Source organism: Thamnophis elegans, chromosome 2 (genome assembly GCF_009769535.1).
Source record: "Thamnophis elegans isolate rThaEle1 chromosome 2, rThaEle1.pri, whole genome shotgun sequence".
In the NCBI taxonomy this organism is placed as follows: Eukaryota; Metazoa; Chordata; class Lepidosauria; order Squamata; family Colubridae; genus Thamnophis; species Thamnophis elegans.
Genome location: NC_045542.1, coordinates 22,565,891 through 22,637,979, shown reverse-complemented (window position 1 = coordinate 22,637,979; position 72,089 = coordinate 22,565,891). Strand labels below are relative to the sequence as shown.

The following is a 72,089-nucleotide window of genomic DNA, read 5'->3' as shown; positions in this document are numbered from 1 at the left end:
AAGAAGTAGAAGTGAAAGCCGTAATGGCAGGTGTGCAACCATTTTCAAACCTCAAGCATGAAATTGGACCTCTGCAGTTCATATTTATATCCCACCACTAACTACCCCACTGTCCCATCTTAGTTTATCCTGCTAGGCTTCAAAGCAGACTGTGTAGTACCACACTCAAAAAGCAAGCATGGCTAGCCTTCATACATGACTAGACTCATAGATCCTTTTGTCCCTTTCCAGCAGGGACATGCAGTCAGGGGAGGCAGAGCCTCACTACTGTCATCATGAAAAGAAAAGAAAAATGTAAAAGGAAAAAGGCTGAGCTAGTTGCTGCCAGAATCACCATGGATGACTCTGCTTAGTGCTTAACTGTTTAAAAAAGCCTCTAAAAAGTGTCCTCTATAGGAGGCGGCAGGAGAACGAGGTGCCTTACCTAGTCTGACTTTATGATCACTGGAGCAGAGCTAAGCAAGGGTTAAAAGCCGAAAAATTCCTGATGTAGATGAGGCACATTGTTCAGCCTTTTTTAAAGCCATTTTTCGTCCTCCTCAGGCTCCAAAGGCTTTATAGGAGCCTAGGGAGGGTGAAAAGAGCCTCCCATGCCCCCCCCCCCGGAGGCCCTCCAGAGGCTTCATGAGCTTCCATGACGCCTCCGGAGCGCAAAAAACCGCCCCTATGGGCAAACTGGAAGTTCGGGAACAGATGTCCGGTTTGCTCGGAGGGTTGTTTTGACTGCTCCGGAGGCTTCAGGGAAGCCTCCTGAAGGTCCCTGAAGCCTCCGGAGGGTGTCCAGGGGGACAGGGGAAGCTGTTTTCACCATCCCCGGGCTCCTATAAAGCCTCTGGAGGCTGGGGAGGGTGAAAAAAGCATGCAAAAAATGGGGGGGAGCGCCTGTAGTGCGTGCATGAGCACTGGGGGGGTTGTACATTGCTTTATGGGTGCGGCACGCCTGCACACAACCCCCCTGCGCTCCACCCACTTATGGCATGAAAGGAAAAAAAGGTTCACCATCGCTGGCCTATCAGCTACCAAGGAACATGTTTGGTGATTGTTAAATGAACAAATAGGGTTCTTCATCCCACAGGGCTAAACAAAATGGCCAAGCAACAACAGAGTCAACAGAGTCATCTTTTATAGGACAAGCAAACAACATACTAAATTTAAATCAGCAATTGAAGACCAAATCTTTAAGCAGGGACTTTAAGCAGAGCTATCCCAAGCAAGAAGCCTTAAATCAGAGTTCCCCAACCTTTCCAGGTTGGTGGCCTAGAGCAGGGGATGGGATGTTGCTTGTGTGAGTGTGGTTGAGAGTGCTTCCAACGCTCACAAGTGAGGGCCCAAGCGCCTCTGACACTTGAGCAAGTAGGGGCCTGAGCGCCCCATTTGCACCACAACACTTGTGCGCCATGCAGCCTTGTTGCAAATAGGCCCACGGCCTACAGGTTGGCAACCTCTGCTTAAATGATCCCTCACAATCACCTAAGCAGCAACAGGAAATGGCAGTTGGCACATACCTCTACTGTCTGGTCTGTGCTGGCAGAGTGATGCCTACTTATTGTGCAACCAAAAGCATATTATTCAACAAGGATAAGATCTCTGGTGCCTTGTTTCAAAAACGCCACCTGCTCCTCCATCCACTCAATTCCTCACAGCACTGAAAAGAGTAGCAATAGACCACCGCTGTCTTATATGTTCCACATCAGGGGTGGGTTTGCTGAAGGATATGCCCTCCGCGCATGTGCAGTACAACTAAAATTGCTCTGCACATGTGCAAAAGCAAAAAACAACATGGCAGCACCTAAGGCACCACCGGAAGAACTGGATTGGGGGCGTGGCAGACCTGGGTCGCTGCCGGTTCCAGTGAATCAGGCCGCCCAGCTACTACCAGTTCGCCTGAACCGATCCGAACCGGTAGGAATCCACCACTGTTCCACATACATTAAAAGGAAACACCCATCATCCAAAGTCAGTGCCTAGATTGGCTAGGGATGATAAGAATTGTAGCTGAAGCCCATTCCAAGGGCACCACATGACACAGAGCTGGTTTCATTCCTCTTTGTACATTTTCCCCTAACGAACTGCATTCTGTTCTGTTCTACATAGCAGACTTTCCCATCTTTTAAGAATGCGCCCTCAGATATCTCCCACACTTGAAGATGGCAGGGATACTTACTTCTAAATTTCTGTATTCACAATTAAGGCGTGTTATATCTAATAGGATTTACTTACTAGCAGGGTTGGCCCAAGACAAGTGGATGGCCTGAGGCACTTCTTTCTGTTCCATCTGCAGGTGCCATTTGGTTGATTGTTGTGTCCTCCGACATGCCTGAAGGACACCTGTTTAGAAGGTGCAGGAAAGATTGCTTACCACATAAAACTCTCTCTACCAAAAGAGGGTAATGTCCACAGAACACAAAAGAAGGCCACCAGGAAACTGCCATCACTGCACTCATCCTCTTCCTGAGACAGGTGCAGTGGTGGGTTCTGGATTCTGGTGCAACCAGTACGGTGCAACGGGGCCAGGTGTCCACCATATGCATGCACGCAGCACACCCATGCTTATTTACCGCCCACGATGCTCTGAGACACTCCAGCTGCTCGGCGGAGCATCACACAGGCGCCATACACTCTGTGCGTGTGCGGGGAAACCCCGATCAGCTCAAATACAGGTAAGGAGGGCGGGTGGGCCCTCCGGAGCACCGGAACGGTACCTGGCGCTCCCAGCACGCACCGGTACACCTGTACCGGGGCATACCGGTCCTATCCCACCACTGGACAGATGCTACACTGCTTAGGATCAAGGCTGACCTTCCTCACTAACGCAATCTCAAGAGTATCCAAGCATGAATCCATGAACATACCTCATGTAATTTGGTAGGACATTGGTGAATAAACTCAGGAAATTAAAGACTGTGACTTCTGCTTAAACCATCTCAGGAGAGCTTTGTCACAAGCTGGTCTTCAGCATCTACCCTGCCCTGTTAGAGGGTCCTGAGGAACATTTCTCTCTTCAGATAATTAGTATGTTCACTCAGCTGCAATGGAGTCATTACCTGCCACAATGGTTCAGCAATAACAGACAGAGTCCCAGAGATAATAGCAGCCACTTGGGTGCTTTGCAATTATCCAGTCAATGGTTTGCTTAATCATTCACTGGCCAAGAGTGCAGAAAGCAGTGGGGGCAAAGAAGACCTCTGAGATTCTAGAATAATGAGAAGGAAACCTCCTGAGCGTTGGGTTCCATATTAAAGGGAGAAGTAAGTACATGTGTGTTAGGAATATAATCTAATGGTTGGGTTGGCAATATATAAATCATGTAACAATGCTATACCTGTTTCTTTAAATCATACTGTAAAATGTGATTGGTTGCTGTTTTCCTCAATCGGCCATAAGAGGGAGCCAGAATAACTGTTAGCTCTCTGTTCGTTAGATGCTGGGCTGATCTGATCTGAGTGTTTTGGAAGCTGGAAGTGCCGTGAGCTATTGTAAGTTTTGCAACTGCTAGCAAACTTTGAGTACCGAACTGATTATATGATACTGGACTATGTTATTTGGATTATCCCTTAGCTGAAAGACATTGATGACTGACTGTCTTATCCGTGTATGACTTGGACTGTTTGATGGACTCTGATACCTCTATTTCCACGAAAGTAAAAACCTATTTAAACTGCAGAGTCTCTGTATGCTGGTTTGTGTGTTCTCCAACACAACTCTCACAACGCATCTCTGAACATACTCGCTCTCCCAACGGGGAGCTTACCTAACAATGTGTGATAGAGGTTCTTCAAGGTTGTGTCACATTTTTCTGGGAGGGAGATTTTTACAATCATAATGATGCATTGAAAGTTGCTGGAGGCTGTGACGGAGGCCACAATTTGAATATTCACAGCCTGATTCTTTACATGTTTCCCCCGCCACAATGGGATTAGGATCTTTGGTTGTCCTGAATGTCAAACATTATTATTCCTCACATTTATCACTGAACATACTAGCTACAACCTATTCAGAGTCATAAGATGAACCCCAATGTAAAACATAGACTAGGTTCCATGTTCAAAGAATGTTTTAAGCATTGGTTTCATAGAGTCACATTTCTGAGAAGTGGCAGTCATATAAATTTAATGAATAAGCAAATGTCCAGTAAAAATGACCTACTTAAGATCACAGGACTGGATTGATCCCAAATGTCTTTGGGTATGTCTTCCAAAAAATTCTTAATAAATGTTTATTAGTGTCTAACAGAAAGAGGAATCCTTAAATATAAAAATTTAGATAGAGGGTAATTATTTTAACTATATTTGATTTTAAGATAATTATGTATCAAATTGCATCATTTTTGTCTGGCCCCTTGCCCTATTTTTTGAAGTATGGTCCAAGGCACAAGATTCAAAGGCTAAGTGCAGCCCTCAATTTAGAAGAAATACTTTTTTTCTATACCCCAATGTCCAGTAATTTCACATTGATGATTTAGTACAATATAATACTACAAGAGGACACAAGATGTTAGACTGGACTCACATCCATAAGTAGATTTGCTCTGTAATCCAAATCCATCAAATTTATATGGCTGCCCATTCAGTGGTGGGATTCAAATTTTTTTACTACCAGTTCTGTGGACATAGCTTGGTGGGCGTGGCAGGGGAAGGATACTGTAAAATCTCCATTTCCTCCCCACTCCAGGGGAAGGTTACTGCAAAATCCCCATTTCCTCCTGATCAGCTGGAACTCGGGAGGCAAAGAATAGATGCGAGTCAGAGGTGGTATTTACTGGTTCTCCAAACTATTCAACTACTCAAAATTTCCGCTACCAGCTCTGTGCCCATCTCACAAAAAGTGAATGTAAGTTGTGTACAACAATTAATTAAAATAATAAATATATAAATATTTATGTAAAGAATAAAAAAAGACACAAGAAAGAATGCTTGTTAGTCACAACAATTTACCATAGTTTTCAATGTATTTGCTTTTGAGTAACTTGGATATTATAAATGAGTGCTATTTAAAGACCAGGCCTGTTTTGCTTCTGCAAGAAACCTGCATCATATCATTCTCTGAGCTTCTTCCCCAATCCAGCTGTCCAGAGTCATGAGTCAATACATCCTTGTCAAGTCAGAGTTCATTCATATCATATGATTCAAGATCTATTTTAAACCAAAAACACTCTTATGTTGCCATATTTTATTTAGCAGCGTCTTTACCTTGATTTATATCCCACTCAGAGAAGCAGCTTTGAATAGTCTGTAAGTATCCATAGACCTCAAAAAACACAAAATACACCACAGAAATTTATGCGGGAATAAAAGGAAAGTGAGAGTAGTGGGACAGGGAAAGCCCCAGAAGTTTAAAAGTTGACTCAAGGGAGAAAATAATGTATGTTTCATTCCACTGTGTTTATACATTTCAGTGAGGGCAGTCTATGTACCTAGTCTAGTTTATTTAAAGCCCACATTAATTAAACAGCAGAAAAACTTGATCTGAGACGGTGCCAAGCTTACCTTGCTTTATCTAGTAAGAATAAGAGAACATGTAGAAAAGTGAATAAATAATACTTTGAGACACATATTCTGAGAATAAGCATAGATCTTAGAAACGTTCATCTAAATGCATTAAATATAATACATTTGTCATACTGTAAATACAAATAAAATCAAACGATCTTAAGGTTTATCTATCTGTATTAAGTATTGTTATGTATTAAGTATAAGTTATGGTCCTTTTAAGGGGACGCGATGGCTCAGTGGCTAAGACACTGAGCTTGTCGATCAGAAAGGTCGGTAGTTCTGCAATTCAAATCCCTAGCGCTGCATAACAGAGTGAGCTCCCATTGCTTATCCCAGCTTCTGTGAACCTAGCAGTTTGAAAGCATGTAAAAAAACATCTTCGGACAGCGCTGGCTCTTCAGCTTTGAAACAGAGATGAGCATCGCCCCCTAGAGTTGGACACAATTAGCACATATATGCGAGGGGAACCTTTACATTTACCTTTTTATGGTCCTTTTGCTTTATAAGAAGAAATATTTTTCTAAATCACTGTAGCGTAAATGATGAGCTCAACAGGACAATGCAGGAGTTCAAGTAAAGGAACTCACTAACAGGATGTTCTTTCCCCCACAATTCAGTTGTTCAGTTGTATTATTTTGTCTCTTATGATCTGAAACTCTTCACAAGAAGGGACTTCGTGTGAGATAGGAGCTTTGCAACAGGTTCACCCCTGCAGTCTACAGCCAACCTTGCCAGTTCCTCCTCCATAAAGCCTGATTAATGGCATGGGTCCCATCTTCCTTTCACCATACTGACATAGTCCAGCCAAAATGAGATGTCACAGGGCCGTCTGCTCAGACCAGCTGGGCCAAATGAGAACATGCCAGCAAGTTTGGTATTGCGATGGAGCCTTATGAATTTTAGCACAGATGCTTTCAATGAAATCAGTCGGAAATAGCTCTGTGTGGCTCTAATTGGATATTTCTCTGTGCCTGAATTTTGAGGAGTATCTTCAGGGCCTTCCCAGCACCCAGAGTGAATGAAGAGAAAGACAAGGAGATAAAAAGCAATGGATCAAGTAACCTTATGAAATGAAGTCTGCTACTTATGTTAACTAGTCTTTGTTTCCAATTCAGTAACCCCTATGAAATGGGCATATCAGAGACTTCTAGGGACAATGCTATTTTGAGACATGCCACTATCCCACTTGAGTTTTATGAAGGCTACAAAGCAGAATGTTTCATTCTGAACATTTGGCTTGGAACTTCAGTAAAAAGTTCCGTGTAAAAAGCATCATGCATGTAGTAGACCAGTTCATCATCTTGGTCCAATTTTTTTGCTCTTCGTACAGAAGAAACATAGGAAACTTGTTCTGACCTAGGCTTCCCAAGAGCATGAAGCAAACTCCTGGTCCCGACAAAAACACCTTTTATTAATTTACTGTGAATTCTGCTCATTCACATCCAGAAAAGTCTTTCAAGGGAGGATTTACAGTCACAGACCTTATTTGGCTTAGAGAGCTGACAGGCCGATATCTGAAAAACCTGCCAAGGAGTCTCGGAGAGTCACGAACCAATTAATCTAACTAATTGTCTCCTGCACACTCCCCTTTTGCTCCTCTTTTATTTCTTCTGAGAGGGGTCATTCATCATTCACTTATGGCCTTACTCCCAAGTCGACCCCTGTTCTTTAGCTGTTCCCTTCGTCTGGCAACTCTGCACATGCGCACAAAGGGAACAGGCTCCAGTTGTCCGTCTGCCTCACTGATGTCTGACTCTGAAGGCATCTGATAACTGGCATATGGCTCTGGCCCCCTCTCTGCCTCTGATACAGAGCCCTCATCAGAGTCTTCCCCAGACTCCAGGACTGCCCCATATTCCTCCCCAACCTCCTTACTGTCCAAATCCGCTGCCAGCTCTTCTGGCCACTGGTGGATCACAACGAAACTGTTTTCTACTGATCCATCTAACTCAGTAGACATTCCTCCTTCTAACCATGCCATAAAGATATATGACCTCCTGCAGGCAAAGCATACACTCTGTGGCTGAACTCCACCCAACACAATGTATTTTCCGTTCCACAGTAACCATAAGGGACAAGATCATAAAAATTAGTCTCATTCGTGGTCTACTCATGGAGCACCTGTGCGTCATACCTAAAAAAAGCACATTCCATCCTTCCCTAATATGAACAGCGGTCCACAGCCCCTGGGCCATGGACCTGTACCAGTCCATGGCCTGTTAGGAACCAGGCTACACACTGGGAGGTGAGCAACAGATGAGTGAGCAAAGCTTCATCTGTATTTACAGCCACTACCCAGAGCTAGCATCACTGTTTCAGCTCTACCTTAAATAATCAGGCATTAGAGTCTCATTGGAGCATGAACCCTACTGTAAACTGTGCGTGCAAGGGATGACTTTGGTCATTCATGGGTTTCTTTAGCACTATTAGCTTCTGATCACAATGTCTGCAGAACCGAGGTGTTTGCAATGCAAATATGCATTTTGGCCAATGTGCACTGTTGGCAATTAACATCAGGGAGAAACATAACACAGTTCTGTTGAACATTGAGCAAATCTTAATTGCTCAGAGTTGATTTAATCTTTTAAACCAACACACATATTAAACAAATAAATAAATGTGACTAGGGTAATAGATAAGAGTTCACTAAATAAATTTTAAGGGCTAACAGAAACTAGGAGAGAGTTTTTAAAAATAGAGGTATGGAAACACCAATAAGAAAGAAGCTAGACGAATCTCCCGGGGCAATGAATTATATAAGTAGTGTGTACCAAAAGGCAAACTGGCAGCTACTGCATCCTCTAATCATCTGCAATACTTTTTTAAAAATCTACCCCCCCCCCTTTTTTTTTCCAGGGCCACCTTCACAAGCAAAACCAGGAATATAACAACCTTTTTTAAAAAGAAATTTCTAAGAATTCCTACAAAGTTGATGCAAATATCAACAGCACTATGGGAACGAAGACAGTATTCGATGTGGTCTTTTTGTCAGGGTTCCATGTAACACACCCAACGGAATCAAAACTCCAAGGTAGGCCCGCTCCTCAAAGTATTGATTTATTAGGCATGTCATATTGGCACATCTGGGGAAAGCCGACTCTAAACTCTCCTTGGGTTTCTCCCTTAGTTAAAAGTAGAATTATCTTGCCCTGCCCTTGCAATCCCCCACATGGCCTAATCAGGTCACAGTCCAACTGTCGCTTGCTCGCAGCTCCCACCTCCTGGCACCTGGTGGGAAAGTTCTCGGTTCTCAGAGGAAAGAATGTTATTATGGCTACAATCCTCTAGCTATCTTTTCCTCCCCCACCCCATTCCCACAGCTCGACTAACTTCACTGTGGCAGCCACTGGAAAGTGCCAGGGAGGGGGAAAAGAAAATGGTTCCAGGGCTGGAACTTTAGCTTTGCCTGTCATCTTCCTTTTTAGATTTGATTGAAACTTTAGTCATGTTGAAACAGTAAAATTGGGATCAGAGGTCTGGAGAGCTGGTAAGGAAACTCTTTACGGCCCACTGGTGCACTTAAGAGCCATGCTGGGGATTCCAGATTGTGAAAATGGGAGGTGAAGGGGCAGATGTAAATAGACCCAACATCAAGAATTAGCTTCCAGTTGTTGTGTTATTATATTTACCTTATAATAGAGGGTTGACTAGCACATATTCCCAAATAATGTGGCACGGTTATTGTCAATAATACTGAGCTATGCATATTCATTCTTTGCTATTCTATGATGACCTCAGCCTGGCTTGTGAGCAAAACAAACAAACAAACAAACCCTCACACGTCTTACCTTCAGAGCCCTGGCTTAACTATTGTTGACTGAATACTTCTCTCATGTGAACTTTGGGACTTTCTTTAACAACTCAAGGAAACAGATCTAGGGGAACTACTTTCTGCTGTTGGAACAGGCCAGGCTGAAGGAGACAAAAGTGATTTGCTTCAAATAGGGTAAATCCCAATATCCTTGACCACTGGCCAAGATAGCTGGTTAACAGCATCACTCTAATAAAGATCTGGAGGGTTCCCCATTTACAACATGATATCTAGCCAGGAGCATAGTGGTATCCCAGGGGTTGGCATTGCCTTCTATAGTGTTGCCAAAGAAACTACATGGCCATAAGGACAGTAGGGGTCAAGCACAAATCAAGGGGCTCATTTCAGATACCGAACTAGCATTGTTAGCCCCCACACCACACTGGCTTCTCTTTGCCACAATCAAGAGCTAAGAAGATGAGCTAGAGAAAGAGCTTATTATGCTAAGATGTAATGTTTAGTTTGTTTTTGGTTAGCAAAATGTGGCAGTCAGTCAAATCATTGGGATTTGTAAAACACGATTATGAAGATTGAACTCAACTGTTAATGGTTTCTAAATCATGATTTGTGTTTGTATTCAGCCACTAATTCATTGAACTATGATTCAAACAAAGTATGGGTTCATGTAACAAATGTGTGCGCGCACGCACACTGTATACATACATACATACATACATACATACATACGTGTGTGTGTGTGTGTGTGTGTGTGTGTGTGTAGTCCCAACAGTGCAGATCAGGGCTTTCAAATCATCAAGCATGCTACCTCAGGATAGGTTTATTAGCTCAATGGCTGAAACACCAAAGCCTTTTTAAAATATTGATATAAAAACAATGAGTTAAAATCAAAGAGTATCATGGCAGGCCATTAAACATAAAAATATTGAAACTCAAATAGAGGTATTTACAAAGAGAGACCTTTCACTTTGGCTTCACAAACCATAATAGCAGCATTCACCTTTAGTAGTAATTCTGGTTATTTATGTATTTTTTTTAAATCATTCATCCTAAATCATTTAGGATGATACAATCTAAGAAATTCATGCAATTAAGAGGAGCCAAAATCCTGCTTTTTGGTTTCTTCTTACTCTCTGCTGACCAGAGAAATCTCTCTTTCCTGGGTCTTTTTCTTATTTGCTTTTCTCACCCTGCCTAGCAGAGTTTTTCCCCCCTCCCTTGGGACGAGTAGAGAAAGTTTGTTTGCTTGTTCAATCTCATTTCCACTCAACTGCAGAAAAATCCTCATGGTGGGGCAACTGGACTTGGCCCTCTTGCTCAGCCATTACCTCCTTCCCATTCCCTCCACCCTGTACCATGTCCAGCCTCCTGACCTATTGTAACGTGTGGGTTGTTGTTGTGAGGGAATTGACACGCAGGAGCCATGTGCAAGACAGATCTTTATTATAACACAGGTGACAAGCGATTCAAACGTTCCCTGCAACTGTCAGGGTATTTATACTAGCACTCAGACCAACTGTCAAAACGACCAACCAATCAGGTCGCAGCTGGTATTTGCATATTAAATATGCAACACTCCTTCCCCCCAGTTCTAAAGACCAAATAACCAGCCAATCACGTCGCAGCTGGTATTTGCATATTCAATCTCTCTCCTTCCCCCCAGTTCTGCTGTTTCAAGATGGTGGTGAGTCCTTCGTAGCTAAATTTTAGAACCAGGAAAAAAAAACAGGTCCTTTGGAATCTTTGCAGCAGGGAGGCTCTCGTTGTGTTGTAGCTCTGGTTGGTTCGAGAAGCAAGCGGTGGCCTTTGCAGCGGAAGGAGGCTCATGGTGTAGAGGACAGTCTGGTGTATGTTGTGAGTGTGCTGCTAGGTGGCAGCTTGGAGAACGAGGCTGTTGTTGAACGCAGCGGTTGGAACGAGGCGGTTGGAGTGCCGTAGGAACAGCTGGTGGCAGGCAGGAAGGCAGGCACAGCTGGCGCAGTTTAGCCATCACGGTCCATAGCTCGTCCCTGAGTAGCGGCGGCGGCTCCAGTCGAGGTTAAGCGTAGGAAGCCCGTCCCTCGGACGGATGGAGGCCGCGCCTGGGAGCTTACTGAGGTTGGCTACAACCGGAGGCTGCTGTTGATGTCGCTTGCTGGCCATAGCGGCGGCCCTGACAGGCCCTCAATGTAGGAAAGAATTTTTTTTTTTCTCCTGCGTTCACGTTGGCTGATGTTGTTAGGCTCTGCGGGAATCGCATATCAATCCCACCCTCGTCGCCAGTATTGTAACGTGTGGGTTGTTGTTGTGAGGGAATTGACACGCAGGAGCCATGTGCAAGACATATCTTTATTATAACGCAGGTGACAAGCAATTCAAACGTTCCCTGCAACTGTCAGGGTATTTATACTAGCACTCAGACCAACTGTCAAAACGACCAACCAATCAGGTCGCAGCTGGTATTTGCATATTGAATATGCAACATGACCTGCCTTCCCAGACCAAGTTTCACTGTCAATGCCTGGAGGGCCCAAAGCAGGTAGGAGCTCCCAGAGAGCAAAACTGATTGATGCAAGATGCTTCACGACATTAAATGTGCAGCTACCAGCCAAGTACCCTCATGTTGTCAAGAAAGCCACCAAGACAATCTGAGTCCACCTCTTCTAGCTTGCTCATTTCCTGGAACATTTTCTATAGACCAACTTGTCTATCTATGCAGCACCCAGGTTTCATTAGGTAGTGTCCTCCTCAGGACCTATGGAATATTTTTGCAGCTACATGTGGCCTATGAACCACAAGTCTGAGACTCCTGCGGTCAATGGTGCTTTAAAAAAAAAAGCCACCCAAAGAGTTCCCTGCTCCCAAGGCACATGACCAGTACTTCAGCATGTGAACAAAAGGAAGATGTTTAAGGGAGACAAAGTCAAAAGAGTAACATAAACAAGATCCGAAAAGAACCGTGATGCAAGAAGACCTAGCATAAAGAGCAGAATTGCACTTAGGCTGTTTTGCGCTTGTTTTTTTAATGAAGGATGAGAAAAACAACAAATCATCTGACTCACAAATGGAAGTTATGGATATGTGTCTGTGTATGTGTGAGCCAAATGTTCTTCTGATGAGCAGGTTCACTTTAGACCCACTGATTGGCAGGCAGAGAGAGAAGAAAATCAGCCTGGCGCGACAAGGCGGGCTGGCACACAGTGCGGGGCTGGCCGCAGAATGCAGAGCCAACAGCCCCTTCTGTTCATTTTAATGCCAGGCCTGGCATCAGAGAGGCAGATGAGCCAGCCGGATCGAAGACTTAATTAGGTCCCTCTCAAGCAGTGGTCTCTGTTTTTTTAGCACTGTGCAGCGTCACCATCCTCCAAATGGCTACAGCAAGCTGGGGCACAGAAAACATTTTTATGCGCAAGCAACAACGTTCTCAGTCACACACACCATCCTCCCCGCCCACCCACGCACTACAGGGCACACACAGATTCGTGCATTCTTGTCACACATGCATTCGTGCCACTGAGAAACTTGCTGACATGGGGCTCCGTGGGATCTTAAAAGCACGCTCTGAAGATACTTCAGTTCCTGTTTTAAATCAAAGACTCTTGTTGTGTTTTATGTTATGAAGCCCCAAGTAGCTGTAAAAGTGAAGGCTCAGCATAGCAGACACGGCCTCCTGTGCTTCCCTTCCACTGCCCAAACCACCATCATTCACACTGGAATAACTGAGGTGGGGCACATCAAAGAAGCAGCGAGGAAGCTTTTCACGATCTGGTGGGACCAAAATATTAGGGGTCTCTCTCTCTCTCTCTCTCCCTCCCTCCCCTTCCCCCCCCCCTCAGTGCTTTCTATTCTCTTACTTTCTCAAAATGCTACTAACAAAGCTCACTTTGCAGGGAATAAGAGAGCTATTTTAATACTATTCTTGTACAGGTAGGCCTCAACCTCAATCAGTATGCTGTACTATGTTTTAAGAGGCCACATTGGGCCATTAAGAAACAAAATACAATTTTGAGAAACGTTGACCAGATATTGGTTTAAAGTCAATAATTTAGATTACTGACCAATTTATGTAATTTGAAGCAGATGGCAAAACCAAATTATAGCTTGAAAAGGCCTAAAAATAAAGTCAACGCTTCAGTGCAGGCAAGCCACTGATAAAGGCGGTCCCACTTCGCTTTTTGCAAGGCTTTGAAGATTTGGGTGCTTCTACAGCTATTTGAATCTGGCAGCTAGATGAGCTCGGTTGTTAATGGTGTGCATTTTTAATAGGTGGTGTTTATTAATTTATTTAAGAAAACATATACAGCTGCCCATTCACTCTCAGTGACTTTGAGCAGTTTAGGAAAAAAAAATGGAGGTTATTGTTGCACTGGGGGGGGTGTTAATCTTGTGAGAATCTAGATTAGAAACACAGTCAGAATATTAGCAATATCTTTATTGTAAGGTTACATTGACAGAATCTTGCAGGCCTGAAATTGTATCTCTCCACTTCCAAGAAACTAGGAAAGCTCCCTTCTGAGACCTTTGCCATATTCCATTCATTTTGCCGACTCATCTGCCTATTACCTGACCATTGCCAAGTCTATGGCTCTTCCTCCTGCCTCCCAAGGTCATTCCCACATACCATTACTTTGAGCAGTAAAGTAAAATCTTTATAAATAAACAAATAGATTACAGGGTTATGTGTGGTAGGTTTTTTGTATTTTATTCTTTGCAATTCACTTGTGTGAGATGGGTGGCTATATAAACCACATAAATAAATACATAAATAACCTTGAATGTGTACAATATAACCAACAATGCAACACAGGCAGGAACAGAGTGCTGGATAGAAGCTGTTTGTGGATCTATTTCTTTCAAAGATGCAGTCCTAAAAGCATTTTCCCCGCATCTCAGTCATCTAACATTATTGCAATATTTCACATGCTCTGTTTTTGTCTTTCAATCTGTATACCTTCTTGATGTTTAACCGATCAAGTTATTCTTCTTCTTAGTGTGGAAATAATGTAATGCATGAAACTTCAGCTGTCTAAATTCTATTAATATGTCAGCCGAGTAGCAGTTCATCCCTTCCCCTCCCAACAGAAGTGGACAAGGTGGAACAGTAGCTTATCTATACACTAGTCGGAGGAAGTGGGTGGGTTCATTTAAATGCTATGGGCCTTTTTCTAACAGAATATATCAATCAATAGTGATGTTGGGTACAACTGTTATTTTTTAATACCCTGGCCAACAGGTGAGCAAGCTAATTAAAAGGTAACCCACTTGCCTGTGGCAGAAATCTCCAACAATTTGTCTGGAAATTGCTTTGGCAATTTGGCAGAAAAAGATGAGGCTTTTAATATCTAATCGGCCTCTCATATTCAGAGAACTTTATGATGGCACGAATAGGGAAGAGTTGAGCTTTCGTACAATGTTGTCCTCCTTTATATAAGCATTGTTTGCCTTTCCCAAAAATCTGTTACTGGGGGGGGGGGATGGAATACAATAGCTACCCATACATTCTGATTAAGCCATTTATATATTGTTCGTCTAGAACAGTAATCACAGAGAGAGGGGGGGGGGGAGGGAGGGAGGGAGAGGGAGAGGGAGGGAGAGAACAACAGGCACTCAGCAGCAGCATAGATGACAGCCATGAAGTAGAGGGCTTGGCCATGACTTCAGCCCTAGCATGAAAAAGGACTCTTGTAACTCAAAAATAATTTTAGATCTTTCTGTGTGCACTGTATCATCCCATAGATTTTTTCATTAATACACAAATCTGGGGACCTGGAAGGCTATTCCAAAACATTTATGTTCTTTCCTTTAAGTTCCAAAAGGTTGTTTTGGAAATCAGTTTTTTTTCACTGAGTGTGGAATTTTTAATTCCTAGTATAAATTGATGTTTATTTGAATCCATCCTTAATTCCCTCTGGACCACATTTCTTGTGCCACTGGCATCACATAAGCTCAAAGCAACAGTACCTATCCCTTTTTTTCTCCAAATGTATTTTATGTTTGTTTCGTTACTCCAAAGCACTTTATTCCAAAGTACTTGAGGCTTATCGGGGGTTTTTTTTTTTTGGTATATTTTAAACCATGATTCTTATGATGAGGTTGGAGATAAGATTTTCTATTGAGAACTCTCCCATCAAATCATTGTTCTATATGCAATGTGTACTGTGAATCTGTGGACAGCTGTTCAGCATCAGCTAAACTTTTCAGCAGGGCATTTATAACTACTGTGGTGTCTGTGCTGTAGAAGGGACCAGTCTGGGCACAGTACTGGCAGAGGCTTTTCTTGGTCTTCAAATGTTCTACAGTCAGTGAAGAAAAGTGCTAAAAGAGATTGAATATTTAAGCAACACAACAATCTGAAACATTATCTCCAAATTATGCCATATTGACAAGAAAGAGAAAGTTTTTGGAATAGCATTCATAATGAAGGCTTCTTTAAATCTTAAAATGTCACTTATATGGTTAAGTGCCATTCTCTCCAGCAACACCAAGATCTCAATCAACCATATTTTTTAGTAGGAACAGCAAATCAGGACTGTGGAATTGTTACCTGTGAAGGTTTAATAGATGGTTAAAGTCACAGGAGGCCTCTGCTGATTTCTGGAGGACCTCAATATGTTCCTCCTCTACTAAGTCTGCACCACTTCCCTTTTCTTTTGTTTCACTCATCTCTTTTCATGTTGAAATTGTAAAAATTAGGAAAGAGTTCCTAGTCACTCTGCCATGGACTTACCTCTGCAGCCATGTTCATCAAAATATACAGAAAAAGCATTTCTGAGTTTGCCCAGACAGACAGGGGAAAAAATGCTCTTCAGTTTAAAAGCAAATGAAAATGAAAATAAAAAAGAGGCACAAGAGAATTAAAACCACTGAGTATCTATAGGATAATCTGTAGGATATAGTAGGAATTAAAGATACAGTACATTAGGAAACCAGCAAGCCAGGGAAAGCATGATCTTGCCAAAATTTGACAAAACAGTGACATATTACATCCGTAAACTAGCAAAACAGTATTTGAGCACACCACTAATGAAGCGTGCTGCAAGTTTCCAAGTTCTAATTATTAAATTTTCATCCAACAAAATGAGCATTGAAAACCCACAGAGAGATTTCAGACACAGTTTAGATGGCTATTTATATGCACTGAAATACTAGTTTATCAGAGCTATGTAACAGAAACTAAGAATGCACAATAAAATATACACATGAGAATTTCAAATAAAATCACTTCAACCCGCATTGGTAAAATAATTTCTCATTCTGCCTTTCTTTGATCTCTCTCTACAGTGAGAACAATGCATAAACATGTGGACAGAAGAACCAGAGACTCTGTGGTCTGGAGTAATGAGTGGCTGAAGACAAAGGGTTAGGATTAGTTGTTAAAGGGTTGATGACAATCTGAGTTCCTCCCATCCTCTCTTCAAAATAATTTTATAATTCTAACACTTGGTTTAATTGATATTTAACATGTTTAAGGAAAAGATTTTTGGCAGAAAAGGACAAATTCTGTCCACTTTGAGCTGTAGCAGTCCAGTCATATTTGCAGCAATCTCTCACTCTGACTACTAGTGAACTTTTACACTCCTTCATCTCCATTTTAGTATAGCATTATTATTACTGATGTTGTTAAGATTTTACAGACTGCACAAGGCCAGAATAACTGTGGGCATCTTATGCTTAAAAATAGAATGCAATCAAAAGAACTATGTGTTTGGACAAACCACACATTATATAATATTGCAAACAATCAGCTGGGGCTCCACAAACATCCTACCCCAAGACCTAGGAGAACAGCCAAGTTTTAAAGACTTCTGGAACTAATCAGCATGGGGAAATTATGTTGATCTCGGGGCAATACCATTCCAGAGGACATGCACCACAACAGAGAAGGAATACTTCTTAAGTCCTGATACAGGCCACTGTTTAATTGACTAATATACAAAACTGGCACAACTATAAAGGGTTAGCTTTCACCATTAGACACTGCTGCTCTGCTCAGCCACATGATGCTGACTTCAAGGACCATATATGCTTCCATGTGTGAACAGCAACAGAATGCTCATTGAAGCATGCCAAATTGTTTCCAGGGCAAAGCATCAAATACTTTGCAATGCAGTATCCCCCCTCCCGCCCCCCAAAATAGCTTGTTGAACCACTCACATCAAAAAAACTCAATATTAGGACCAAAACAATTTGATTGATAGACACAAAGGGCTACTTTACTTATTCTTAGATTTTCAGGAGGCATGAAAAAAGAATTACACTAACCATTGTTGAAGTAGAGAAATTAAGGGTGGGGGGCTGTATTCCTCCTTCTCCCACCATTTCCCATATATTAAAATATCCTTTTGGACCATTGCAAGAATTGGAGATTGAGACATTTTTTTCAGAGGTTCTGCTTCTTCATGACTGGGTGATTCCAATTAGCACTGTTGGGGTTTCTACCCCAGGCCAAGCAGAAGATAAATTGCAAGTTTTGATCTGGTTGTTCAAACCTGAGACAGATTGGATGGGATTGGACAGGCTCAGAAAGAACCCCATCAAAATAGGGCTACTTTATTCAGAGACCCTCTAGTACAGGGGTGTCGTCATGTGACATATCAGGATTCCCCCCCCTTCGCTAAACTGGGTATGGGCGTGGCCAGCATGTGACGCATCCGGCTCATAGGCCGGGAGTTTGACAGCCCTGCTCTAGTACTAGGCTAACTCCATCTTTAGTTCAGGACTGAGTAACATTCTCATTGAAGGAGCATGCATGGATTCTGGATATCCCAGGCAGCTTCAGTTGGTTCACTTTTCCTGGACTAACAAATCTTGGCTACCAAGATTTATGACCTTGTACTTTCTTGATTAGATTATTGTAATTTACTTTACATGGACACAATGGAAACTACAGCTGGTAAACAGGATGGCTTCATCCATCAGTTGCTGACCGATGGAACCCAGTATAGCAAAGATACATATTTTATTTATTTCCCGTTCTTATCATTTTTACAAATAACTCAAGACAGCAAACATATCCAACACACATTCCTCCTCCTATTTTCCCCACAACAACAATCCAATGAGATGGGTTGGACTGAGAGAGAGTGACTGGCCCAAGGTCATTCAATCTTCTGCTCTCTAGCTAGTGCCTTAACCATTAGAACAGTGGTGAAATTCATTTTTTTTATTACCGGTTCTCTGGGCATGGTTTGGTAGGTGTGGCAGGGGAAGGATATTGCAAAATCCCCATTCCCTCCCCACTCCTGGGGCAAGCCAGAGATGGTATTTACCAGTTCTCCGTACTACTCAAAATTTCTGCTATCAGTTCTCCAGAACCTGTCAGAACCTGCTGAATTTCACCCCTGCATTAGACCAAATTGGCTCTCATTAGATCATCAGATATTGTAACTGTACTGGTTGCTGAGAGGTTTCTGGGACTAATTCAAAGTACTAGTTGTTTCCTATTGATGAAAAAAATGTCCTTCTGGGTTCAGCTCCAAGTGGGGAAAAAGACACTGAAGGCATGGAGGCTGCTTGGAAAGATGGTTTATTGTTGGACAGGACCACATGGCTTGAGCCCTGAACAGAAAAGGTGATCACATGCTTCAATGTTGGTAGAGAAGAAGTGAAGGGCTGAGGGAGGGGCTTGCTAGCCTTTTTATAACCTATTCAGTCCCACCTCTCTGTTTCCTGTTCCTGTGTAAGAAATGTATTCTGATTGGTTGTCAGACTCCCATAGGGCCATACAGGGGCAACTCTCTGGGCTGTGTTTTGAATCCAGGTTTAGTTGAGATGCCATGTGGTCAGTTGAGTAAAGGACCAATATTATCATGCCTTTATTCCCATCCCCCCTGGGGCTGCAGTGGAGAAGTCTTTATTATGTAAAAGGGACTAGCTTGGCCTTCTTAATGGCCCATTAACAGTGGGGATGGGCAGAAAGCTACAGGCAACTATTCTGTCTTTTAAAACATGTTTCTTTCTTTTCATATCCAGAGAAATATTCTGCCTTTTCAATATTTCCTAGGATATTTCATTTTTCTGGGAGAGGGCTGGATGATAACCACACTATAAAAGCCTTTATGATTCTAGTCCTCATTATCTTTAGGACTACTCCTCCAACTATAATCTGGCTGTGTAATATATGCAGGCAAAGATGATGTGTGCCACATTTCTACCACCAGGGGTAAGGGAAGGACTTGGCTTTTTCTAATACATTCCCTCTAGAATAGTCCCGTCCCCTCACCCCCAGGTTAAAATGTGCTGTTTTTCCTGAAAGCAGTGCAACAGAGTAGTATAGTACTTGGAAAGGAAAGATCTATAACAATGGCAGCATCTAATTGAGCTGCTGGGATGTCTTATTTGATGCTGTTTAATTATTGTCTGTTTTGTAGGTTCCTGGGTGATTTATTCCTGTACTATGTAGTATTAGGAGTTTTCAGCATATAAATATTTGTATAATTGAAATATTTAAAAGTCACAACACAGCTAGGGGCAGGCAGAGTGCTGTATTGTACACAAAAATCTATGCTGTCTTGTTATTAAATCTGCAGTTGGACTTTTACAACAATTAAGTAACAGAAAATAGAGATTTCCTCGATGTATTTGCTCTCTATTTATGTGTATGCATTTGAGATTGATTTCCTGACCTTGATGTTACGCACTTGAACATCTTTTTAATCTATTTATTGGCACAGTGCCCATGATTAATTTCTTATTTTTATCTTTGGATCATGATCATTGTATACGATGCCTCTACATATTCATTGCCCTGTGTGTATATTCAAATGTCCATGTGCATTTTATAGCCCTGTTGTTGTCATCTCTGAATTTTTATGTTGTAGTTTTAGACATATCCCAGAGGATTTTGTGGGGGAAATTGCTCATAGTACTTAGGAAAATAACCTCAGAAAATATTCTGAGACGAACTCTCAGAATCGTAGATTTACCACCTTGGCAACTTGAGCCCCCTTCTCAATAATTTATTTTCCTTCCCCCTGAACTGCTTCCTATCTCAAGCCCAGGTGCTCCCTGGAACTTGGAGTCTCACTGGCACTATTTCCCCTTCTCTCGCTGGGGCTTGGAACTACCAAACCCACAATCCCAGGCGTTCTCTCGGCCCTCCCTGGCAACTTGAATCTTACCTCTTCGCTCATCTTTAATTTACGAGCAGGGAAAGAGAACTACAACTCCCGGCAGCACTTAGAGCTTCACCGGCCTCCGCCTCTTCTCAGCTGGCTTGAAGGCTGTTATTGTTGTTACTAAAAGATTAGTGGACCAGCTGGTTGCTCTCTGGGTAAGAGACGTCTTCTGTACTGGGGGAAAGGGCTTTTTCTGTTTTCTCTCCTCCTTGCTTTATCTTTGTTAATTGCTCGGAAGCATCAGATTTGGGGTGCATTTGGGGAGGGGGACACCCCTCCCTTCCTCTCTCTTGAGTTCAGGAGTTTTTAATCAACTGTACTTCTTGTCGGGACAGAAATCAAAATCAAAAAGAAGGCTGTGGATGCACAGGTTTTCACTTCTCCCTGCATGAAAGGGGAGAGAAAACGTAACGAAAGGCTTCAGTGGGCCTTTAACTCTGAACTTGCAGCACAAAAAAGCAGGCAATTGGGAAAAGCACTGGTTGAAAAAGGGAATTCCTAACCTGATTTAAGCTTGAAAACTCTTTTAACCTCTGTTTCACATCGATCTGCCCGTTTCCTTTATACAGACAAGCACTGTTCGGTGTTGGGACACCCCAAATCTTTTCTTCCTGTTTTAACTGCTGGAGATATTCGCTGCCTGTGATTTATCGCTCCTTCCTACTAATCTAACTTCGGGATCCATTTTGACTCCAAGAGTCTGCCCCCTCCCCCCTCCCTCAGACCACAAACCCTCAACGTAACTGAGACCAAGCTTCGAGGTTCGAACGGTTTGGTGCTTATGTGGGAGAAGGCAGGACGTGATGAGACTTGTGGCTTCTTGCAAGCTACAGTCATTTTCTTTTGTTTGGCTGGAAGCTGCCCAGTCTTAAACCGTGTGACGCCAAGAGGACGGCGTCTTTGCAGAAGAAGAGTTACAGCTCTCTTCTCCCCCCCGAAAAAAAAACCAAGGAGGAGGCTAGGAATGAAGACCCGCCTCCATTCCCTAAAAGTCCATCAGAAACCGGGAAAGGAAGGGAGGGTCTTTGCGCAAACCTCGCATCAGGCCAGCGAGGCGAAACATCTTCCCACGCCTCCGTCGCCTCTTCCCATAAGAGGCTCCGCAATCGCTAGTTAGTTTTACTGGGCTCCTTCTCGGTCTCTGATTGGCGTTTTGTGTCGGAGAAGCCCCGCCCCGAGGTTCTAGTTGCTCCCGGGGAAAGGAATGTAGCAGCAGTGCCGGGAGCTGCCAGGCTTGGGTTTCGTGCCCACGTGGCTCGTCTGGGTCACGCGGGGGGAAGCTCGTTCCCTTGGCATGCGGTGGAGAGGAGAGAGAGACTAGCGCGGGCAAGCCCGGCTCCACCTGGTTTCATAACAGGCATCTCTTGTGAGGGAGGTTTGCCACGTCCAAGCAGCCCCCCCCCCCCCGTAGTATGGAGTATGGAAGTCCAAGAGGTCTTCAGAAGAACGCCCGAATAGAATAAAATAGAATACTTTATTGGCCACGTGTGATTGGACACACAAGGAATTTGTCTTTGGTGCATATGCTCTCAGTGAACATAAAAGATACATTTGAATTTAATTTAATTTATTATATTTCTATGCCGCCCTATTCCCAGAAGGGACTCAGAGCGGCTCACAAATCAAGTCAGGGGAGGGAGGGGATACAAATAGGGGAAAAAAAAAGACATGGACAAAAACAATAGCACAATTTAAAAACAATCAACAACCACACCATTCCAGCGGGGACAAGAACTCATCAGCCCCAGGCCTGTCGGAACAGCCAAGGTGGCGCAGTGGTTAAATGCAGCACTGCAGGCTACTGCTAGATCAGCAGGTCAGCGGTTCAAATCTCACCGGCTCAGGGTTGACTCAGCCTTCCATCCTTCCGAGGTGGGTAAAATGAGGACCCAGATTGTTGGGGGCAATATGCTGACTCTCTGTAAACCGCTTAGAGAGGCCTGAAAGGCCTATGAAGCGGTATATAAGTCTACTACTGCTATTTTAAGGGCTTTGTGGAAAGCCTGGGGGGTGGTGAGGGTTCGAATTTATTTATCTGAAAGGGAGGGATCTTAACCTTTAAGATTCCCCCACCACCCTCCCCCAGCTGAAGGTTAGATAGAAAAATATCTTCTCCCTTTGCTATATTCTTAGCCTATGTAAGATCATCCCCCTATTGTAAATATAAATTATCTGCAAGGACAGGAGGATTGGTCTTTTCAGCTGAATGCTGCAGCTGAGGAGGTGAAAAGGAACTCTCCTTTTGCTGTTGAAATAATACAAGAAGCTGAACATCTGCTTACATTGGTTGTCACAAGATGTCGTGATACCTAGTAACTTGAAAAGGCAATTCAATTCAGAGAAGGTAATCATATGAGTAATTAGGAAAAAACATCTTCAGGCGGAGTTTAATGTTAACATTCAAGAAAGACAGCATAACAGTGAAAACTGAGCCACCCAGAGTTGCATATGTGAGATGGGCAGCTGTACAATTTGAATAAATAAAAAGAATGGAATAATAGAACTAATGAAATGATCAGTGGCCCCAGGTCTCTGTATTGTCATTAAATGTCAAAAATGCCAAGATGAATAAAATATGAATGAAAAAGGATTTTTCACTATGCATCTTGACTTGAATAACGAGCTGTTTCTCAGGATGGGATTCTCAACAGAAAAGTCATTCTTGTTTCTTGATACCCAATAAATGTCCATAGGATGCTACAGAACCAATAGCACACGATGCGATCATCATAGCTATTAGGCAGAATTCTTTGGGAGAAAACACTCTGTTATCCTGATAGGACATACAAATACAAATAACTTTAATACTATTAGCTTTCAAAGCAAGCAGTGTTACGCAAAATCCAGAAAAGGAATAAGCTGCAAACCAAATAAATTAAAAACATGAGATGATAACGATAGCCAAATAACTCTCAATTTCTCTCTATCTTACAAAGCACCTTTGTTTTCACCATTTCCATACAATGCTTCGTTCATAGTGGGTTTTGTACTCTAAATCTCTCATCTCTCTCTTACCAGCTCTATCCAAATAATGGTTTTCTGGGCCTTCCTCTTCCCAACTCATTTTTCCTATATTAGTTTTTAACTTGATTCATACTCATTCTTTCTAGATAACCAAGCTACCACAATGTACTTCTTTCGTACTGGTCACTTATTTTTGTGTTTAGTCCACATTCATCACCTGTTTATCTTGACCACTTATCTTTTAGTCATGTTTTCCTATACTGTACATGCTTCTTCAGTAACTCATTCCCACAACTTTCAACTTTTGTGTTTCTACTCACATGCTCTTCTCCGGTGTTACTAAAACATTCCTAGGCCGCCATTTGTCTGTCAGCAATTTTCTGCAAATAAATTTGGTGTAGTTAGCAATGTAGCATCATCTGCATACAAGTCTGTCTATATATTTCACATCCTCAACTAACATACTTCTGATGTCATCACATGCATTATTTATACATTTTGTCCACAAATGCAATCAACTATTTTTGTCTTAAGCCATGCTCAACGTTGAATAAGTATTTCATATATTATTCTATATTATTAGATGTATGTTTTACTTTATAATTAAAGCCTATTTATTATATCATTCACTTTCTCTAAATCATCCATGGACATTCTCACATTTTTTTCTGTTTCAGACTCATACCACATATGCCTGGTTGATTTACAAGGAGTTTACTGGTGAGTAGTTTTGTAGTAAATTACAAAGGCATAGTGTGGCCAGTGCAAGTGCATGCAATGCTCCAGAAAATATAGGGAAGCATGACCTTGCTGATGGCAGCTCAGATTCCAGTGCATCTTGAGCCTAGGTTGTATATCAGAGTTTGACCTTCATCACCTGACTTATTTGGCACCTGTTCCTACTGAATTTTCTGCTGATTCAGCCTTAGGTAACTGATTGTCCTCTGATTTCTGAGACTGGCAGTCCAATGGCTCATACTTCTCTGCCCAAAACACATTCACACAATTCTGAATGACCTATCAAAGAGCCAAAAAAGTGGTCTATATGCCACCTGCAATGCATAAAGCTACACTGCTTTTACAATTTTTTCTCAATGACATTTCTCATATCTTTTCATTTAGAATTTTACTAAATTCCTTCCCAGGCACGCTTAACAACTAATCCCCTTTACTTCTTACAACCTTTCCCATTTATTTATAGGATTTACCGTATTTACTACTACAATCTGGTATGAACTATAAGTGAGTGATGAAAATAATAAAAAAAAAATCTGGCACAGAATACTGGCACTGATGACTACACACGTATCAGTTTATACATGTTTTCTGGAAGAGAAGGGTTTTTACAAGTGTCTAGAAAAGCATGAAATATCTCTAGTTACACTATGTACAGTTTCAGTTTTATCGTTTTTCAACACTCTCTCCATCTTATGATTTCTTTTTCTCCATTTTTTAAAACATAGATTGTATCTATATCACTTCAATTCTGCAACGTATTACCATTTTCACTTAAGTCTCTCAAATATCCCTTCCAGCATTTTCTCATTTCAGTTTCTTCCCAAATTAATTCTCAATCTCAGTCATTCAGTTGTAGGCCCCTTTGTTTAGCATTTTTAATCCATTTTCAAAAGACTATATTTTTAAATCAAAATTATTCTGCATTTCTTCTGACTCTTAACCGTGTCTAGCTTTCTTTGGACATATTCTGATTCTCTGCATATGCATTACACAGCATATTTCTTTCATCTTCATTTTTGCAGCAATCACTCTTTTGTGAGTGTTTTTTTCCAAAACGCAATGTCCTTTCTGTCATAATTTTACCAGGCACTCTTCATACTACTGTTAGCATAACTCCACCTGCTTCCATGATGCAGTACTCAGTAACATTTATTTTAAAGGACACTCCACATTCCTTACATCCATATTCTGTTAAATCTACTGGGAAATTGATCGGTCTTCTAATACTTTTTCATAATGGATGCTACATTCTCTTCCTCCTATATTTTTTCCACTCTTATTTCTTTCCCTTCTTTCATTTTCTTCCATATCTATTTTTCATCAAAACCTACTTTTAACTACCCAAAAAAATCCCTGTCCCGCATTCTGAATCCCTCCTCACTCTTATATCCTTCACTAATTTTCTCTCAATCCTTCATCATAAATGAATAATGCTTTAAGATTTATATTCATTCCAGACATGAAATCCTCTTAACTTTGCTACCCATTCAGAACCAGGAGTTCACGTGTGACGCTTCTGCACATGCGCAGAACCTTCTGCACATGCGCAGAGCATCCATGATGACATCTGGGCGGGTGGGCGGAGCCTCCCGCCACTACCACTACCGATTTGCCCGAACCAGGGCGAACCAGCAGAATATCACCTCTGATTCATTCCATGGATATATAAACACAGTTACGTTTAGCACTTGCATTTGAAACAACCTTATGTATTCAAAAGCAAATATGTTTAGTTCTTTTTATAAGCAGCCATTTATCAAGATCCCCATCTTCTCTGATTATCTTCTCTGAATGGCACCATCCTTGTTTCTGTAATTTGTTTCTTGTTCCAACCAAAACATTCACTTAATAGAATACTTTCCCCCTTCGTTACTTTCAATCTGAATATTGCACAAGTTTTCTTCAAATTCATCTTCGGCCCTTCCGTTATCATAATTCATTGGAGCTTACCATGCAATTATCAACAAACACTGAAGTTTTATTTGCATACGACACATCCTAAATAGCACTATTTCATACTTTCTGACATATGTTTTAGCTCTTTCATAATTAACCTACACTTTCACTTGCATTTATTCATCAGCTGTATTCCACAGACTATTTCCTTATTCAGATCTATTGCATCCTACCCCTTCCTTAAGTTTCACAGATGTACACCATATATTGTTCCTTCCCTTTTATCATTAATTCATGTTCCTTAACACATGAGGTATCACTTTACATTCCAAGTTGCACTTTTCCTTTCCTTTGACGATGGCCATCTACCCAACTTGTAGCTATGACTTCTACCACCATGGCTTTGTACAACTTCGTACAACTATGGCTTTGACATAATATTTTTTTATTATATTTGATATAATGTTTTTAGTAAATTTCACCTAAGATGTTAACTTCAATAATATTTCTGCCCCATGCAACATTCTCTGTTAACAGTAATGACAGTATGGTACCAGTTAGTTTTGACACATTGTGATTGTATCTCATAAACACAACTAACATTTTTTTCCACTTCAAACATGCCCAGACTATTAGTACAAGCTTGAATTAGTACTTTGCAAATCAATGTGGTGTTGTTCGCATTTCACCAACTAAGAGTGTACTGATCTACAAACAGGATGCATTTTCAAGTGCCTTATTTATTAAAATTATATAGATTTCCCAATTTTGAGGTCTCCTGATTTGCTAAAACTACAACTCCTACCACTTCTCTAACCAGCCTAACTTGAACTATTCTGAAACATGCAGGCCCAAAACATCTGGAGGCGTATAGTCTAACCACAAACACCAGATTTCTATTCTGAATGCTAGTTGCCAGGAATTACAGCTATCTTGCCACTACATGTTCTGGTTTTGACTTCTTTCAAGCACATTTCATGCTTCAGATGGGCTGAGATTATGTGGCTGGTTTCATCTTAATGCTCCAGAAATAATACAGAAAAAACTAAATAGAGTCAGGTCCACATAGTTGTAGCTGTAAAGACAGGAGAATTGCATTCTCCTACCCGAGAGGTTGGCAACCTTAAACAGCCATAAAGGTTGTAACTGGAAGCCCCCTGATCAATTCTGGAGCCGACCGGAAGTCCAGTTTCCCCACCATAGAGTCTCCTCCTAGCACAGCATCCTTTTTCCTCTACCTGTCCTAACCGAAAGCCCTATCAGTTATGGAGCCGACCAGTGACAGGGAGCTGCAACAGAGGGATAAAAGAGCTACATGCAGTTCCAGAGCCGACCCTTGTCCTACCGCTAGGCTATAAATTCATTCGGGGATGGAAGAAGAGGCAAGTGGGCTTTTTAGAGAGTTATCCTCACCCAGCAGCGGCTGAGAGACCCCACCTGTCTGGCTACCTCTCCTGCAATGGAATGGGAAGTTGCCTGAAGTTGAGCCGGCCATCTGGCGATGCAGGTCCATAGAAGAGCAAAAAGGAGGGGGTGTTTTCTGGAAAGAGGGGAGGGGGGGACAACAACCATTGCTCCTTCACTGCTCCTTCACTACTTCCCTCCCACTGTTCCTTCCCCTAGCCATGTTGGACTTCGTTATGCTGTTTGTTTTCATTTAGCTGCCACTCGAACTCTTCAAAGTCCAACACGGCTAGGGGAAGGAGCAGCGGGAGGGGCAGCTGGCCGTCCAGGCAGCAAATGCTGCCTTGCTCCCTTCAGTGCCCAAGCCGAACAGTCACTCTTGTCTTTTCCCCTGCCACTGCAGCTTTCCTTCTGGGGCAGCAGAGCTGCGCAGGAGGAACGCCGGAGAGAGAAAAGGAAGGCTTAAGAATCCTTGTGCGCAGGGCCGCCACCTCTTCTTTACCATCCCCCTCCCTCTGTCTAATTTGGAATGAGTCTGAAGTGGTTTGTGGGGGGTGGGGAGAAGCGAGGCCCCAAAATAGCAGCAGCAGCAGCAATAGCTGCAGACGGAAAGGCTGCTTGGGCGCACGGGGAGGCGGGAAGGTAGGCAGACACGACCGGCCGGCTCCTCCTCCTCCTGCCAGCCTCACTCTGGGCAGTGTCCAGTATGGCAAATTTTCAAGGGCTGAATTTGCAAACTACCGTATATACTAGAGTATAGGCCGACCCGAATATAAGCCGAGGCACCTAATTTTACCACAAAAAACTGGAAAAGTTATTGACTCGAGTATAAGCCTAGGGTGGGAAATGCAGCAGCTACCGGTAAATTTCAAAAATAAAAATAGATACCAATAATGTTTTTGAATATTTATTTCAAAGAAAAACAGTAAACTAGCGGTGTATTCAATGAAATACTTCACTCACCTCATGATGCTGATGTCCCGCTGTGATGATGATGTCCCGTGCAGCCGCAGGAGCAATGTCCCGCCTCCTATGACACACGGCACAGTGATTCCTATCATTGGATCACTGTACCAGAGGAGGTGGGACATCGCTATGTGGCTGCTTGCCATAACAAGGAGGAGGTGGGACATCGTTGCAGAGCGGCAGGAGGGGGAGGAAGGGGAATCGTAAGACAGCCCTGCATTACATTAGAACGTGAGGAGGGGGGATGGTGCGGTGCGCGCTGCGCGGCAAACTGACACAGAGGGAGGGGAAACTCACAGGGGCACTGGGCCATTCACGAGTGTCACCCAGCGGCATGGCCCCGCCCCTTTTTCTCCTCCATTTCGGGCAAATTTTTCACTGACTCGAGTATAAGCCGAGGCGGCTTTTTTCAGCCCAAAAAGTGGGCTGAAAAACTAGGCTTATACTCGAGTATATACAGTAAGGTGCATGGTGTGGTACTGTGCGTCTGGTGAGGACATGGTCGAGCTCGGCTCAAGCAGCTTTTGAGATTGCAAACCACTGCACCATTATTTGGGACACTGTTGGCTTCACTGGCCCTGTAGGGCAAGCCAGCTTGCGGTCCCCGAGAGGGGCAGGCTGCATGGGCAGGGTGGAGCATTTCTGTAAGGGTGGCATGCCAGCAGCAGGCTGGGCAGCTTGCTCCTCCGCAGTCCTGCCGGCTGGCATGGCTGGCTGGACGGACGCTGCCCGGAGTGCGAGGCTGCCAGGAGGAGGAGCTGCTGCCGCCTCTGCAAAAGCAGGCTATTTGTTCCGGCAAAGGTTGGTCCAAAACAAGGGGGGGAAGCATGCGCTATAGGTGTTTGCATGCACATGGAGAAAGATTCGTGGGGGGGTCTGTGCATGCACAGAGGCCGCACATTGCATTATGGGTGCTGGCACGCAGGAGTGTTGGTGTGCCATGCGCGCATACTTTCAGCACGCAACAAGAAAAAGGTTAGCCATCACTGTTCTAGTGAAATTAATTTGGGTTTTGTTGGAGACCACGGTTGGGCTAATGGGTGGATTAGTCCTGAAGGCTATAGTTTGATTTGGCTTTCCTGGCACTCCAATTAGCCAGATGTCTTCCCAGGTGCTCAGTCTGTGAGCTCATATGCTCTAGCCCTGTCTTTCCTGCCTCGGGCAGAGAGTTGACTTGATGGCCTAGAATCAGGGTGAGCAGAAGGTAGATTTGGCTCTGCTTGTAGATCTCTTAACTTGAAGTAAAGTACCAAAAATTTCCAATTCCTGATTGGGCAACATCAACAATAGAAATGGACTTCTGCTGGCATAAAACCAGGCTGCCGAAACAAAGAAAGTTGCACCAAAGTGGATTTTATGTAGGCAAAATTAATTCGAATGCAGCCGTGTTCTGGACCTGGCATGGTGCTGAGAAACATTTACTTTTGTGTATTTCAGGCCAATCCCTACTATCATTTTGAACATCTAGTCAGTGGATTTGGGAATCATGTAAAAAAAAAAAGAGTACATCCAATATGTCTGAAATCTTATTTTTCCAGCCACCTCCTTCATTCCTACTGATTTATAAAGCAAGCCAATTATATATTTCAAATGTACATGTCTTGCACACAAAGATGTGGGTGTGCGTGGGTGTTTCATCATTTTCGTGATGGAGCTAAGCTTTCTCCTTTTTTTGGAAAAAAAAATCCCACCAATATATCAACTCTGAAGTGCTCTGCTGTACCACAGGGAAGGAAATTGTCACATTAGGCCTGCTTGCTCCTAGATCTCCTGAGTTGAAGAATTGTCAAATGCAGTTATATTGTTGAGAAACCACGCTGCTTGCCATTACAGTTTCATGGCCAAACTTGTTAATACTTGCTGTGACCCTTTGCTTCTGTTGTAAATGGCAGAAACAAGCAGCTATTATCTAGGCCACATCCCATTGTGAGGGGCTGATCCCTTGCCTTGTTGATAGCAAATCTTTCTCATCTTGTCTTTGTAATATTATGGTGCTAAAATGCCAGGGCCGCCGCTTGGTTGCCTTCAAACAGATCTGCCCTTCATTATGAAGTTCCAACAAAAAGTTTCATTTCCACTAAACACTACATTAAAAAAAGCCTTGAAATTACATTGCAAGTGTACATTGAAAGGCATAGGGGGGAGGAAGTCTTTTTAAAGCACTTTGTAAGGTTATGAACTGCTTGGGATAAAGAGCAACGTCCTTTCTTGCTGTATGTTGGTCTCTTAAGAAAAGTTTTCACAGATTCTGGATGTTCTACAACGAAGAAAAGTTTGGGTGCCTCCCACTTCATTTTTGATCCCAGGTAACAAACTTGAAGGAAGATATTTCATGCAGCCTATGTTCTGGTCCAACCCAAGCTTAAATTTATTGCCTGATGCCTTTATTTATTCTCTTCCTAAATTAGTTCAGTGTATTTCATTCGCATTTCTGCAGGATTCTGCTTTTTCTTTTGATTTCTCTATGAAGGAAAGCCTTATGATTTTCCATAATTGCTTTAAGAGTTAGAGAGGATTCAGACCTTGTGCTCTGATTTCCCACCTGGCTCATGATAGCTGCAGGTCAGGGGTGGGTTTCAGCCGGTACGCATCGGTACAGGTGTACCGGTTGGTGAAATTTAGCATGCCTTCCCGTACCTGATCTTCCGGAGGCCCTGTACTGGAATGCTCCCTCCCCTGGCCTTCCCCCCCCTCGCTCCCGTGCTGCTACCATGTGAGGTGCAGGGGCGCAGCCAGGAAGGATCGCTAGGAGAATACCAACTGCAGCCGAGTTGGTGGGGTGGTGGGGAGATTGTGCAGGGCTGCACTGGAGGTGTTAGGAAGGCAGGGATCGAGGCTACACCCCTGTACTGGTGAATAAAAGAATATCCCACCATCCCAGAACTGTGCCATGAGGTAAGGGAAGCAGGTCTTAGGCGAGACCTTCCCTCCCCCTTCAGAGAGCCCATTTGGGGAGAGAGGAGGCAGCCTGGTTTGAATGCGGGCGGGCGGCAGTGCCTTCTTTGCTTGTTCGGGAGGGCTGAGAAAGAAAGGAGTGTGTGATAGCCGAGGGCGAAGGAACTCTCCTTCGCCCTTGGTGGCCGGGGTGCTTTATCACATGCCTCCTTTCTTTCTCCGCCTGCGAATGAGCGAAGGAGGTACTGGTCCCAAATCACCCGCTCGCCTGCATTTAAACCTTCCCGCCTCCTCTTGTCTCCCGGCATGGGCTCTCTGGAGGGGGAGGGAAAGTTCTTCCCAATACTGGCTTCTTTCCTTCCCTCCTGCAGCGTCAATCCGTAGGGGGAGGGCACGGACCGTTCAGCGGTAATGGAGAAATGGAGGCTTCTTTGCCAGCCTCCTAGCTGGCAAAACAGACATTTTCACAGCGGTTGCTGAAGCACAATCCCGGGCAGTCAGTTCCGGCTCTCCCTTCCCAAGCATGTCCCGTTGCTGCTGGAACTGCTTTTGCTGAATCTGACGTGGCGGTGATGGCAAGAAACGGCTGCCAGCGATGCTCTCAGCGATGGCCGCCACACCGGATTCAGCAAAAGTGGCTCCAGCAGCAATGGGCGCGAGAGAGAGGAGGTGCAAGAGAAAGCACCCCCGCCCCCAAGGGCAAAGGAAAGCTCCTTCGCCCTCAGTATCACACGCCTCCTTTCTTTCTCCACCTGCCCAAACAAGTGAAGGAGGCACTCACTGGCTACTAAACCGCCTGTTCACCCACATTCAAACCAGCACGCTTCCTCTCTCTCTCCCAGCATAGGCTCTCTGGAGGGGGAGGGATGGTTCTTTCCAAAGACTGGCTTCTTTCCTTCCCTTCTGTGGCTGGCAAAATAGACATTTTCACAGCAGCAGCTCCACAATCCCATGCAGTCAGTTCCGGCTCTCCCTTCCCCAAGCTTTCGGCATGGGCTCTCTGGAGGGAGAGGGAAAATCCCTCCCAAGACCTCACTTGTCCTGGCGGCACCCCAGCGATAGCATCTGAGCAAGGGAAGGAGGAATTCTGGGAATTGAAGTCCACAGGTCTTAAAGCTGTCAAGTTTGAATACCTCTGGGGGTTTTTTCTCAAGGGTTAGGGATGCAAGAGTCTTGTAACTTGACAGCTTTAAGACTTGCATGAACTTCTAACATGTATAAAGGCAAAGGTTCCCCTCACATATATGTGCTAGTCATTCCCGACTCTAGGGAGCGGTGTTCATCTCCGTTTTAAAGCTGAAGAGCCAGCACTCTCCAAAGATGTCTCCGTGGTCATGTGGCCAGCATGACTAAACGCCGAAGGCACGCGGAATGCTGTTACTTTCCCACCAAAGTGGTCCCTATTTTTCTATTTGCATTTTTTACATCCTTTCAAACTGCTAGGTTGGCAGAAGCTGAGACAAGTAACGTGAGCTCACTCCATTATGCAGCAGTAGGTATTCGAACTGCCGACCTTTCTGATTGACAAGCTCAGCATTTTAGCCACTGAGCCACCTTGTCCCTTCGAACATGCATACACAAACACACAATAAAGTGGAGGGGAGTAGATTGAAAAGTGGTAGCCCCTTAAGAGCAATTGCGTTTTGGAAAAAAAAATTAAAAATATTTTACATGTATAAACTGAGGTTATAGAAAAAAAGATAAAGAACTGTTGTGGCCCTTTGGATCTTATTATCAGATTGCAGCTTTTTTTATCATCCCTGCTCTTTGGTCATGCTGGCTGTGCCAGATAAGAATTGTAATCCTACATATCCGGAAGGCCCCAACTTAAATGGAGACTGTTTTAATCTGACTTATTTTTCACTCCTTCCTCCTCTGAAATAAAATCCCATAGCACAGCCTTTCCCAACCTAAGTGCTCCCCAAATTGGAGGACTTCTTTAGTTCCTCAAATTCATTATCCATGATGCTGAGCAACAAGTCCACACATTGGTTGTGTTTCCAGGCTGAGGAAAGCTGTCATAACAGCATCATTACCTTCTATTCTCAGTCTTAGTGAGTGAAAAATGGGCAGTGCTATGTACGATTTCGAGGAGGGAACCAGTTGCAGAATATAAAGAGCCCCACATTTAATCTGTATTTTTTTTGTTTTTGTTTTTTTATAATAAAATTTTATTTTATAACATATAAAAATTCCAATTTCAATTGAACAGTGTGTTGTCAGAGTACAAATCATTTTAGGAAATAAAGTGAAAAAATATTCATTGAAATAATAATAATAAAAACAAAGCTATGCATAGCCAATACTTGAAAAGTATTGAAAGCAAAGCTGACCAAAAGCTAACTTGGAACTGGTTAAATCAGGAGCACTGAAAAAAGAAACAGAAGGCTTTATTTTGGCAGCTCAAGAACAAGCCTTAGCCCCAAACCGCATGAAGGCAAAAATTCAACATGTTACCACCAACAGCAAATGTTGCCTCTGTAATGAGAAAGACGAGACAGTCGACCACTTGATCAGTGGGTGCAGCAAAATTTCACAAACCTGCAATGCCACGACCGCGTTGCTAAGATCATTCACTGGAAATTGTGCCAAAAGTTTGGATTAGAGTACAGCAAAAACCACTGGGAACATCAGGTTCAGAAGGTTTTAGAGAATGAGAAAGTCAAGATCTTGTGGGACTTCGGACTGACAGGCACTTGGCCCACAACACACCTGACATAACAATAGTTGAAAAGAAAAAAGTATGGCTGATCGACATTGCAATACCTGGAGATGCACGAATTGAAGATAAACAGCAAGAAAAAATCAAAAAGTACTGGGACTTGCAAATTGAAGTTGAGCGACTATGGAAAAAGAAATCGTGTGTTGTCCTGATTGTAATTGGAGCCCTTAGAGCAATACCTAAAGGGCTATCTTGCTATTTGGACATTTTAATTTTATCAGACTTGAACATTCTGATTCCACAAAAAGCAGCTTATATCCTCCGATGTTACCTTAACAGTTCCTAGGTCCTTGGTTAGGACTCGAGCTGTTGAGCTACCAACCAGCCCCAAAGGCTGTGAATCTCACCAAAGACTAACCATATATTAATAATAATTTTTAACCAAGTTAATATATCTTCTTTATATTACTGATCCTTCCATATATTTCCTTGTTTCTAACTCCTGTTTTTATCAGCTAGCCACTGATAAAATAAGTCCCAAGTCAAAAAATATTCCGTTTCTTTCTTTTCCTTAAAGTGTTAGCTTATCCATTTCTGCACATTCTAATATTTTTCTAATCACATCTTCATCTGTTGGGATCTCTTCACTTGTCCATTGTTGTGCAAATACTATTCTCCCTGCAGTCAATTCATGTAAAATCAGATTTAATCTGTATTTGTTATTGGCACCAATTAAGCAAGCTATAAGAAAGCACAAGCTCCATTGCATGAAGTTTTTTTTTCCTACCAGTCTCATTCTTGTACCAGCAATCTTTGTTCAGTGACTGCCTCATTTAGCAACTGTTCAAAGTTATGACGGCAATGAAAAAGTAACTTTGCGACCAATCCTCGCAAGGTCTATAAGCAAAGGAAAGCTGAAGTAAGACTGTAAGAACATTTATGATTTCACTTAGCAATCACTTTACTTAATGGCTGATTTGCCAGTCCCATTTGTAGCCCAAGTGAACTGCAGCAAAATAGTAAGAATTGGAAAGGCATTGATCATCCTAGTCTTTGTTTGTTCAGCGATAAAATACCCTTGCAGGGACAGGCAAGGAAGTGTTTTGAATACGAGTCCTGCACAAGAGAGATCCTTGGGAAAGAATAATATTACTAATAGATGAAGGATTAATAAACTTTGGATGTGGTTTCTCATCCTCTTTCCACGTGGTGGTATAATTGTAGGGAGGGAAACCTGCCATTGGTTTAGAGTTTCTTGCTTTTCCTCAGGCCATCTATAGATAGGATTAGGCCTCTATAAATTCTGTAAGGGACGCGGTGGTTCAATGGGTAAGACACTGAGCTTGTTGATCAGAAAGGTTGGCAGTTCAAATCCCTAGTGCTGCATAACAGAGTGAGCTCCTGTTATTTGTCCCAGCTTCTGCCAACTTAGCAGTTTGAAAGTATGTAAAAATGCAAGTAGAAAAATAGGAACCACCTTTGGTGGGAGAGTAACAGCATTGCGTGCGCTTTCGGCATTTTGTCATGCCGGCCACATGACCACAGAGACCTCTTCGGACAGCACTGGCTCTTCGGCTTTGAAATGGAGATGAGCAGCACCCCCTAGAGTCGGGAACGACTAGCACATTTGTGCAAGGAAAACCTTTACCTTATAGATTCTGTGGCTGTTTCCATACATAGCATGTAAGCAGCCCAGAGTCATTGACTGAGATGAGTAGCTATAGAAAATGATTAAAAAAATAAAATATAAATAAATAAATTCATGTTGCTCCAGGATCAGATCTGTATCTCAATAATGTTCCTACTTAACAGCCCAGTAATTCATTTCTGACTCAAATGTAGTGCAGCTCAAAACTTGCGAGTCCAATTTTATCCCACTGAAATGCAGGGAGGTTGCGGGGGGGGATGACACGGGATGTGTTTCCCCCCCCCACACACACACACACTGGGTCTTCCTGATGCTTGTTCTCTATTCAAATACTATCTTCGCGTCCATGGATCAGTGAAAGGGCGAGCGCAAGAATGCTGCTAGAGTGGCCCTTCTGTTTAATGAATTGCTACGATGTTTTTCTAAAGCACCAAATTGGTGAAATTGGAGGGGGGAGTGAAGGGGTGTTTGCTGCCGCCATTTTTTATGCTCTCCTCTTGGAGGAAGGGAGGGAGCACTAGTTGCTTATCTGGCTTCTCAATGTCTTGTGGCATTAAGAATGATTGCAATCTCAGTATGAAAGTGTCCCTCAGGGGTTAGGGAGAGAAAAGGATGACAGATCTATATTCAGACTTTTTATGCAAATAAGAAAAAGAAGGTTCCAGAGCTGTTCTCTTTCCATTTCATTCTCTTTCCGTCCCTTCTACATCCATCCTCTGAACCATTGGCTCTCCTGCTATTTTTCCCTGAACTCTGCAGCACTCCCTTTGCTGAAATTAAGCCATTGTTCTTATGGCTCTGAACTGCATTAGCTGACAATTTTTAAAACCTCCCCCCCCCCTCCTTTCTGCTGCTTCTTTCCATCATTAACTAGACTGTAAGTGCCTTGGGGACAAAGATTTTTCTTTTTTATGTACCTACTCTCTCTGTGTGTGTGTGTGTGTTTGTTTGTAGATTTTCACAGGTGTAAGTATGCTGGTCTTGTATTCTGGTCTTTTCCCATTGAGATTGTCTTGGCAACGTTTCGGCAAGGTCTCACTCGCCATCTTCAGGCTGGGTTTGGGGCTTAAAGCGTAGTCGGAGCTGCCGTCTTTCTATAAATCTTGGTGGGAGTGTGTGGAGTTCTGGCTTTGTTTCAGTAAGTGGAATGATTGGTTGTGTGATTGTATCATGACTGGTAGATTGGTGCTGGTTGGTGCTGGCTGTGTGTCCGTTGTTTTATGTTGTAACGGCCTGGGTGGTGGGTGAGGCTCGTTTGTTGACTAGGGCTGGTTTCCAGATGTCTGGCAGACGGGAGGCATCATCACGTATATTCATGTTGTGGGGGTGTTTCTCTATTTTGATGGCTTCCATAATTATTCTCTTGTTGAAGTGTTCAGTTTTGGAGATTAACCTGGTTCCTTCAAAATTAATTTCATGCCCTGTAGCTTTAAGGTGCTGGAAAAGGGAGGAGGTTTTTTTCTTTTTTTCTTACTGCGTTCTTGTGTTCTTTTTTTCTTACTGTGTTCTTGTGTTCTGCGATGTGTGCATTTATTCTCCTGTTCGTTTGTCCTATGTATGTTGCAGGGTAGATTTTGCATGGTATTTCGTAGACTCCTTGGTTTTCTAGTTGGGTTTTGTCTTTGGGGTTTCTTAAGAACCAAGGTGGCGCAGTGGTTAAATGCAGCACTGCAGGCTACTGCTAGATCAGCAGGTCAGCGGTTCAAATCTCACCAGCTCAGGGTTGACTCAGCCTTCCATCCTTCCGAGGTGGGTAAAATGAGGACCCAGATTGTTGGGGGCAATATGCTGACTCTCTGTAAACCACTTAGAGAGGCCTGAAAGGCCTATGAAGCGGTATATAAGTCTAAGTCTACTGCTATTGCTTAAGATGTTGGCTATTTTTTGGTCAGTGTTGAAGGCTGTCTTGATATTGTGTTTGTGGATAATTTTGCTGATTTTATCTGTGGTGCCTTTGATGTAAGGGAGGAGGACGATGCCATTGTCCTGTTCTGTGTCTCGGTTTTTGGGGGGAGTCTCCCTTTGGATTAGGTTGGTAATTGTTTTTCAATTAAACACCCCCACAACATGAATAAATGTGATGATAGCTCCCGCCTATCAGACATCTGGAAACCAGCCCTAATCAACAAACGAGCCCCACCCACCACCCAGGCTGTTACAACACGAAACAACGGACACACAGCCAGCACCAATCAGCACCAATCTACCAATCATGATACAACCACACAACCAATCATTCCACTTACTGAAACAAAGCCAGCACTACACACACACACACACACACACACGCACACACACACCAAGATTTATAGAAAGACAGCAGCTCTGGCCACACTTTAAGCCCAAAACCCAGCCTGAAGATAGCGAGTGAGACCTTGCTGAAACATTGCCAAGACAATCTCAATCTTACACGGGAAAAGACATACCATGTAAACTGACGGTGTGGTATAAATAAATCATTACAACAATCAATAATTAACCGAGGTATCCTGGTGATGGAAAAACAATCTGCAAAGATTAAGAAGGCCATCCTGGCTCAGTCCTTTTCCTATTGGCTTCCATCCATGTTCCATTGTACATACGCTGCCACTCCTAATGCTTATTCCTATTTCCTTTCCTGTAAAAAAAAAACCCTCTCCAAACTTTCTTTGTTGTTTCAGAAAAAGAACATATACTTTGGGACCAGAGTATGTGAATTAAACACATTCATGTGTGCAGTAAGCAGTTTCATGCAATTACATAATTTAATTTGTGTCTCCCATCTGTAAGCAATACTGGGCAAAAAAAATGCTTGCAAAGTTGAGGATAATGCCAGGGAAAATATTAAGATGAATGACAAGTGGGTAGATGTAGTAGACTCTTCTATATTTACTTTTAGAGCATGCACTCTCACACATACCCAACCTACCCTTACCTATGCCCAGCAGAATAGAATTCTCCAGGAATAATCAGAAATAATATGAATTTCAGCTTTTTCCTGATACATTTTTTTAAACCTATACATACTGTATAGATCAGTGCTGGTGAACCTTTTTTGGCTCGTGTGCCAAAAGTGGGAGGAGGGAAAGGGGGGTTGTGTGCAGGCATGCCACACATGTGCATGCTTCCCCCCTCTGTGCGCAAGACCAGTGCTACCCCCCTGCTTTTTTCACGCTTTTTTTGCCCTCCCCAGGCTCCAGAGGCTTCCTAGGAGCCTGAGGAGGGTGAAAATAGCCTCCCTGCCTCCCTGGAGGCCCTCCGGAGCTTCCCTGAAGCCTCCGGAGCACGAAAAACCAGCCCTACGGGCAAACCGGAAGTTCAGAAATGGACTTCTGGTTTGGCCATAGGGCTGTTTTTCGCCCTCCAGAGCCTTCAGGGAAGCCTCTGGAGGGCGAAAAATGGCCTCAAAAGAAGGCCGAAGTCAACTGACGGCAACGCCTCGCGTGCCCTAGCAAATGGTTCCATGTGCCACCCGTGGCATACGTGCCATAGGTTCGCCATCACAGGTGTAGATTATAACTACAGATGTCCTGTTCTCTTCCCTGATGAGGAGATTATAATTTCCTGTCCTAAGACAGATTCCTTTTTCCTATATTTCTGCTCCAGTTAGCAGTGGCTGTCTAGGATTTTCAGCAGGAAGAAAGGCTTTCCTCCATTCTGCTACTGAAGGTGGCAGTGCTTGAGTGGTGGCCTTTGTCAACACTGTTTTGCTGTGTAAAACTAGCCTTGCTCATATTTCAGGTCATGTCCTTAGACGCATTTGCAGGGAAGCCAGTAGAGCAAGTCTTTGGGGCAGAAAGGTAGGTCTCCCATCTTCAAAGAAAGAACAGAACTATTTAATTAATCAAAGCAGGGCTACCCTATGACATCATAAAGTAAGTTAAATAATATGCATTGCAAAAGACATCCCTTCTTCAACTAAGGGCAGAATGTAAAACAATTCAGCTGCACAACAAGATGGTTTGCCCATTAAGTGCCCCTCTGGCTGATTTAGCACCAAATCATATTTCTTGCATGATCAACTGCTTCCATTTACTTTACAGCCCAAGTGACTAAGATGGAAGAGGTGCAGTCCCACCCCAACGTAGTTTTCCTGAATGTGGCCTCAAGTTACATACCCCACGCCAAGGTGGAGTGCCACTACAATCTGCCACCTGGCATGAAGCCATCAACCAGAGATTGGATCGGGATCTTTAAGGTACTGCAAATGGGGACAAGTGGGATGATTATGTTTGAATGCGTAAGGTCACATTTCAGGAGTTTTGGAGAAATTATAATCAACTGTATATGAACACCACACATTTTGTTAGCTATTATTTTTACTATTTGCAGTTCTGACAGCACCCAGGAACTGTACAGTAAAAAGCTGAAGCCTCATTCAAATCAAACTCCTCTTGTATGGAAATGGACATATATTTTTTTTCTCAACAACAGCATTCAAAATAGGAAAAAACCCACAGACAAGATTTTCTGACGGTCTGTCGTCCAAGTATTAAACCAAATCTAAACATGTATACGTACCTTTCCAAAACCAACCAAAGTTGATTGGTGGTGCCATCTAGCTGGGTCCTTCATATTTACCAGGAGAATATATCTTCCTTCAATTAAGAAGATATGCATTCTTCTGCTCATAATCAAAACATCCTGCAAGTTGAAAGATAGTACACCCCAGCTAGAACTTTGCATTTTCAATGTTCTGATTTCCATTGTCTTTATATGTGTGTGTGTGTGTGTGTGTGTGTGTGTGTATGTGTATATGTATATGTATATGTATATGTATATGTATATGTATATGTATATAAATAAATGGTTATGTATGTGTGTGTATGTTCCAGCATAACTTTGGAACGCCTCAAGCAATTTCAACCACTTGATACACAGATGACTTACTCTCTGGAAACAAATACTGTGGGGGTAAGACACCCCTAACACCCTTCGTGGTGTGAATTCTGTTAATGATACAACCTGTTGTGCCTTCAAATGGCTTCTACTGTAATGCTGTAAAATGGCTTCTACTGTACAGCGCAGTGGAGTTGCCATGGTAACGGCTTCACAGTACTCCAAATGACGGCTCCCTCTAGTAAGGGGGAAAATTTAACATTAGAAATTGGTCTGGACATTTTCCCCCTATAAATAAATACCCGGACAACGCCGAGTTATCAGTTAGTAATTCATAAAGAATTCTATTTATTTATTAAATGTATATGCTACCCATCTCACTATCAAGCAACTAGGCAACTTTCAACATGATAAAAACAACATTATAAAACATTAAAACATTGGATGATTAAAATTAACAAAAGGGAGCTAGGATAGGAATTTTGGTTCCATCCAAAATTGTTGGGTTTGCAATGGTGGACCTTCAGGGAGAGTTACACAAGTACTACATCTTCTAATGCTACCTTTCCCATTCCTTGCCTCAGGTGGATGCTTCTTCGGTACGTGACTATTATACCTTTGTGTGGGGCATAATGCCAGATGGTGGAGCTTCTGAAGGAACCCTCCATTGCAGTGTCCAGTTCCAAGGTAGGCATATTTCGAGTGATTCAGAGCAGATTCATCAAAGCATACATGGCTAAATGTTTTGAGTAACACTTGAGGAATGACTTCCTGCCCAAGCAGAATGGTGACACAAGATAAAGTAGATAAACAGAACAACCAACCTTATTGAACTTGATTTCAGCAATCTATCTGGTGTGCCCTTTCAAAACAGCTACTCAAAACAGCTTAGGGAGAAGTTCATGGGAGACAATAAAATGGCCCAAAGTGCTCAAATCAATTCCATGCAGTGAAACTGGGAGCAAAATAAAATGCCATTTTGTACTAAAAGCAAAGCAAAAAGTTATTTAACTTCATCAGAAATTAAGAAAAGAGAATGTTAATCGAAACTGAGATTCTAATTTCCTACCTCTGGTTTTCCTTTCATCTGTGACTCATTAGAAGCCAAGCAATAAAAGAAAGTCCCATATTCAGAAGTCAAAAAAGTAATACAGTAAATATATTTGTCCTTTCACAGCCAGCTATTTACCTAAGCCAGGACCGCAGCAATATCACTTTCGCTATGTGGATCGCCATGGGGAGGTGCGTGGCCAAAGTTGTTCTTTCCAATTCAGCGAACCCCGTCCCATGGATGAACTCGTCACTCTAGAGGAGGCCAGCGATGAAGGAGGAGGAACTGACATGCTGCTGGTAGTTCCCAAGGCCACTCTACTTGAGGTAGGATGCTCTAAGCAACCCTTAGTTCTTCCTGTAAGCCAACATTCTTGACCCTAAAGCCACTTGAGGTGTATTTCTTTCCTTGAGTATAATTATTTTTTCATGACTAGTTGCTTGCTGCCTAACTATAGCATTCAACTCAGCTCAGGAAATTCTACATTCAGGTTTTCACTCAGCTATGAAATGCTCTAGATTTTAGGCCTGTTTACATTTTTTCAACCCAGCCTATTTTGTGAGGTTATTGTAGACATTCTTAGCGCCCTCTAGAGAAGGGCTGGCTTAGAAATAAATTGCAACAAACTCAATGTTTCCTGGTTTTAATTCTGTTCCATATCATCTCTAATACAAAGGGAATGTTATCATTTCCATATTAAATATACAGTATCTTCTGATATAATTAAAGGTTAAGCAATACCAGCAATGAGAGAAAGGTCCTATCCCTGGTGATTATTAGTGGAAAATATACTGGTTGCTTCCTTTGAGTCAGCATCTTCATTTTCAACATTCAAATTTGGAGATATATCATGGCACAAATTAAAGCCTTGACCTATGATCTGATGTTTTCCGCAGTATTGGTGTCAGAAGTTGGTCTTCTTCATGTGCTTGGGCTCCAACTTCCATTCACCTCAGCTAACTTGGCTAGCAATCTAAAAAAGTAGTACAACAACATCTCTGTGCCCAGTCTGTCCTCCTAAAGTGCCAAAATGAATGAGATGGAGCAAGAGTTTTAAGATGTCCTGGACTATCCATTCAATATTAAATGGCTGACCTTCTGCTTCCATCAAGCCAAGATAGCAGAGTTTTTCAATCTTCTGGAATTATGCCAGAACCATTAAGATGCTACTGAGACATTCCTTTTTTTGGCTTCGCTGTATAAAAAATTAAGTATCTGAAGATTGAGATAAATGCTTTTCCCTGGCACGTTGAGCTTTCCTCATGCAAAGCTATTTTGTAAAAGCAATGCAGCGTACAAATAGCCTCGAAATATTTCAGCCTGGAAAGATGATACCATGATTTAATTTTTAATCAGCTTTTAATCCTAGGAGAGCAATCCAAAGATGGTAAAATTCAGCCCACTGAATGAATGTGTCCTCTGACTTTGTACTTCAGTACAGTATCTCTCTCTCTACTTCCCCACAGACTCAGCTGGAAGAGAGCCGTCAGGAACAAGGAGCCCTGTTGCGCGAGTCCTGCCGCCTGAAGGAAGAGGTTCAAGAATTGAGAAGCCGCGCAGCAGATCTAGAAGCAGCACTTAGCTCCTTACGTGATGAGCACACCAAGCTGGCTGCACAATATAAGGCAAGGCAGAAAGCAAGGTTCTGCAGTAGGACTTGCCAGCTCTTCCAGATCCCACCTCTTCCCAAGCTTCAGGAAAGGTGTTGTGTTCCCCTCATCTTACTAAGCAAAAACTCAGGTGGCCACGATACTTTGTGCAACATCTGATTCCAAGCCTGAAGCAAGATCTGGGTATCTCTTCTGTACAGAGGGATGCCCCTCTGCCTTAATGCTTGCATCAGATTAGTTCGCATGCATGCGGTGCTTAGTAAAATGTCTGCAAAACATGCTTCCATATATCAGGTTCAGGAGAACATTAGTAGGAAAGGTGTATGTCTCCATCTCATACTTTTACGTCTGGTTGAGCATTGTGAGAAATAACTATTCTGGATCAAAATGAGCCTTACTTTCATCCAGTAGGGTTATTTATATGATGATGCGTTCAATTTTGTCAGCAAAACTAGCTGCTGGTTTTTATTTTATTTTATTCAAATGTTATAGATATCACTCACATTTCTTCCTCTCTACCCTCAACCAGGAATTGTCAAATTCTTACACGGAAATCTCCAAGCAGAGAGATACTCTAAGCATTCAAGAAACTGAGCACTTGGCCCGAATCCAGGAACTGGAGAGCGATATCCAGGGGATTGGAGAGAAGATGCTTCAGAGGGAGACGGAATTAGACAGGTCAAAGAAAGCATCTCAAGTACAATCAAAAGGGAGAGAGGTGATGGGAGGGAAAGAAGGAGGGAGAGAGAGAGAGAGAGATGGGAGTGGGGGGGACAATGTCTCTGAGCTACCAATAGGCAATTAGTCCTGTTGATGTTCTAAGAACTCATATTAACTCAGATATTCAAAGTTTCTAGGAGCAACACAGCCAGAGAGTATCAGATTGGGGGGAATCAGAATCATCATGGAATCAGTTCTCTGTGCCATTCTAACTCAAGCTCAAGGAATCGTCCCAGGATTTAATATATTGTGTCCTGGTTTCCATATCTTTGGTTTTATCAGCGGATATTCATTATCATTCAGATTATGAATTAAATGTAGATGGATGAAGTATAGGAATGAAGGAAATTTAGGAATCAACATTGATTTTTACATTGTTTGTTACAAGCCCACTCTCAGTGAATTAGATTATGTTGGGGAATGTTTTCGTACAGAGAAGCTGATCTATTTAGTAACCTAGTGATGCCTTGAAATTAATAGGCTGTGGCTAAAGCATCATTTTGGAATTAGGCTGCTGGGCTAGTGGATGCTCATGCTACATTGAGGATGATGCAAAGATGGAACTAAAGGGTGGCTTCTAAATAGGTACGGTAGGTAGGTAGGTAGAGGTAGAGACAGAGAGACCTATTTTAGAGATCCTCTGAGTAGAAAGAGTACAGTGAATATTCCTCACATGTTCCTATACTTTTTGGATCATTTCTGCTACAGGGTGAAAGATACAGTGAAATCACTTCTGAGGGAGCAGGAACACATCCACCATCAGCTCAAAGAAGAGAATGCTGAGAAAGAGCAGTACCAGGTGAGCATGGAGCAACAGGTTTGAAAAGAGTGAAACAAAGAGGAGCAGGAAACCAGAGCTGGCATCGTTAGCCAAGCAGCTAGCATATTGGAAACAAGTCTTCTCTACTCTCCAGGTCAAGCTGCAGGCTTCCAAGGAGGAGAGCCGTAGCCTGGCCTCCGACTTGCAAGAAGCCAAGACTCGTCACGGCGAGAAAATCTCCCAGGCTCTCCTGCTGCAGGAAGATATTCAGAAGTTGCAGCAGAAGCTGGCAGCTGCTAACCGCCGCACAGTAAGTACTGTCAACTCGCAAACCAATCATGGTCTGCTCTCAAGTTGCCATGGGCAGGAAGAGGGGAGAATTGATGGAGTAGTTCAACAGCCATGTTCAGAAGCACATTCCATGCATACCTTCCTCAACTTTGGATCTCAGATTACCAGAGCCGGTCTGAAAGGCATGGTTTTTACAGCCCACGGAAGTGCCTCATTGGACAATGTGATTAATGACACAATCACACTCTGGGAGGAGGGGGAAAACAGTCACAGTTGAACTGTAAATCACGTGCAGCAGAGTTGACCTCAAATGGGAACAGTGCTGACGTTACACCTAATAAATAATTGGATTTCTTTTGAAATTTGGCTCAAGGCTCATGAGTTAATTAGGGCATCCATTGGAACCCTGACAGTACCCGAAGACTGGAAGCCTCTAGGAATATTAAAAATAAGGTTATCAAGTCCAGCACGCTCTCTCTAATGGTGTCTCTAATGGGATGATTTTGGTGTTCTCCCAGAACTTCTCAAGACACCCAGTCTTGATAACCTATCTCCAGCACCTAGTAATTTCTGTCCTTATGCTAGGAACCCCTTTTTGCCTATCCTAAATGCAAGTAACCATCTAATTTCCTTGAGTATGGAGCCTTAAATGGCCATCCAGTGGATATCCCTAAACCAGTGGTTATGCTATTTCCATTATCAAAAGAAAGGTAGTAGTTTACAACAAGAAGCGATCCAGGATTTCAGGATGATAGTTTAGACCAGTGGTTCCCAAGCTTTTTTGGCCTTGCCCCACCTAAGCATCTCTAAAAACCTGATGCCCCCCATGACATATAATTCTTACTTTACTTAAAAAGTGAACTCTACTGACAGGGAGGATGCCTAAAAGGCCATTAACTTGGTTTAAACAAGGTTCAAATTGCCCCCATTAAAAATCAAATTGCCCCCCTGTGGGGTGTGGGGCCCATATTGGGAACCACTGGTTTAGACTGATAAAAAACAAGGTTGAACAAGCAAAGCACAGATCAGGACATGTCATAGGCAAAAAAATCTAGGGTGATGTTGCTTCAGGCCCAACCCTTTTTCTCCAAACATGTTTTGTGGAAGAAGATACATGTACAAAATGGCACCAGTTCTACTGGACACTTCATGAATTAGTTTTTAAAAATTCTAATAGAAATAAGATATTTAATTATGGGTGAAGTCCTTTAAACCCACAGACTTTGTTTTGTAAATAGTCTTGGAACAAAGTTACAGCCAACAGAACTGGTTTCCTGTTAGAGAACAAGAAAGAACTGATGAAAATCAGCCAGCTGTGATCGAGGAAAAACCACTTGTTCTGTCAGGACTTGCAGGGCAGAGGAGTGGATGGGTGGGAACCAGAACCCAGGGATTTATTTTTATCCCAGGCAAAGAAACTAGATCAATATCTCTCTTTGCAAAAATCAGGAAAGGTTTTTTTTGTACAAGAATTAGGTTAGAGCTTGAAAACATCAAGTATTAGAAGACACACCATCCTGCAGAATCCATGCTTGTACTTGCTGGGACAGATTTCCCACTTCAGGATTAGAAAGTTTGTTGAATCCTAATGGCTGCTATTATAGTCCATTTATTCTCTTCCTGGGGCTCTCCTAGTACCATAAAGGTTGGACATGGCCTCTCCACCTTCCCTTGGCCCTCTTCCTCTCAGTCCTCTCTCTTTCTAGGCACAGATGGAGTCCTTGTGCGAACAGTTACGCACCACACAGGATGTTCTGGCTGCCAGCCAGCAGAAAGTGGCTCTTTTAGGGGAAGAGCTAGCCAGTGTGGCCTCCATCCGAGACCGCACCATCTCTGATCTCCACAAGAGCCGCCTTGAGGCAGCTGAGGTGAACATCAAGCTTGCTGACATGACCCTCAAGTGGAAGGAAGGCAAAGGCCAATGGTGGAAGGAGAAAGCCATGCTGTTGCAGAATGTAGAGGTATGTGGGACACTTGTGCATGTGATCCCCCAAATCAGTTGAGCAAACTTCTGTGGTTTTTTTTTTGTTTTGTTTTTTTTGTCTTCATCATTTATGTTCCTTCTGTCTTGTGGGAAGTCTGCACCATGCATGTGGAAGCCTCATATCATTTACCTTCTCAGCAATCCAGGGCTGAGATTTAACTGAGAGGGAGCAAATGGTCTAGAATTATCTATAATCAAGTGGCATTTCGACACCAGATCCCCTTCACACCTAGTCCAATATTTTCAGCACTATAAATAACACTACCTTCCCCAATCCACATAAGCATTGCCTATTTTCTTTGTAGTAGAGAGGGAATGAAGCAAAAGGATCATGACATCCATTGATGCAAACATGGATCTTTTTATTTTGGATTGAAATTAATCTCTGGGGAAGTTTTTTAATTAGTTGTGCATGCAGAAAGAACAAAATCCCAAAGCAGTTGAATTGCCGAGATTGAATGTTTGGGAGTTTCAAAAGAAAAAGAATGATATGGCTTTGGACCTAAATTATTCTGAATTTTAAAGGGATAAAAGAGAATGTTTGTAGCTCAGGGTTGAACTGTGGGTTCTTGGTGCTCTCTCATGCTGATGATGTCACCTAGTTTGGTAACGAAAACTGCAAGAAAACAAGCAAGCTCAAAGAACACCAAGTACCCCACAGAATTTTAAAGCATTTCAATGCTTCCCCAGATTCCCTTCCTGGGGAATGTTTCTAGCAAGGGATAAACTTTTCCTAGTATACTGCAGTACATTATCTTCTATAAGCTAAATCTAAGTCTTATTGAGAGGGATGCATTAAAGGGTGAAGGCTTCCATCATTTCAGATTTTATGTGTAAGGATTTGGGTAGGAATTTGGGACATTTGAATTTGAAGGTGGGTGTTTTGGCTGAAAGTGTTCTGAACTTAAAGCAATCCTATAGAATTGGCCTTCTGAGCTTAAAGTGGGGCTAGTTCGAATTTCAAACACTTCTGGTAAGGTCAAAACAGTTTTGAAACATTCAGTGAAGAGTAGCTGTTCCCAACTCCAGTTGGGATGATTTGCTTTGGAAGTTTCAAATTTGAAGTGTTTTACTTAACTATTAAAAGGAATCTCATTTTATGTTTGAATTTTGTACATGTGCCAATTTTTTCCAGTATGATCATACACCAAAATGTTCAGCAATCTAGTTTGCTCTGTGGAATCCCTTTTATCAATAGCGTGGATCTTGTGGAGAACTATTCTGTCACTATTAACTATGAACTACTTCATTCTTTCCCCTCTCCCTCACTCCTTCTTCCCTCCCTCCCTCTCTCCCTTCTTTCATTCATTCCCACACTCTGTTAAAACGGGCAGAATTGCTGGGATAACTAAGTCTATGGACAAATCTACAGATGAATCCTTCCTAACCTAACTGCTCTTTACAGTTGTAAATGTCCCTGAACTAAAACTTTTGCTAGCTCTGTCAACACGGTCATTGCTGAGGAGTTGGTGGGTTTATTTGTTTCTTTATTTATTGAATTTCTATTTATATAGTTGCCCATCTGACTTTCACGTGACTTTGGACAGCATATGCAATTAAAACAAAATTTACAAAGTTTACATAATTTATTAAAAGCGATTAAAACTGTAGTGAGGGCCATTATTGTCATTAAGTAACATCTAGACTTCCTTGGGTTCTCCAACTCTGCATATTTCATGAAGAATCTGACCTTGCCAAGTAGTTTAATAGCTTTCCATAGAGCAGATGGAGTGGGGGGGGGGGAGGGGTTAGTAATCTCATCCTGCACTGACCCTTCCTTTCAAATTTATGTTTTGCTAGGCCGAGAAAGATAAGATCCTGAAGCTGAGTGCTGAGGTTCTCCGTCTTGAAAACAACTTGCAAGAAGAAAGGGCACAGCGCCAGGGGTTGCGTATGGAGCTGGTACAGGAACGGGATGCCAGTCTGGTAAACTATCTCCACTGGGAAAAGGATTCCATCACTCAAGGAGGGAGGGAAAACAGAGACTACTTTGGATAGTGGCTTCAGTCCTCTCACAAGTAGGAGCCGTTTACAGATTAAGATTGCCAAGATTCCAGGAGGACCTTTAACTCCCTTGCCTGCTGTCTAGATGGGTTGCAAGACCTCTTTATCTTGCAAGGATCACCAGCAGAGAAAGGTTTGAAAAGAACTCTTGGTGCTCTTCCTCCCTTGCAAGATGCATGATTCTTTCTGTGACTTTTGAAATTATTGACTAAAGGCTAACAGAGCCTATCCTTTCATTTCAATTCCTCTTCTTTTTTTTATTCCAATTTGCCAGTCACTATCCTGTTGTCACTGACCATCCTTAGTCCTCACACATAATTTTTTTTGTCCAGACCTTCAACAGTCCTGGATATCCAATTATTTGGTTAGATGTATCTAGGAAGGGGACGTGGTGGCTCAGTGGCTAAGACCTTGAGCTTGTCAATCAGAAAGGTGGTTCGAATCCCTAGCGCCGCATAACAGAGTGAGCTCCCATTACTTGTCCCAGCTTCTGCCAACCTAGCAGTTCGAAAGCACGTAAAAATGCAAGTAGAAAAATAGGGATCACCTTTGGTGGGAAGGTAACAGCGTTCTGTGTTCTTTCAGCATTTAGTCATGCTGGCCACTTGACCACGGAGACGTCTTCAGACAGCGCTGGCTCTTCGGCTTTGAAATGGAGATGAGCACCACCCCCTAGAGTCGGGAATGACTAGCACATATGTGGAAGGGGAACCTTTACCTTTACCTTTATCTACAGAATAAGTCTTCTTAACTTGGGTGCTCTCTAGACTGCAACTCCTTTAGATCTGTTTTGACCATCCTGGCCAGGAGGTCAAAGAACTGTTGTCTCACTGTATCAGGAGACCACCAAGTTAGGAAAGGCTTAAACACAAGGCTCACAAATGGAGTTGGTCAGTGGTGAAGGGGAGGCTCCGCCCCATGAATAAAATAGGGATGCTAGAAAATGGACAGAGCTTTCTAAAAAGGAAAGGAGCTGTCTCAAAATCCCAGCATTGGGCATGAGCATTAACTACAGATAGTCCTTGGGTTACGACCACAATTGAGCCCAACATTTATGTGGTTAAGTGAAACACTTGTTAAGTGGGTTTTGCCCCGTTTTACGACTTCTCTTCCCACAGTTGTTAAGTAGATCACTGCATTTGTTCAGTTAGCAACATGGCTGTAAAGTGAATCTGGCTTCCCCATTGACTTTGCTTCTCAGAAGGTCACAAAGGCTGATCACGTGACCCCAGGACACTGCGACCATCATTAAAAATATGAACCAGTTGCCAAACATCTGAATTTTGATCACATGACCACGGGGATGCTGCATAAGTATGAAAAACAATCCTAAGCCATTTTATTCAGTGCCGTTGTAACTTTGAATGGTCATTAAATGAACTGTTGTAAGTCGAGGAATACCTGTATTTAGTTCCCTAGTGGGCTTCATAACTCTCTATATATGTTATTCTAAAATTCCACTTTGGCAAATGTCACTTTTGCCCTCACCAGGTTCAAGTCTCCGAGAGCCGCCGAGAGCTACGGGAACTGCGGGCTGCCCTGCAGGTTAGCCAGAAGGAGAAAGAACAACTGCAGTCCGAAAAACAGGTTGGTGTGGCATCCAAATGGAGAGCTGACCAAAGCCCAAATTTAGTATGAGAAGAAGATACGAAGTGGCGAGAGGAGGAAGGCACTACAGCTCAGAGCTTCATGCTGATGTGTTTGCCCATTGTCTGCCTTCAGGAGTTGCTGGTGTACATACGCTGCCTTGAAGAACGTTTGGACAAAGTAGCAGATGAGAAATGGAGTGAATCGGTTCTGATTGACGAAGAGGAGAGAGCTCTGGATACTCCTGGTTAGTTCACCACCCTCAGTTAGCAGCCTGGCCAATTTTATTTAGTGACCCCGGTCCATGCCATCAGTAACAAAGGCAAAAGAAAATAGACATCAACAGACTTTGTTGAGTTCTAAAACTAGGCTTGTGAATCTAAATTTTCAAGCATCTTTAAACTTATTCAGAACAGAGCGGTCAGGGGTCTTGATGGAGTTTACCTTGAGGTTGAAGCTGCTTCTCCAGAATTTTGCTTAGCTAAATCTTTTCTTCCCATATTTAATCTGAAATGGGCAATATAGGATTGGTGGATTTTAATTCCTATGAATCCGTGGCTGACTGTGAGGAATGATGGGAGCTGCAGTGCAGCAATATCTGAGTACTAAATGTTTACTACCCTGGTGGGTAGGGCAACAACTGAGAAAATTTGTCCCTGTTGGTGCACTTTGTAATTCTTCCATTCTTTTCTCACTCTATGGGAACTCTATGGAGTACTCCATAATGAAGCTGTAAAGTCATACTTTAGATTTTGTCAGATATTTCTTCTGGGTAGATGGAACATCCTTTCCTAGGAATGTTCAAAAGGAGAGCCTTTTGCTTCCCTTTCCCAAATCCATGCCAAGTACATTAGGAAATATTTACTGTCCTTTTTTTCTTATTCCTTATGTTTCTTACCTTCAAGTTGTTCTGACATAGGCTTCCCAAGAGCGTGAAGCAAACTCCTGCTTCTGACAAAAACCCCTTTTATTGATTTACTGTGAACTCTGCTCATTCACATTCAGCAAAGTCTTTCAAGGGAGAATTTACAGTCACAGACCTTATTTGGCTTGGAGAGCTGCCGGCCAATATCTGCCAAACTTGGCATGGAGTCTTGGAGAGTCACGAACCAATAAGCAAACTAATTATCTCCTGCAAACTCCACTCCCCTTTTGCTCCTCTTTTATTTCCTCTGGGAGGGGCCATTCATCGTCCACCTGTGGTCTTATTCCCAAGTCGATCTCTGTTCCCTTCATCTTGTAACTCTGTGCATTTGCACACTGCAAAAGGCTCCAGCTGTTCATCTGCCTCACTGATGTTTGACTCTGAAGGCAGCTGATAACTGGCATACAGCTCTGGACCCCTCTCTGCCTCCGACACAGAGCCCTCATCAGAGCCTTACCCAGACTCCAGAACTGGCCCACATTCCTCCCCAATCTCCTCACTGTTTGAATCTGCTGCCAGCTCTGCTGGCTGCTGGCGGGCCACAACACAAGTCAGCATTGATTCCTGAGGACTGCCCAGCCAAGTCCCTGCAAGTTTTTTGGCAAGGTTTTTCAGAAATGGTTTGTCCTTATCTCCTTCCTAGGACTGAGAAAGAAGACTGGCCCAAGGACACCTAGCTTCCATGTCTACGGCAGGACTAGAACTCATGATTCCCGGTTTCTAGCTTAATATTCTAACCACTACAGCAGGCTAGTTCACTATCTACTTATCTGAAATCAATTCAATTCTGTTGACAAGAAGATAGGAGGGAGAAGGCAACCAAAGCAGGAAATGTCAGATAAATTCCTGGGATCAGGACAGGTTCAGATGTGAAGAAGTAGAGGAAGGGGAGAGTGGCGATGAAACAAAAAGGCCAATATGCAGGGCCCAGCAACAACAGTGTGAAAGGCCCTTATTTTTCAACTTTTAGAGGGCTCCATTCTTCTTGTGTCAGTGTTCCGAATAATGCATCTGCCAAAAGCAAAACTCCGAGACAGGAAGATTCCTCAAACAACATGTTTATTGGATACATCATATCGGCACAGCTAGTAAAAACCAACTCTAAAAGTTCCCACGGTTTTTAGCCTACTTAAAAGAACAAATGTTTCCTTCCCCAGATGTCACCGGTCACATTGTCCAATTAAAGTAACTGGCAGGCTGCTTGGTCACTTTTCTCCTTATTCAACTTCCATCTGTTGGGATGACCTTGGTTCCCACAAGAAAACTTTTTGTTTTGACTGTTAACCACTCTATCTACTTCCCCCTCCCTTCCCCCCTTCAGAGTTTGTAGCAACTATGAGGCAGCAAAAGATGGCTTCAGCCAGATTTGCTTCAGAGTTGACATCTTGTTCTTCAGAGCACCTTGCTTTTATGTTCCTTTTTGAGGACAGGAATTGGAAGAATCCTACCCAGCAACTCTAGATTAGCAAAACAAGCATGTGCTTGGGCACCAATGGATGGGAGGGCAGATTTACATCCTGGACAAACAGTCAGTTTCAGATTCAAGCCCTACTCAGAGGCTAACTAGAGCAAACTGAGCAATGTTTATTTTCTGCAAGGTCAGCCTCTACTGGGAGCATCATTGCTTTCTGGGAGAGATTTGTTTTTACACACACACACACACACACACACACACCTAATGTCATCATCTTCATTTTCATCTTCCAGGCTCCCTGGACTCCCTGTCTGATTCTGAGGATGAATGCCCTGAGGACATGCGCCTGCCCGCCCAGCTCACTTCTTACCGTCTGTGTGACACCCGGGCAGTGACCACCACGCCTCCCTGTGCCCATGGGTTATCTCACACAGTGGTCATCAGCCAGCCTGCTCCTATTGCTAGTCAGATCAAACAGCTGCCCGAGGATTCCAGTTCTGACTCGGTGAGACCCTGAGAAGCAAGGAAGGACCCCGCCCAGATATACTGTCCAAGGCGAAGGGCGAAAGAGTTGCTTTGGGGGTCCAGGCAAAGAGATGATCTAGCCCAGGGATAGGGAAGCTGTTTTGAGGTTTTGAAAGCATACTGTGAGTACCTGAGTGCCATGGAATCCTCGAAGGAGGCCTGGCACTTTCACGAAATGTTTATGGTTGGAGCATAAATCACTAGGAAGACGACGTCTTAAAAATGCTGCCCATCAACCCACTGGCCTCTCCTAAAAGATGCATTCTATCACACTGGCTTAGTTTATTATCTTTTGGGGCGGGCAGACTACAGGGACTCATTATTTTTATATATCAGATCCAGGGGCATTATGGGTTTCTGTGTTTGTGCGTGTGTATGTGTGTGTGAGCCTCGGTGGAGCAGTGGTTAGAGTGCAGTACTGCAGGCTACTTCTGCTGACTGCCAGCTGTCTGCAATTTGGCAGTTCAAATCCTACCAGGGCCAGGCTCAAGGTTGCTCAGCCTTCCATCCTTACAAGGTGGGTAAAATGAGGACCCAGATTGTTGGGGGTAATATTGCTGACTCTGTAAACCGCTTAGAGCGGGCAGTTAAGCCCTGTGAAGCGGTATATAAGTGCTATTGCTATACACGCATGGACATCTGCACTAAAGGTTGATGTGCTTACTTTCCATGATACCAGCTTCCAATTTTGTGAATTTAGAGAAACAATAATATCCAAAAGAGGCAAGAAATGTGATTAGCACCAAGAGAAGTGCCTATTGGCCTGGATCTGTACCCATCTTCCGATGGCGTTTAGCTTGATTAGCTACAACTCTCCAGAATTTTAGGCAAGGACTCTTTCTTTCATCTGCTTCCCATAATTCTTTTAGCTGGAGAGATTGAACCTAGATCTTTTCTGTTCAAATCAGATGTCCTGAAAGGAGGATTCTCTATGCAGGCATATATTGTAGGTAACTTGAGGCATAGGAGTTGTGGTGCCCTCCAGCATAGGAAGAACAGGCCAGTTGTCGTGAGCATGAGCCAAAGTCAAACATACTGAAAACATGCCTCTTTTCTAATTGTAGGAAGCTGAAGATGAGAAGGCAGTTCTGATGGCAGCTGCTCAGAGTGGGGGTGAAGAAACCAATCTACTCCTTCCAGAACTGGGTAATGGCTTCTGTGAAGTGGCCAGGTAAGGGGAAGTTATTCCATCTATACTGCATTTTCTCTTCAACCCTGTCCTCTCTCAGATGTATTGGACTATACCTGTAATCTAGAAGTGATATTCAGCAGGTTCTAACCAGTTCTGGAGAACCAGTAATGGGAATTTTGAGTAATTCAGAGAACCGGTAAATACCACCTCTGACCGCCCCTGCCCCCATCTATTCTCTGTCTCCTGAGTCCCAGCTGATCGGGAGTGAATGAGGATTTTACAGTATCCTTCCCCTGCCATGCCCACCAAGCCACGCCCACAGAACCGGTAGTAAAAAAATGAATCCCACCACTGCTGTAATCACTACTGGCACCCAGCTTCTGGGCAAGTGCCAGATTAGGGAATATGCTGAAGAATAAAATGAAAATACAGAAACTGCAATTATCTCTGTAAGAATCTCCGCTTTCTTCATGGGTGAGGTGGGGGGAAAGTGTTATCAGCAACATCTGAATATTTTCTAGATGGTACCTGTCAAAAGCTCAGAACCCAGGAACCTGGCCAAATTAGGGTTCCAGTAATTCGGTAATCTGCAGTCCTCCCTAGCCACTTCATAAAAATTGCAAAGCCAGACAGGTCATGGTTTGAAAAGAAGAGAGAAAGAAAATGCTGATTATGCAAAATAAGAAATGCTTGCAAATGTACCCAGTTTAATTAGGGTTTCATCTTCCAGCCACCCAAAGTGCCAGTCCGGATTGTCTAACAGCCAAATTCTATATATAATGACACAAAGAATATACACCGCCTTAGCTGTGGAAACGTGAGATCAAGGTTTCCCAGATTTTTTCAGAATAAAAATATGACTCTTTGGTATGTACCATATTTTTCGACCTATAAGATGCAACGGAGTATAAGACACACCAAGATTTTGAAAAGGTAATTTTTTTTTTAAAAAAGGTTTTTGAATTCCTCCCCAGTCCCCAAGAGCACTCTGCAGGCCTCCCAAACCCTCTGTACCCCCCTTTCTTGTGAAAGGGTTTGCAGAGGGTTTGGGAGGCCTGTAGAGTGCTCCTGTTTAGCTTAAGGGTCCTGTGTATCTGGAGGATGAAACCTTTCCCCTGCCTTCATTTGTGATGAACGTATCTTGGCCTACACTGGGGATCAACTCTCGCTGACCTTAATTCTGTGACTCTAGGCATTTTGGACCTTGACTGCCTGAGCAATTATTCTCTCTGCTCTGGTTTTGCACAGTGATTCCTATGGGAGAACATTCAGCACCATTTCAGAAGATCAATTTATTAAATTTCAATTTTTGAACGCTTTTTTAAAAATGCTCTCTCTCTCTCTCTCTCTCTCCCTCTCCTTCCCCCCACTCTCTTCCCCATGCTTTTCCTCCGTGCTTAGCGGACTGACAGGGCGGCAGATGTCAGAACCATCCGGAATGGGCGCATCTCCCTTGGACCTGCCCTCTCCAGGCTTTTGGAAGGAGTGTCCCATCTGCCACGAGCGCTTCCCACCCGAGAGTGACAAGGAAACAGTTGACACGCATGTGGACGGGCACTTCTTTTTCAGCACCCATGACCCCTTCACTTTTGAATAAGCTTCTTGTCTCCATCACCACCACCATCATGCCCCCTTGTTCCCCCCCCCTCTGTCATTTCAGTAGGATTCAGGTTGGTTCCTTCCCTCTCTTCTTGCTTCCATGGGGAGTTTCTTATTATCCTAGCACAATTCTGTCGTTGGGTCATTGACGGCTGTAAAAAAACTGTTGTCTTCCATGGACCTTTTCCAAGGTAGAACAGTCAGAGCCACTTTGCATCAGGAGTTGTATCCTCAGAGATGGGGACTAGGTGATATTAAACAGTAGTGGGGTGGACTGTGTATTGCCACAGAGCGGTAGTTGTCCAGGCATTTTGTATGATCTTTTACAGATATCCACAATGACTTTGCCTTCTTGTTTGCCTGACAATGTACCGGTGCTGCAAAATTCTTGAAAATGCATGTATCCACAAAACCCATCAAATATATGTAGGTCCTCCCTGCGCATCTGCCCAGAAGCTTTATGGTCCCTATGCAAGGAAATCTGCTGTTTTCACACTGTCCAGTGATGATCAGATCTCCTCACTATGGAAGGTAATGATAATCTGACCTTTGCCCTGAAAGGACTCTGTAGGTTTTATAGAAGTTCAGGAGCAATTGCAAGGGAGATATGATCATAGCGCTTAGCACATAGGTTTATTTACACATGCACACACACACACACGCACGCACACAAAATAGTGCTTTACAGCTATACAGCACTATCTTGGGCTGTTTACAATGTTGGCCTATTGTCCTCAACCACCTGAGTCCTCATTTTATTGACCTTGGAAGGATGGAAGGCTGATTGAACTCCCTCAGGATTAAACTCCAGGCTGTGGGCAGAGTTTGCCTGCAATACTGCCCTCTAACCACTGGACCACTGGGTTTGCTCAATAACAAGCAAATGGAGACAGAAGAAGAAGAGGTTTCAGTTTCCTGATCCGTAGCAGCTGAATTGAGATGAATGGGAAAGGAAAGTCTTGAAAAGTTGTGTAGGTATTGAGGCTCCAGTCACCCATGCAGCACCATATTTGGTTTTCCTATTATAAGGACTGCTGATCCCTGGCCTCCAGGCTTAATAAGATTCCTTGTGGCTGATTTCAGCTGGAATCCAGCCATACCTGGGGAGGCACAAATTCTGTACCCCTGGAATTAACCAAAAGTCAGTATTTGGGAAGTTCTCAAATTAAGGATATAAATTCCTTGGTTATAAATAGTTGGGTGAATTTATATCTACAAAACAAGTGTTGGGGGGGGAGGAAGAGTCGGGGGGCAAAAATGTCCATGTTTAGAGGGTACTTCCCTCTCTTTTCAGTGTTAAATGCAGGACAGCAGAGGAAAGCTTGGCCCACCCATAGTTTAACTCATCAGTATGTAAAAAGAAAGAAAACAAATGAAATGCAAATGAACAGATTGTCTATTGGTTTAGCTACTGGTAACTCTTCCAACAAAACCTCAAAAGGATTTTATTGCTTATATTTATATATTATATGGCAATGTATGTGGGCTTTTTAAAATAAAAGCTAAAGCAACCAGACTCGCAGACATGTAAATTAGAATAAAATAGTGAAGAGATACCATAAAATCTTTTTCTGCATGTCTCATCACCACGAGGGAACAAAATTATACAAATTCACAGGCAAGGTTGTTTTTCTCCCTTAAACATAATCAATAACTTTCCTAAATTTGGCTGTTACCTTTACATAAATGACGAAAGGCAAGTTTATTCTGTTGTCATTCCCATTCTCAAATATTCAACAATATTATTTAAAGTGGAGAAGGAGAGACATTACAGTAATGTACAGTAACTGCCATTTCTTTCAGGGAATGGAAAGTGGTGAGGAAGGATATACCTAAGAGATATCTTTAAATTAGAAATTAATTGAAGTGGTTTTAATCAAGTTAACTTTCTTTACCTCCCACCAGAACAGCAATTGGTGCATTTTCCTTCCAAAAGGAACCAAAATGAATAAAGAGCAGAGCAAATAGCAGTGGCTATCACATGAGAACTTTGCAACATGTAATTGATCAGATAATTCACTCTTAAGAATTAGCAACAAGAATAGCATTTTGCCACAGTGTTAGTGCTATTAGTATTAAGCAGAAATACATATATTTTTGAGCTAGGGACAATGCATCTGCAGAAAACATTGAAGCATGCTTATCTCGATGCTTTTGATCATAGCTGTGCATAAATGTACTTTGGCTCCAGATTTACATTTTCTCACCACAGAATAAATTAGGCCCATTATGCAAGTCAGCTCATACTAAAATAAATTATGCTTCCAGAATAAAAGATAGCAAATGTATCTGTTTCAGAAGAAAAACCAAATTAAATTACTATAAGATATAGAGTCCCATGTTAGCTTAATTACTCAATTTATATTTAGCACAAATATCTATGATACATTATATTAGCACAAATATATACAAGAGATTTATATTAGCACAAATTTCATCATAAATAATGCAAACCCAATGTAGCAAAGAATGTCAATAGCAGAAAAAGGCAGAAACTGGAGTTAAATGATGTGAAGAGAAGGGATGTTCTACAAATAGCCAAAGATCAAGTTATGAAGAGTGCCAACACCAACTGCATGGTATGCAGAACCTCATGGATTAGAGAGTTAAAGCAACCTTGCCAGTCCTATTCAGATTCTTTTGCCTTAAAAGTCTAGAAATATAGGGATTATTTCTTGTGTGTGCATTGTATCTGCAGTTCTGAACTGTTGGGTATGTGTAGTTACTCCCTGACACATGATTTATAATTCAAGGCTCTTTCCCCCTTCAGATCGTAGCCTTTGGTGCAAACCTCAGGTGAGGTGCTGGGGATGCATCCGTATGCAATGCTAGCTCTGACTGGTAGGCGTCTAGAGGCCCACCCATGAGTATCTTTCTTCCAGCAAGGATTCCATCTCTTGGATAACACCTGAAGCTAAACCCCCTGATTATGGAGGTGTAATCTGAGGCTTTAGCGATGGAGTTCACCATTTAAAACTGCAAGTGAGGGAACCTATGTTCACATGTTCCAACATGAACATATCTCCCTCTGTGCAAAATAATAATAATAATAATGGCAACCCGCAGCGTGACAGTGGAAAAGGTTCTAGGATAATGCACCTAATACATTGATGCAAAGAGAGTTTGGAGGAGCACTGGAACCTGAGACATGGCATGGGTAATTTGATCTGGTTCTTTGTAGAAGAAGCTGTCAATCATGATGGGGCTGCATGAGTAAATGAGATCCAAGACATACGAGAAGAGACAAGTGCAAGGGGGCGAATGTGAAGATGGTTCTCAACCAGCCACAGTTCCTTAAGTAGACTTGGGTTTTGTTTGTTTTTTTGTCTTCACCTCTTAAGTTGCTCTTTCCCAATGCTGTGCTGAATCTATTGCTTCATTCTCAACTTGCTGCCTTGTGACTACTGATGCATGTGTCTCCTTTTTGTGAGATTGCGCCTTTGGCTTTAGTTACCTCTCCTTTGACATCATAGCCCTTGTATATATCCCCTTTCCCACGCTTGCTGAATTTTGCATTTGCTTCCTTCTAATTGTGAGGTGGGATGGGTGGGTTGCAGTTTCTCCTTGCTTCTGTCTTTTGACCTCTCATTTGAGTCACAAGAGAGGAATGTAAGATCCAGGTCCTGCTGTGAAGGAGAGAGACAGTACCTCTCTAGGGACTTGTGCCTTTTGAAGATATAATGCTACAAAATGCCTCTTCATGCCTGAACAGCTATCAGACCCAGGATGGGAGTCAGAATGACCACTAGATGGTAGCAAAGAGTTGGAGGGTTTTTTGTATCTTTGCTGCCATCTATCAGACAACTAAACACTTACAGCACAGGTTTGATAGCTATACATTCACATTTTTTTTGGAAATCTTTTCCATTGATACCTGCATTTGTAGCTTTGTGTTCTCCTCATCTGTTTTTTTCTTTCCCCTAAACAGTTGAGGGTTTTCCCCACCACTAAATATAATAGCCGCTCAGAGCAATAATCACCCTTTTACCCAGCCTTGACCTTTCCCCAAGTCTATGTATAGGGTGTATATATACATGTATATATTTATATTTATATTTATATGACATGTTGCAGCTATTCTAATAAAATGCGGTCTTTCTGCAACTCACTGGTTTTTGTTTTTTATTTGAGCAAATTATGATTTGGAAAATGTGATATATTTTTTTCTGTTTGAGGGTCCTGCTGCACATTGCTGATGGCAAGTGGGGCTGAAGGAAGCTGGACTCCAGCTGGACTGGAAGGGAGGAAAGGGGAGGGGGGTGAGCATTTTTTTCTTTTTGGCATTCCTTTTCCTTCTCATGTAGCCAGACTTTGGTTCAAGTGAAGGCTGCTTGGAATTCGAACCTAACGAACAAGCTTGTCCTACTCATGCTGGCAGAAAGGGCCTACTTCGGATCCAGTTGGTCAAAAGAACTCCGACTATCAGAATCCAGAAGAAGAGCCTTCTCTGCTGCATCACCTGCCCTTTGGAACATCTCACCTTTTAATCTGCCCCCTTCCTTCTATCCTTCCGCAAGAGCCTAAAGACTTGGCTTTGCTGGTTGTCCTGGGGACCAAATGGGGGAGTTCCATCCAGGAAATGGCTGCGGGATTGATGGCAGGCTTCATTTCTCCTGAACACACGTTGCTCTCCACCCATCCATCCCTTTGGTTATCATATTGATGTATTCTCGTTGCATTCTATTTCATTGTTTATTTTATCACTTGTTATTTTACTTCTGTTTACACTCATTTCTTTCTTTTTATTGTTCTAAGCCACCTAAAATAGCCCCACGAAGAGATAGGCGGCAAGTAAATTAAGCAAACAAATAAAATTATTCCATATTACTCATTCTGGCAGATTGCCCACTTCAATGTTTCTCAACCATGACCATTCCTAGCAGTGATGGGATTCAAAACTTTTTACTATTGGTTCTGTGGGCGTGGCTTGGTGGCAGGGGCAGGATACTATAAAATCTCCATTCCCTCCCCACTCCAGGGGAAGATTACTGCAAAATCCACATTCCCTCATGATCAGCTGGGACTCAGGAGGCAGAGAATAGATGGAGGCCACTCAGAGGTGGTATTTACCAGTTCACTGAACTACTCAAAATTTCCGCTACCGGTTCTCCAGAACTGGTCAGAACCTGCTGAATACCACTTCTGATTTCTTGATATGTGGACTTGAAATCTGTGCCTTGTCCTACAATCCAAGCTAGGTCAAGAGGATAGGGTAGATCAATCCCTGGGGAAGCCTGTGTTTCTTCAGGAAGCCCACTCCTGCCTCCAGAGCCCTCAGTCAGTGTGTTTCTGCATGCGGCAAACACAGTTAGAAAGCATAGATGAGCTGAGAATGGCAGCCAATGGGCCTCAATAGTAAGTGAGGGAAATCCTACTTCTCAGCAAGTCGCTTCCCATGCAGAAGGAGGCAAAGAATCAGGGAATGTCCTGCAGGGAATCTAGTACATCCAGAATCATCTCCAGCATCCTCATCCTCGGCAGCAGCAGAAATAAAATTCTTGTTAGTAAATCATAGCATTCTGTTCAGTATTTATTTGCTCTTTCAACTGTGCAGTTCATATCTATGCAGTATCAGTGCATTCTACCATCTCTGCTCCCTGGTATTTTGAGAAGCCCTTAGCAGTGTTTCTGGCCTAGTCCAGAAAAACTGCTTCAGCCATGCCTGTTAATTCCCACCAGTAAGTCCCAGTTTGCTGTAACCCCTCACCATAGCCAAATCCCAGCTGGGGAAACCAGCATGCCTGGGAAGGAGGGAACAGCTTTTCCTGTTCCAGCACTGGAGCAGATAACGACAAAATCAATTTTTATCACCCTTTGCTTTTATGGACCCTTTAAAATATAACAGCAAATCATTGAGGAATTCATTATCCCTCCGCCCTTTCTTTCCCAATGTGTGTCTGTCTCGGGTGTCTGTGTGTGTAATTTTATTTAATTAGAAATGTAAAATACAAAAGACCCACAGGCAGGTGAAGATGGACAGGCAGAGTGGGGCTGAGTGATGGCCCAACAAGGCCAGATTTATGGCTATACGGATGGAAGCTCTGCCCTTGTATAGCCAATAGTAATGGAGTGTTGCAATCCAAGTCTTAAGCGCAATGGGTGACCTGGGATCTATAGATCATTAATACAACCTGACTCATGGCTGCTGCAATTATCCGGGGTGAATAAGATGGAAACTGAGCTGGGCAGGAGGGGAAGTCAGCTGGCTTCAGAGAGGCCAGGTGCTGTGCTCTGAAATTTCTACAAGGGTGATCCAGTGGCTGGAGAATATGGATGATAAGAAACGGGTGCCAAACATAGGACTTGTAAGAGAATTCCCTCAGAATAGATTCAGATTTATTTACAAGCAGAGTCAAGGGCTTTCCAAGGGATGCCTGCTCCTTGATTTAACTTGTTCTCATGTTCTTTGGGTATTTGGGTGGTTCAGGAATGTACCAGCTGCTTTCTAAACTAGGAAGAGGGAGGAGACAGGAATATAACTTTAAAATAATTTATCACTACAGTGTGCCTGAAAGTCCCTTAATGCCACTGAAACACAAAACAAGTATAGTGAAGTCTACTAATTTCAATAGGAGAAAGGCACTTAAGCATACTTGCTTGGATGTTGGACTCTGGGACCCAGTCAATACAAAATCAATACATTCAAAATTCAGTTCTCCCCATAGGTTAAACATTAAACAAGCGGGTGACCTTACAGAATGCCTCTACACAGAATGAATTAGATGAGTTTGTGAAATAATTCAGTTCTGCAACGAGTCAAGGTACCTTCCTTTTTATTACCTGTTCTGAAACAAAGTGGCCAGCGTCTTAGAGGTAAATTCTGTACTGCAATAGCTAAAGGTGACAGTGTTGGAAACTTGCATCCCAAGGATAGTCAATTGTTTATGTTGTAAGCCATCCAGACTTGGCTGTGATGAGATGGGCAGCAAATAAATTTAATAAATAAAAATTGTGCAAATCTATTGCATGTCTAAACTAGAGGGGAAAGGGAGAATGTCCCTTTTCTCCCAGCCATTCTTCTGCAGTTTGATTTGAAAGGAAGGGTTTTCAAAAAAATATTTTAAAGGAAAATAATATTTCAGAGAAATTCTCACAGATGTTTGCAGGGTTTCTGAAACTTAACGTTGTGACCAAGTACTATGTATGAATGCCCTTTATTTCATATCTTTTCTTTTATCATATAATCATCTCTCTCTGGTCACCTTCTCAGACAAAATCAATTAAATTCCAAAGAAATCATGTGGGAATTGTTCCCTTTGAGTTTTACCAGCTTAGGAAAGGCACAAGCAACAGCATTTTCCATCTCCTTGCAAGAATAAAGTAGGTTCTGAAACACTCTGGAAAATTAAACAAAAGTCTTTTTGATTAGGGAAAACCCCTGAAAATTGAAGGACATACTTTGACATAGATTTAATCTGAAGCAAAAGAGCAGAAATACGTATCGTAATATCCAATTTATTAGCTTCTGCACTTTCCAGTGTTCCTGCTTCATTACACCACTACTTAACGGCTCAAAGTGTAAGCCTTTGAGAGTCAGGTTAATGGCCATGCTAGCCGGAAGATTATGGAAGCTGAAACCCAAAGTATCTGAAGGTGAACTTGAGAGAACTGGCCAAGATGTTTTTGCAATCCTATCTATAGCTACTCAGTACATACTTTGTGTTCAAAACCCCAAGTAAACTGGAGTGAAATAGTAGCCTCAGGTAGACTTCTTTTCTCTCCTCTGTCCCCCAAATCAGATGCTATAAGAAAAATAGCACTAGCTAAACACTTAAAATCTAATTCTGAAGACGCACCACTAAATATTATCAATTGTACCAGGCAGTTCCACTGAAAATGACATTTGGGAAAAAGATCTTGGGATATTGATTGATCCTAATCTTAGCGACCATAAAGTTCCAGGACAAACTGCCCGCAATATCATTCTTTGGGTCTTCCAAAAGTGTCCCCATTATTGTCTATAGTTGGTGATATAATAAAAGGAGCCAATTTGATCTGGTGGTTAAGACATCAGACTAGAAATCAGGAGACTGAGTTCTAGTCCTGCATTGGGCATGAAAACTGGCTGAGTAACTTTGGGCCAATCACTCTTTCTCTCAAATTAACCCTTTTTCCTTTTGGAAAAATAGGATGAAGGAATATTGTGTATGTTCACTGTCTTGAGCTATTTATAAAAATAAAGAGATATAACTAAATATAAATAACTGAGTCCATTGTTCTTGCTGCTACTTATCCTCATTCTCTTTTATATCACCTTTCCTAGCATTAAAAATGTCTTCAGAGAATTAGGTCATCTATTATATGATATTTTTATACCTTGAGTAAGAACTGCAGATTGATTTGTTCACTTATGAATGTATTTGTTTTCTTGGCTATGTGTGCTATTCTCAGCTACATATTCTAATCTTCTCCAGCACCAAAATTCAAAAGTGTCACTACTCTTGAGATATTGATGGAACATAAAATGATTCCAGGGTACCAATGTGGCACAAATTAAAAAGATCAACAGGATCTTTCCTTGAGATCCCAATGCAGAACTACCTATGTACTGTAAGGGTTTTTTATATTCTTTGTATTTTATTAATCCCAGAAGATACTGGAACAGCACACTCGGTTTTCATCAACTGTGATTATGAAGCACGGGTTATAACAGCTCTTAGAAGGCACTTGAGTGAAGGACATCTTTAATAAAATATAGCAGCATTCCTCAGCTTGAAAATAACTCTTGAATCTCAAAATCTCAACTTTGGAAAAATTATCAGGGGATTTCTAGGAATGCAAAGCAATACCTGTATGCAAACCACAACGACACAAAAATGATGACATGCTTGTCGAAATGTCATGATGCATATTTGGCTTCCAATCTCTATTGCAAGTATGCGCATTGTGACACTTGCCCCTCCCAAATATCTATGCACATCCAGAAGGTAGTCAGCTTGAGGAGGGCTGGAATATGTGTTGTCACTTTATAATCATTTACCTGACAGTCAGTTGCATTTAAAAGCAGGAGTCTGTGTGTCAGATTGTAACCCCAAACCTATTTATCTGTAGGTATATCCCCTTGAGAGGGACACAGTGGCTCAGTAGCTAAGATGCTGAGCTTGTCAATCAGAAAGGTTGGCAGTTCGGTGGTTTGAATCCCTAGTGCCACACAATGGAGTGAGCTCCCATTACTTGTCCCAGCTTCTGCCAACCTAGCAGTTCAAACAACTAGTTGGGAACAATTAGCACATATGTGTGGGGGATATCTTTATATCCCCTTGAATGGAACTGACTTCTGAAGGTATGAGCAAAAGATTGCATTGCAATCCTTTCAAGTGGGGTTAAAAGGGGGTGATATAACAACAGATTACAGCTACCCTTTCTAGAACAATAAATAGGAAAGAAATGGAGACGGAATGAAAGGTGCCTCATGAAAAAGAAGCTAGCAGCAAATCTAGATGGAATAATTAAAAAACCGGGCTTGAGTCCTGTTCCTTGATCAGGCAATAAAGGTTCGTTCAAGGCCATTTCATAAAGGAAGCCAAACTTCATTGCTGTTTAAATGGTGGCAGGTCACCATGAAGGAAATCTAGCAGTGGACAAGCATATTTGCAGTAATCCTTGTGGAAAAAAAATTCCTCAAGAACACCACTATTTCTTTTCTTAAAACACATACATAAATTCACCTCTTAACCATTCCTCACCTTCACTTCCTCTAAGACTTGGTTGCCTCTTCATAAGCAAACAGCATTACCCAAAATCCAGTAAATTCAGCACATTGTCCTCTAGTGCATCCTGGGAAAATGTCATCTTTCAATGCTTTGGTTCTCTCATTGAGCCAAACTAAAAGTATGCTCTGTTCTCTCCTTCTTGCTCTATTACCGCCTTTGATTCTGTAGAATTCCCATCCGTTCCACTGATTAGTGTCATTCCCCCCACATACACGCCCACACTTCCTTCCTCCATCCAACTGAGCTGCACCCCAATGTGAGTTTTTCTGGCATGTTGTTTTCTCTGCGAAGCATAGTGCCTCAGGTGGGAGGGGATGGCTACAAGGGGAGAAGGATATATGATGTCGTCAGTACCCTGTGACACTCCTATTTGTCAGGGGAGCAGAGAAACACTCTGCCTGGGTGATGAAAAAGCTTTTCTAATGAGAAGTGATCAATATCGCTCCTGCTGCATCATCCATCAGGGGCTGTTAAGGAGCCAGCGTGTCCATTCCTGACTAACTCCTGATGTTGGGGGGTTGCAGGGTGTAAAGAATAGAGAAAATGAAAGGAGAGCCTATGGTATCTGGGAAGGAACTGGCGCTGCAGTGATGTCAAAAATCCTGATCGGATCCATGGTTGGAAAGGGAGGAAAAATTGATGGGGTTGCAGAAGATGCATCCTCCATTAAGGTAAGAAGGTGCTCTAATGTGGTCAGTTTTAAACAAATAACACTGTAAACCAGGGCCTGTAAAGTCATCCCCAAACATTGTAGTCCTGACTAGCTCAACAAGCTTTCTCCAAATACTGTTTCCAGTTTCCACCACAATATCTTGCGACTAAACTGAACTTGGCTTAGATCTGGAGATTTTCCTCTCTTGCAACTAACTGGGCCATGAATATATCCCAGCAACTTTCTGTTTCCACTATCCTCTCATGAGATTGCTTCAACATGGATCCCCAGCACAAAGGGAGAGGGGGAGGGGGAAGGGGGAGAACTACAGATTTGAAGTCTTTTGTAGTATGTGAGTTTATGTGGTAAAGATATCAATTAGACCATACCCAGAATAATTAAATGGGCAAGAACTCAAAAAAGACTATTTCAATTGTCATGCTTCAACTCTGTATAGTAATACTATCCAGATGAAGTTCAACACTTAAGACAGGCAGTTCACATACAGACAAGCAGAGTTTGATTTGAAATACAGAAAATTGTGATCCAGCATTTTAAAAGGATATTAGGTTGGACAAAACTGGCAACCAACACTGACATGGCAGATTCCTCCTTGCTTAGAGAAGTTCAAATTAGATTTTAGTGCCTTCTCTTTATTGTAACTTCAAAATTGAATTTTTCCTGTTTTGCTTAAAAAAAAAAAACACCCCATTTGGCCTTCTTAGATCATTCTTAACTAGTGGAATGGCAAGGCACATTCAGTTTTTTTTCTGGTTGAGAAATCATTTTAACACATTCTTCTTTTTTATATATAGAGAGATATTTGCTTGCCTTAAAGGAGTATCGATCAATAATAGTGAATGAAAGCACACTTTTCTCAAACCCCTTGTAAACTAAATATAACTGAATTAGATAGCAACCATGCAGTAACTGATACAATAAGAAAAATTGCAGAGTAATTCCTGAAAACCAAACTGTTAGTATCACTACTCTTTTCAACATCAGAGCTTCTGTAATTGCACAAAGGAGAAGAAACTGCTATGCAGATTTTCTCGAGCATGAAAACCATGATGTGAATTGCATTTGCCAAATATTCTTTCACTCTCTAGGACTATCCAAAGGTCAAGAGCTCCAGTAACAAATGCTGGTACAGTCAATGCCAAATAGCAAGAGCTGCAACAAACTGCAAACTCGACCTATCTATCTGATTTTATACAACATGAGTAATTAGCTGTCATATGCACATTATCTCACCAACTTGTTTATTCATTAGCATTACCATTATATTTGAGGTCAAAAAGTAAGTCTAGAGATTGAGACAAGACGTGGCTTCCATTTATGTTGTAAGATTACACTACTCCTTGTCTCCCAGCCAGCATAACTACAGTCAGTGGATTGATTATGTGCAGCCCTCCATATTCCCCCCAATTTAAATAGCAACCTTATAACTGGGAAAGAGGCAATGTGCATTTACTCGCTCTTTCAGCTATGAAGCTGCCCTTGATTGATTGGTTGATTTTCCATCCTGCAGTCTTCCAGATAATATTGGAACTGCAATTTTCAGAATTGAGTCAGCATGATTGAGAATTTGGGTTTTTCTCCTTCCCACAAAAGGATACCATTTAGTGGAGAAGGATACTCTATATATGCCCCCCTTCATCTTTGAAGGCAGAAATGTTTACAAACATTTCTGAAGTGATGGTCATTTTCTTTCTCCTGTTGAAAGGGAATCCTGGGCTGTGTAGTCCTGAAAAGATTGCAAGCCACTCACCAGCCCATTCTAAGGTTCGATAGTTGTTAATTATTACTAACCTGATGTAAAATTGATTTGGGTTTACATTGTAGACATATACAATGATTAAAGAAGCGAAGAAGTGAGGTGAAGAGGGGAAATAAATGTGCTGTGAAGCTTTCATCCATACAGCTTGATGTGTGGGGGATGTGATTATGAAATAGGAGTCAGAGTGAGAGAAATGTGTTTTTTTTTTTCCATAATGGCTACGGGCAGGTGCAGGCAAGGGACATGGTTTTTTTTTTATAATCTGTGATTTATAATACTACTGAAGTGAGCTAAGAAGCCTTGACCCTTACTAGTAATATTACTGCTACAACAGCTTCTTATTTATTCAACTTATATCTCACCTTACCACTCAGAGAACATTTTTCCTATTACTACATCTTCATCATTCAAGGAAAAACAAATTTATTTAACCTATTTTAAAAATGGATCATTGGATAAACAGTAAAATAGAATATACTTTATGCCATAGTCTTATTTCAAGGCCACTTCTTGACCTTTTATAGAGTTTGTCTTATCGGTTCTAGAATCTTCAGTTCCCAATCTAATATTAATTATTCTTGCTGTTGCTGCTGTTGTTACTACCCGTTTCCCGTACATCCCGTTTCCCCCTTATTTGGAACTACACCTTTCTGTACAGAACCATCTGCTCACCATTAAGCTTCAAACAACCCTCATAGGCAAATCTTCCTCCATTGAGTTCCTGTGCCAGAACCATTCCTCACAATTGTGGTTTGCTGTAAAATGAATATGGTTACCAAGGTTATTGATTATAGCTATTTGTTTTGTTCAGCTGGCACGAATATAATTCTGTGAAGGTTTATGTAACTGGGTTAAACCCTCCTGGCATCCTGCAATTCCCAGAATTTGTTGGCCATCCTAGCTGAGAATTCTGGAAGTTGAAGGCCCAAAGTATTTTTATGACCCCAATTTGAGGGAAGGCTGGTCTAAAAATTTATGTATGTGTATGTGGGAAACAGATCCCATGAAATCAAGGTTATTTATTCCAGAGAGGATTGGGAGCCAAAAGGAAAAAAATGCATAAACATTCCCAATACTCCTGCCTCCTATTTTCCCAACTACAACAAACCCGTGAGGTTGGTTGGGCTGAGATAGACTGTCTACTTACTTACTTACTTAGTCTACTTACTTAGACTGTCTACTGTTGACCTCACCCCATTCCTAAGAGGTCCGTAAAGAGGGCATGCATAAGCGCACCAACGTGCCTACCGTCCCTGTCCTAACAACCCCATTCATTTGTATCCATTTCATGTATTTATAATCTTGTATATACTTTTATCTATTATTTTATACATGCTTGACAAAACAAATAAATAAATAAAAATAAAATAAAATAAGAATGATTGGCCAAAGTCACCCCACCAGCTTTCATGCCTAAAACAGGCCTAAAAACTCACATTAGATCCTGGGCCAAATAACATTTCTTTTAATGTTATTTAGCAGTCATTATTATTACAGTATCATCTTCAGTTCTAGGCAGCACCAGTACTAACCTGTAGTCAAAGAATGTGTGTTTTCACATAGACGCTTAATCTCATAAAAATATCTTGGGTCGAAGCCATTCATGTTTCAGTATCTGAAACAGTTAAACATCTATATAAAAAGAAAAGATAGATAGATATAGTATTTTATGAGAATAGATTTTCCAAGGGGTCTAGTCCCTGTTAGCTTGTTGCATTGATTGAAAAGATAGCAACCAATTACTCATGTTGAAAAAAACCCAACCAGATAAATAGCTAGACAGTGTTGATATTTTAGAAGGGCTGCGTAACATCATACACAATTACACACACTGTGATTCCTATGGTATGTGATTTTTCATCAGAAGTACTTATCTTTCTGAGTATTGTGAGAGTTAAAGAGTAAGAAGCATGATTAATATACACTACCTGTTCTGCAATGTATTTATAGGCTGGATTTGCACAACACCTGTTGTGCAAACTCAGCCAACAGAGTTCGGCCAACTAGGTTAATTCTTCAGTTAGTCACTGGTAAGCATGCCATGAAATTGTGACCTTAGTATCTGCTCAAAGCTAGGACCAGCCGTATTTCTTATTTTTTTATCTGCAGATCTGGATTGTAAAAATCCCCATTTCCATTGAATAGCAGCAAAAGCATGCAGAAAATTCCAACTAGTGATTATTCTGAAATCTTCAGCTCTAATCTAATTTAGGGCAGGTCTAGAGGGATTTTTGTCCTACTTATGCTAACATCGCCTCCCAATAATCCCACACCTTCAGAACTGATGGACAGCTGAGCAGATTTTCTTTTAGTTGCAGCCCAGTTCCAATGGTAAAATTTGCCATGATGGAGCCCACATTTTGGGGTGGGCTGCAATCTCCCTGCCAATCCCCATTTTCTAGTGCCTTGGTTCTCTCCCTCAGTCCCCAACTACTAAGCCACCATAACACCCCAAAGTCCTTGTAACTAGCAACCTGCATATTTTATCCTTTTCTATCATGAAAGACAAAAGCAAGGATGGGGATAAGGGCATGGGGTTAGCCGGAGGGAGCACTGGTCACCTTTGGCAGGCTTGTCCTGAGTTCCCACAATAGCTATGTGTTGTTTTATTTTTTTAAAAAATATATGTTTTATTTGTTTTATAACCTGTAAGCTGCCCAGAGTCAGTTTGTGGAGGAGACGGGTGGGATAAAAATGTGATCAATAAATAAAACAAAAGGACAGGCTCTGAGAAGGAGAGATTGGTAAATGATGATGGTATCCGTATGGAAGTGCTTTTTAATATGGAAATGAGTAGTTTCATCTCAAACAACTGAAGAAATTTTTAGGCAGGAGAGGACCTGTTTTCCCTGCAAAAAAGCCTCTGGTTTAATTCCTAGATAGGGTTAGGAAAACCCTCACCTGAAAACCTGAGGAATTGGTACAAAACCCATCCAGGCAGTGTTGTGTTAAATAAGCCAGGGTTCCAACTGAGGAGCAGGCAGCTTCCCATCCCTATTCCAGACCCTTTTCCAGACAAATCATTTGGTAAATATAGGAGTCGCCGAGGCAGACTAGGTGGTAGAGGGAAAACCTGGGAGCAGTTGTATCTCATATTGGGGTTTTTACAACCCTATGAATCAAATCATTTCATCATTTCCCTGAATACTCCCTGGAGACCTTTGAATCTCTCTGTGAATGTCGCCCTCCTATCTGCCTTCAGGTGGGGGAGGGGAAATCTTCCCTTCCCCTCAATAAAATGGCTTCTCAGGTGGAGGGGCATATTGGGATACACGAGAAGTAAAATATGTTCTCTCTCTCTCTCTCTCTCTCTCTCTCTCTCTCTCTCTCTCTCTCTCTCTCTCTCTCCCTCCCTCCCTCCCTCCCTCCCTCTCTCTCTCTCTCTCTCACACACACACACACACTTACACCCACCCACCCACCCACAGACACACAGGTGCAATAAAAATATAGTTATTATGCACACCCTCCCGGTGGGGGAGGGGAATTCCAGATTTTGCTGCCAACCCCCCCCCCCCCGGCCCCATTCATCATGCCAGGCCCAAAGAGAGACCTGGGAAGGGGCAGCCGAAAGGACCCCCTTTTAATGAGGGAGAGACTTTATTTGTTCCCGAGATAGAGCATCCAGTAGTTACGGCTGAGACTTTTATGAGGAACTCAGCAGTGGTAATAAAGGAGGAGGAGGAGGGCTCCCTCCTCCCTCTTCCCTCTTTTTTTAAAAAAATGAGCAAGCAGTAACCCAAGGTTTTTTTTTTTCCCCGCCTTTCCAAAACAAAGCTTTTATTTCCCGGCCCGGTGTAACAGCCCACTAGCTTCTCATCAAGCTTGCCTGCTGGCATAAAACACACACGCAAGCACACACATTTTTCATGTCCCCCCTGCCACCCCCATAACGTCCATATTGCCCTGCAAAATTGCACCTGCAGCATTGAACCTCCTTTTTTTTTGGCCAAGCCTGAACTTTGGGTGCCTCCTGACTGCTGCCACCCGAACC

General features: G+C 42.5%; 1 protein-coding gene across 2 annotated transcripts; it reads left to right on the top strand.

Annotated features, from left to right (window-relative positions):
• The first annotated feature begins 20,396 nt into the window (after positions 1–20,396).
• Positions 20,397–60,054, top strand: CALCOCO1 (calcium binding and coiled-coil domain 1). Of its 2 annotated transcripts, XM_032209456.1 has the most exons (16): positions 20,397–20,512; positions 23,999–24,041; positions 39,553–39,707; positions 40,933–41,035; positions 41,526–41,725; positions 42,866–43,024; positions 43,539–43,687; positions 44,438–44,528; positions 44,644–44,799; positions 46,487–46,741; positions 48,565–48,690; positions 50,260–50,355; positions 50,491–50,602; positions 52,988–53,199; positions 54,284–54,390; positions 55,753–60,054. In XM_032209456.1, the coding sequence occupies exons 3-16, from the start codon at positions 39,567–39,569 to the stop codon at positions 55,946–55,948; spliced, it is 2,103 nt and encodes a 700-aa protein (XP_032065347.1). In that variant the 5' UTR covers positions 20,397–20,512; positions 23,999–24,041; positions 39,553–39,566; the 3' UTR covers positions 55,949–60,054. The 2 variants fall into 2 exon arrangements, with proteins under 2 accessions (XP_032065347.1, XP_032065348.1); XM_032209457.1 differs by lacking the exon at positions 23,999–24,041.
• The last annotated feature ends 12,035 nt before the right edge of the window (positions 60,055–72,089 follow it).

Excerpts from the sequence above, each read along its gene's own strand:
- CALCOCO1 (XM_032209457.1), top strand. The coding sequence starts at position 39,567 with ATGGAAGAGGTGCAGTCCCACCCCAACGTAGTTTTCCTGAATGTGGCC. Across the intron at positions 41,726-42,865 it reads CCAAGGCCACTCTACTTGAG|ACTCAGCTGGAAGAGAGCCG; the intron begins GTAGGATGCTCT and ends ACTTCCCCACAG. Across the intron at positions 44,800-46,486 it reads CAGCTGCTAACCGCCGCACA|GCACAGATGGAGTCCTTGTG; the intron begins GTAAGTACTGTC and ends CTCTCTTTCTAG.